Source organism: Lygodium microphyllum, chromosome 28 (assembly GCF_053477565.2).
Source record: "Lygodium microphyllum isolate KBCC chromosome 28, Lygodium_microphyllum_v1.1.10, whole genome shotgun sequence".
Taxonomy (NCBI): Eukaryota; Viridiplantae; Streptophyta; class Polypodiopsida; order Schizaeales; family Lygodiaceae; genus Lygodium; species Lygodium microphyllum.
In genome coordinates this window covers 33,073,002-33,145,090 of record NC_141162.1, presented here as the reverse complement: position 1 = coordinate 33,145,090, position 72,089 = coordinate 33,073,002, and the positions used below count along the sequence as shown (strand labels likewise).

The 72,089-nt window shown below is 42.8% G+C and overlaps 1 protein-coding gene across 1 annotated transcript; it reads left to right on the top strand.

Moving 5' to 3' along the window:
• The first annotated feature begins 17,417 nt into the window (after positions 1–17,417).
• Positions 17,418–66,083, top strand: LOC148011328 (uncharacterized). The gene is made up of 10 exons (XM_087669992.1): positions 17,418–17,719; positions 20,156–21,772; positions 21,895–22,005; positions 22,892–22,951; positions 23,148–23,205; positions 24,544–24,605; positions 64,015–64,107; positions 64,527–64,652; positions 65,053–65,100; positions 65,182–66,083. The coding sequence occupies exons 1-10, from the start codon at positions 17,666–17,668 to the stop codon at positions 65,608–65,610; spliced, it is 2,658 nt and encodes an 885-aa protein (XP_087526118.1). The 5' UTR covers positions 17,418–17,665; the 3' UTR covers positions 65,611–66,083.
• The last annotated feature ends 6,006 nt before the right edge of the window (positions 66,084–72,089 follow it).

Below are 72,089 nucleotides of genomic sequence, written 5' to 3'. Positions count from 1 at the left end.
GTGCCACAGGTGCAGTGCGAGTAGCTTAGGGTGACAGGTCTAACCATAGGCAAGTGGCCTCCCTAAGTATGTCTTGCCCTTGATGGATCCTAAGTGTAAAGTGGGGGAGCAAAAATGGTTAGGGGGTTAGGTGCGGAGCCGGTCGACCAAAGCCACCGGCACACCTAACTTGAGGACCCCTAGGTGCAGTGATTGTGTTTTATGTAGTGTTGAGTGCTTGTGTAAGTGAGTTGTTTTGGTTATTCCATGCGTAATGATCCACTTGCACTTTTCTTTTTCTTCTTTTTGTATTACACTAGTAGAATGACAGCCTGTACCTAATCATCCTTGTCTGATTGAGGCGGGGAAGGGGATCGGATGGACTTGCTCAAAAATTGATGGCTTTGCATGTATCCTTCGAGATTCATGCGAATGTGGAGGGAGGTGGTGGAGAGGAAGGGATGGTTGCACCTAGTAAACTGGCTGTCGTTCATATCTTCTAGGAGATCTAAGCAAAATGAGGGAAGAAGGCTAGCTCTCATCATTAGGTGCGCCATGGTGCAGCTGTCAATGGCATTGGGGTCAAAAAAGAAGGGAGGCAAGCCACGCTCTTGTGGGGTCGCTTGAGTAATAGCTTAAGTAGCCTAAGATAATTACAGGTAGTTATAAAGGCTGGATCGAGGTAGGAAGAGAAGTCCACGAGAAAGCGCGTCATGGAGTCATTTAGGCTTCCTAAGTCAAAAAGGAGGGCATGCTCGAAGGACGTGGCGTTGGAGTTGTAGATGATGGAAAAATCATGCCGCCCATGGAGGGTGGCAACAAAATCCACACCTACCCTACGAGGATACGCCATGAATGTGGGGTCATTCCTCTCATAGGGTAGGGTGTTGCAAAATGCCATCCAGGTGAGCATGCTAATATCGCACACTCGCCTCCTCCAAAGGGGTTGGCAGTTGTAGCCCTATACAATATGTGATATTTTGAATACCTTCTCTTGCCAAAACTCTGCTTCCTCCGTGCCCCATAGAGTGGGGGTCTTCTCTCTTTCTTGTAGCCATTTTTGGCCTAGTCGACCGCCAGTCGCGATCACCTCCTCCATTACCTTAATTGAAAGGACCCTATGCAGGCTGTTAGGCATAAGGAAGCTGAAGGTGAAAGTGTCCTTTTCATTTTCTTGCCGTTCCCAAATCACCAGGTCCGCGTGGAATCCAGCAGGGAGGTCATCGGGGCATGGTGGGAGGGGTGCGGATGGCCGCACGACTAGTTTGGCTCTTAACTGCCTCTTAGTTTCTTCAACTAATTTTCTCCGTCTCTCCCTAAGCACGGTTTGTTTTTCCGAGGGCGGATCAATCTGTTGCTATTCTTGATCATGTGGCAAGGGGGGTTATGGGATTATCTCTTCACTGGTTCTCCTCATGATGAATTCAAGGTCAGCCTCCTTCCCCTGCCAGTCTTCTAGTTGCGCTCCTTCCTCAAAGCCCTGTGTGTTCAACTCCTAGGGTGTTAGGCCGGCCAATAGTAGGTATTTCCATTGTTCTTCTAAGCTCAGCCTAACCTCCGTAGGTTGGGGTGGCATCTATAGCCCCGCATGTAGGGCCCTGCGTGCGATACTCAGTTTCTTCTGCACCCCCTCCCACGACTCCTTTCCCTCTGGCCAAGTCGTGTCCAATAATGTGTCGAGGAAGGCCTATTGCTGGGCACTGAAGGCTGTCTGGGCGACGTCTGCTTTACTTTCTGTAAGGATTTTTTCTTTTTCCACCAAAGCGAGGCGTCGTGCCAATGTCTTCACCTGTTTCTCGTTCTGTGCGGCCCACTCCTCTGTCCTTTTGTTCATTCCTTCCATGCTCTCCCCTTGCTTCTATGCTAGGGTTACGAGCTTCTACTCCTAGGCTTTGAGTTCTCTGCTCATATTCTCGTGCTCTTTCCTTCCCAGGTGTAGTTGATCTGTCATAGACTCGATCTCTTTTTGTTGCTACTCCCTCTCTCGTCTTCTCTCCTCCTCTTTGGCATTTAGTTCCTCCATCATTTGCTCGATATTGGCGATTTTCGCCTCCAATTCCCCATGTTGCATCAAGAGGAGCTTGTATTCCTGCTGCATCTGCACTAGTTCTTGATTTTCCTCCTCGAGCCGCTGTTTTTAGCTTTCTTCCATGTCTTCCTTGGCCTTTAATTCCTGCTTGAGGTCAAAGATTTGTCGTTGTTGCATGGCTATTGTACGAGTTTTCTCAAGTTGGAAGGCGGATACTTACTCCTTTTCTGCCACCAACTCAGTCACAACCATTCTCTTTTCCTCCTTCGCCCTCTCCAATTGGAAGAGCAGCTCGGTGACATACTCATCGTAACTGGCTAGTGGCGTCATTATTGTGTGGATTGGGGTTGTTGGGGCCTCCACTCTCGGATGCTTCTGGTCCTGCCTTAACTCGACATCTGCGGCCGGCCTCTTTTGCCCCATGGCCGTGGTTTCTGTGCTCTTTCCCTGGGCCATTTCTTTACTGATAAAATATTGCATCCATGCCACAAAGCTGGAAACCTCCATGCTGGTGAGGATGCTAGGGGTGAGGATAGTTGGTTCAGTGGAGGGTGCCATGAGGGTGGGGATAGGATGGAGGAGGGCCTTGCCTTTGCCTTCCAGGACAGCGGGCGGCGCGACTTCTGGCACCTGCGTGCTAGAGTTAGGCCCTTCTTCCCTCAGCTGGATCTAGCCTCCTGGATCATCAGCCCTACACTGTTGCTCAATGGACTGGCATGTGGTTTTAGCCAAGTCCTCCTCCTCCTTCCTTCTTAGTTCCTCTTCTTCCTCCGCAGCTCTTCTTTGCCTTTCTTTTTTGGCCTTTGTGTACTCTTCCTCCAGTTTCTCCTTTTCTTCCTACTCTTTTCTTTTTCTCTTCTCAACCTCCTGTTTTGATGCCTTCTTAGCCCTCTTGACTTGTTCTGTTGTTTCTTTCTCTTCATGTTTCCTCTGCATCTCCATCTCCTCGGCCTCCTTGAGGGATTGCCTTTTTGCTTTTTCCAAATTCTCTTTCTCCTTCATACGGCCTTCATCCAGCTTCTTTTTCTTCTGCGCTGTCTTCTTCTTGGGTTCCTTGACCGGCATTTTACTTGATTGCTCTTTTTGCCCGTGTCCTTCCTTATTAGTCTTAGTCTTGTCGTGCTGGACCTCTCTTGGTCCTAATGAGAGGGTGACCTATCGAGCGTTTCTCCTTTCCCTTCTTCTGCATCCTACGTCTCTTTCACTGCCTCCTGGATGAGCGTAGTTAAAATGCTTCCATAGGCGATGAACGAGGCCTTCTTTCTTTCTATGGCCCTAGAAGCTGGAGACTCTCCTCTTGCGGGTGTGCTTCCTAAGGCCAGTGCTTTAGCCGCCTGGTCGATAGTTTTGCTCACATAGCCGTTCTAGACGACTTCATGCAGGGTATGAGCCGCTACGTTCTCCAGCACAAGCACATTGATTCGGTGCATCAAGGTGTTGTAGCGCTGGCTAGAGAAGAGTGCATGTACTAGTTTTGCTTGTAATCTGATTTCCACATTAGGGATGTCCTGGATGCTATTGCCGTCTTTTGTCAGTACGTCATCCTTTCTCATCTTCAGCATGGTGTACACATCCCTGTTTTGCTTCTTTTCCATTTTTGGCTCCAGTCCCAATGCCTTCTCCACCAAGGTGGGGGTTAAGCGAACCTGCACCTGTTTGGCGTTTTGTCCCCTTCCTATTGTGACGGTGCCGCACTCAGTGTCGGGGTCGTAAGATTTGAGAAATTCCACACACTTTGTGTGGTCAAGTTCTTGCACAAATTTATCCAGGTACTTGGTGAAGTTGCATTTTTCAACGACTCTCCTAGCCACCTCCTCCTTGGCCATCAAACCTTCTATGTTGTGAATGGTTCGGAACTTTAACTAGTTGTAAGCGCGGCTCTCTAGAGTGATGCTTTATTGCACTCTTTCCTCTTCCATGAATGGAAGTCGGTGGGCACGGTCTTGTTGCGACATCTTTTGTTCCTGTCATAAACCCTAGTTTCCATTAGTGCTTCCAAATTAACAATTAAAAAATTTGGTGATAGACTAAAAAGGAAAGACTCTATGTGTTTATTGAATGAAATCCTTAAAATGCTATCTAGTTGTGGAGCCTTCCCTTTCAGCTTTAACTTTTTGCCATTTATTTTAAAATTCTCCTAACATTTTTCTACCTTGCTCGTTGTTTACGTGTTTATGCATTTTGCTTGTTTTTCACTGGTTTTAATTGATCTCTTGATTCACCTTACTCCCCTTCCCTTCCCAGCTTGAGAAGAATCCTTACTAGGATTGGAGTTATGGGAGGTTGAGGACCTTCGGCAATGGGTCGTAGGGGTCACCGGCGTCAGTAGGAACCAAGTGTAAAAGTCAGGGTTGTACTCTAACTAAGCTGTGAGATCGAGATCAAAAGAGTGAGTGCTAACGTGTGTTATGTAAGTGAGAACATCTGTTAGAAAGTCACCGGAGGCACCGTGCCTAGCAATGAGTAACTCCTCCTCAGTTAGTAGGCGATCGAGGTAAGGGTGTCCCTTGATATGCTCTTCCAAGGGGCGGCTACGAGGAGTGGTTAATACTCTGTACGAGGTTGGTGCGATATAAGTGGGGTCGTACTCCGCTGTTTTGATTGCGTGGCGCTACTCTGTATTGGTCATGACTCGGCATCCCTCTACTTTCCATTGCAACTTAAGAGTGTACCAGTGCCGCAAGAATGGGGATTCAGTCCCAACAAGTTGGGATAATTCTGCAATTTCTTGGTCAGTGATGACAGAAGAGGTTCCTTGATCGTATGACGTTATGAGGCGCTGTTTGAGGGCTTGCTCTGTAATAGAGACCTCGCTGTTGAGCAATACAGCAGCGGAGTTTGCTACCTTTGCGAAGGCAAGTTCAAATGTCTCCCAAGAACAAGGCATCGAGCGAATTTCGGTTGCAAAAGGCTCGGGCAATAAGCCTAAGTCCAAGTGGTCATAGCTTAGGGCTAGCTCTCTGAAGGTGGCATCAAGCCGTCTAATGCAATCAACCACATCATCCCCTGTATCTTGAGCTAGATCTAAGGCCAGTGTCAAGAATGACTTCCGCTCATAGGAGGGTTTAAGGCGTACTGGTGGTTGGGGTTTGGTAGTACTAGAGCCTTTGATAGTGGATAGTTGTGGTTGCGGGTGTGCCTTAGGTTGCGGTTGGGCTTCCTGGTTTAGGGCCAGGGGAACAACAGCTACTTCTGATGGACTGCTGCCTTCAAAGGGGATCATTGTAGTTAGATGGACTCTAATGGGTGATGGGTCATACGACGGTGTTTGTCATTTGGACCGGTAGGCTTGTTTGAGTCTCTTGGACATATGTGTAGATGGGCTTGATGGATGTGGGCCTGGGGAGCATTGCGGCTTATGGTTTTGAGGTTTGATGGGGCTGGGGGTGATTAGGCTTGGGGGTAGCATACGAGTGGTAGTCTTGGCTGTGTGGGCTTTAGGGATATATAACCAGGTCTTCCCCTCATAGTAGCCTTGCGCATGCAGGAGGGCTTTGGAGACCCACCTTCGCCGGATCATGCCCTGATTTTGTAACTGCGCCTTGGTGTCCTAGGTTTAGAGCTTTGGGTCTTATGAGGTCGTGTGCGACAACTCCTAGGTGGCGGTTGCGGCTGTTTAGGCCTCCATTGGAAACTAGGTTGTTGAGCCTTAGCTTTTGTTACCACGAGTAGTGGTTCTTGAGAAGTGGTGGGTGGTGGCCACGGGCACTACCCTTCTCCTTAGATTTGGATGCTAATGGTTCTATCAGTGGTTGTGCGGATTGTTCCATTGCACAACCCTTCCTGAAAGATGTATCAATGCGGATGTTGCCTATGGCGAGGTGAACGTGCTGCGACTCATAATCGACGTGGCAACGAGTTTGCTTCTTGAAGGTTCGCCCTAGCAACGTCTCCGTGCCTGCATCCTTGGTGTTTGGTAGCACGTAGAAGAACATTGGTATAGTTTCAGTCTCGATAGAAATGGTGGCCCTACACTTGCCGAGGAGTGCATAGGCGCGGCCCTCGTATGGATTTAACCTGGTGTTAGTGGGTTGTAGTGGTGGTTTGCCAAGTTGTGTCCAATGATCATGAATTAAGACATTGAAGTCCGCTCCCTCGTCAATTAAGGCATTGAAGATGCATGTTTGCTTGGTAGTGACCGTGATGTGCAGATATGCGGGTTCCACGATTTTCTCATCCGTGTCATCGATTTCGGTGATGGTGGCTACCCGGACGTTGACTGGTGGTTCCAAGATTGGTGGTTCATACAAAGAATGCGTGGGGGGATAGTACTTCTTGACATGGTTGCCATTGAAGAAGCCTATTCCTTCGCCAGCTAGAGTCTCGAGCTCGACATTGCCCGTTCGGCTGATTGCATGAACCCTGAAAGGTCCAAGACCCCGAAACTTCATTTTTCGCTTGTGCCCCTTGAGTGAGTATAGGAGCACTAGGTCGCCTTGTTCGAAGTCGCGTTGCTTGATGTGCTTGCCAAACCACCTCTTACGTCATGCCTTCTCGCATATAAGTGCATGAGTGGTTAGAAGACAAGTCTCGGAGAGGCGTTTGAGCTCTACTAGGCGTTGTGCCCATGCTTCCTTTTCTTCCCATTGCTCCTGAAGTGCAATTCGTAGGCTAGGCATGAAGAATTCTACGAGGAAAATTGCTTCGGTTCTGTAGGTCAGTCTAAAGGGGGTCTGTCTGACGGCCGTTTTGTAAGCTGTGCGGTAAGCCCACAAGGCCGCCATCAGCTTGTTATCCCAATCACTGCGTGAGGCCGAGACTACCTTGGTTAGGACATTGACAATAATCTTATTTGTGGATTCTGCATGACCATTTGCTTGAGGGTAGTACGGAGAGGATTTTTGATGGATAATTAGGAAGGTGGATAGGAGATGAGTTATCACTTCATTGATGAAGTGTGTCCCCTAGTCAGTGACTAGTTCGATGGGGCATCCGAATCGTGAGATCACCTGCTCCCACAAGAACTTGGCAGTCGTTTGAGCATCTTTCTTTCGGGTTGCTCTCGCCTTTACCCACTTCGTCAGGTAGTCTGTGGTGATGTATTTGGCTTGAGAATATTGTGCAGTGGGGCTGATGGGTCCCATGAAGTCGATTCTCCATTTTTCGAAGGGTTGTCATGCAATGATTCGGGTCAACTCCATCTGATCCTTGCGAATCGGGACCTTCGTCCGCTGACATTCGTCACAATGCTTAACAAATTGTGCGGCATCCATGCTCAAGCAGTTGGACTATGTCATCTGCCCCATATGGCATTAGATTGGCCTTGAATAAATCCCTCACTGGAGAGCTTAAAGAGGTGGGCGTCTAGCAATTCATCGGTAATGCCTTCCCCAGCGGATTCCCCTGTGGGGATGCGTGACATATGATCAGCCATGTAGTGTTGTTTTCCCTTCCGTACAACCACGGAGAAGTCAAACTCCAAAAGCAGAAGGAGCTACCAAGCTATGTCTTTAAATATGGTGCACATGAGACGTTGGAAGGTGCAAGGGCATTAATCAACCCGAAAGGCATGACTATGTATGCAAAGACTCCCCACTTGGTGGCGAAGGCAGTCTTATGCCTATCGGTAGGATGCACTTGCACTTGGTTGTATCCTGAGAAGCCGTCCAAAAAACTGTAGGCCTCCTTGCCTGCCACTCTTTCAAGCATGTGCTCCGTGTATGGCAATGGATAATCATCCCTCTTCGTAGCAGCATTCACCTTTTTATAATTGATGCATACTCTAATTTTTTCGTTTTTCTTCATCACAATGACTATGGGTGATACCCAGTCTGTGTGCTCAATTTCATAAATGAATCCTGCTTTCATTAGCTTATCAATTTCTTCCTTGACAGCATGAGTGTGCTTAGGATTCATTGGGTACGGTCGCTGCTTCACTAACGCTGTGTCTGGTGTCATAGGTATGTTATGAGTCACTACACTTGGATCTATCCCTTTAAGCTCTTCCAAGGACCATGCGAACGCGTCCACATACTCACGCAAGAGAGTGACCAGACTCGCTTCCTCTTTCTCAGCCAAGTCATTGGCAACGAAGACTGGTCGGGGTGTCTCCCCTTCCCAGGCTAAGTTCACCTCTTTGACCTTGGCTGGTCCCTCGATCGGTTCGCTCATTTGCCCTTGTTGTTTGGAACCCATCAAGTTCACTACCCTATCTCCTTTCTTGAATTTTGTAAATAATTTTAGAAGGTCCCATGGTTTTCACTGCTCGTCTGTTCGGGTGTCCCTAGGTTGGTTCGCTCGTTCTTGCTTCAATCGTCTGCGCCTCAGGTGGACCCGCGGTTGTGCATCGGGTCTTGGGTGGCCTAGGTATTTTTGTGTCGCTATCCGAGCTCACCACTGACTCAGAGTTGAACTTGCCGTTTTCGCTAGAAGAGGGGGTCTCCCTTGGTGGTCGCGCAGTTCAGATAGTGATTCTGTTCTAAGCACTGGTGTTGCTCCTGGTTGAGCTGGGCATGCTTGCTCAAGGTCAATGGCTGCTACGTGTTCTAACCAGGCATGGTCACATTTTATGTGCATGAGTCCTCACTCTATCTTGTAGGTACTTCTTTTTTGCGGCTTTAAATCCACCCGTATTTGTTCTATTTTATGTCCCTCTATGTCGTATTCTACCGAATCCACCTCTCCCTCACTTCCATTACTGAAGGGTTGGCAATCTTTGTACTTGTCATCAGAGTCCTCTGTGCCAGCTTGTTCATCGTCCCGTAGGGCTTGGTACATCTCTTGTCGCCAATCCGGGACTAAGGCCCAGTTGTACATAAGGTTCAAGTCATGCACCCTAGTCCATTGCCACTCGGATTCGCCTAAGAGATCTTGGAGTGGTGTGAGGTTTGCTGCTGAGTTGTCAGCCAACTTGTCTGTTAAGTATTCCAGGGCCTCCTGGAGTTCTCTCTTGTTACCTGGCACTTGGAAGGTGACGGGCTTAGGTCTCCCAAGATGGGTTCCTTCCATCATGCACACTGGTATAGAGGGCATGCCGTCAGTCATGCCCATCATCTTGATGGCTTGCTCATGCGCCTCTTGGTCCGAGAACGGCAGGTCGATCGTAGCCAGGACATGCATCCAATCCCGCTCATCTTATGGACATGGGATATACTTGGTCAAGGGCCCATAAGACTTCTTGACCTAACGGTCACCCTTCAGCATCGAGGAGATGGTATCCAAGTTGACTAGTGAGGTTTTCCAAGTGTCCATCTCTACCCTCACAGCTTCTGTCCTGTTGCCTAAGAATATCAAGCTGTTACCCCAATCTTCAATAACCCTAGCATTGCGCATCCAGGGCCGGCCTCTAACAGGATATCATAGTCCACCCCCTTCATGATTATAAAGTCAACAGAGAATTGGACACCTACAATTTTCACTGGCCAGTTTTTAAGTACCCCGAACGGCCTCACCCTCATGCCATTTGCTAATGTGACATTAAACTGAGCGGTCTTAACATGTGGGTTTCCCCAGGTATGCAGTACTGTATGGCTTAGCACACTAACCCCGACTCCGTGTCTACGATCCCCTTCCTTGTTGTGTCTCCTAAGGCTAGGACTGTAACACTGCATGCATCTCGATGCCTTCCCAGAAAGCATTAATGTGCAAGGATTTTGGCACAGAGTGTAGCGTTAGACTCGATATTTGTGTTTCTGTGTCCTGATCGTGCAGATCCAACGCCTATTCTCATGATTCCTCAATCCACTGCTTGAGGTTTTGCCATAGGGTGGGGTGTTGCCTAAGCAGGTCTCCTAGGCTTAACATCACTGGGGTGGTCACTAGCGTGGTGAGGAAGCTGTCGACTGCTCCTCCCTCTCCTATGCCAGATTGTCCTGCCCAATGCCATGACTGATTTGTGGGCCCGCAACATCAAGGCTTGCCCTGAGGGGTACTGTTTGCAGTGCGATTGCCTTTCCTGACTTTAGTCAAGGGGGTGAGACTGCCGTGCTCATGCTGATGAGATCCTTGATCTCATCCTCTAGGATGGGCTCAACATCTCTTAAGTGCTCTTGGGACTCTTTTACCCAATCCTTCACTTTCTCTATGGGCTTGAGTTGGCGCTTCGATGCAGGTACTCCCCTACCTTGGCACTTCCCTTTTCGGTCGTATTGGGGGCTGAAGTTTCAGTCTCTGCGTCCTCAACTTTCTTTCCAACAAGCAAAGTTGTAGCACTCTCAGCTTTCAATGCGATCTTAGCCTCCGGCCTCCTCTTCCTTCGCCTGCGGCTCTTTTTTCCTGTCAAGGCTTCATCGAGGTTGCTGGGCCTTGGTAGTGATATGTCGGCCTGCTTTGTCTAGGCATAGATCATGACCCGCAATGGGATGGGTGTGGCCTCCCCATTAAGGTTCTCGATGCCAAATAGCCCCAAAGGGATAGATGGTACTTCGGTTGAATTTGCAGAAGGTTTTCGCTTTGGGCAATCGACGAAGAGATGGGTGATTCCACACTCAACACACTGAGGTCAGTTTTGTCTCTATTCTGCTACTCCCTCTCGGGGCAATGTGATGAGACATGACCTGGGTGACCACAGGTCCAATAGATGATTGGATCCTGCGTCTGCCCTCCTAGGCCTCTACCTCGTCCTCTCCCTAACGCCATCATTGGTACTCATCGATAATCCATAAGTATGGTGTTGCCCTCTTAGTCGTGAGAGACATAAGGGTACAAGTAAGTCTCCTCCTCATATGGCTCTTCCATGTAGTGGACTGGAGCGTCACTCGATGGATGGGTCACATAGGGACCGGGCGGCCTAGGTATACCTGTAGGGTTTATGTCCATCCTGGGGACAGCTGGCTTAATGTCGTTAGGCGCAGGAAGGGCCAATGGGGCTCCCCTTCTGAAAAGTGGTTGTAGTCTGTTTGCTAGGTGAGGTTGACCATATGGTTGGGAGTATGGAAGTCTCCTGGGAAATCTGCAGTGCATAACGTCGTGACCAAACCTACCGCAATTAGCGCAAGGTCTCGACCGAGGGTCTTGACACTTGGCTGGCAAATGATTTCCGCCACAGTACACACATTGGATGTGTGGCTGCGTTGGTCGTCTCCACAGGTCTTGCAGCTTGACTATCTCCATCTTGACATCAGCCAAGTTGTGGTTCGTCTCGGTGACCTTCCCCTTATCTTGGGATGATGGGGCCGGTCGCTCACCAAAGGTTGGTGCTCTTTCCAAACCTCTCGAGATGGTTTCTTCTGAGTTGGAGCTCGTGGAGCTCCTCTCTTTCAGTTGATCGTCAACTCTGATAGCTTCCTCAAAGACCCTAGCTAGCGTGTCTCGCTGCAAGCTTGAGTTGGCTACCAAAGCCTTATACAATTCCTCATTTCGAATTCCGCTGATGAACACAGTTGAGACTGCTCTTTCAGTCAGTCGTTCAAGAAGAGGCTCCTTACGTGGGTTACGTAATCGCGAATGTCCTCCTTCTCTTTCTGCTTTACATTTATCAGTCGTACTAGCAGATTGTCGAAGTATCCAGGCTCGGCAAATCTCTTAATGGAGAGATTTTTGAGGCTATTGAAGTTTGCTCGCTCTGCGGCGTCTAAGCTTGTATACCAGGTCCTGCCCTTATCACCTAAGCAGAGCCCAAACACTTGAGAACGTTGAGTCAGGTCGCTGAGGCCATTGGCTTCACAAACCTGCTAGAACTGCTCTACAAAGCTGTATGGGTTGTCATGGGGTTGGTACTTGTCAAGCTACTTTGCAACTATTGGGATTTTAGACTGGCTCTTAAAGCCTTGGGTTGCTTCTAATCCTGCCAGCAGTGAGGTCGCCAATGCTGTAGCACTTTGCTTTGCTGCGTTGTTGTCTAACAATCGCTTCATAAGAAGTTCGCTCAACATTAAGTCTCCTTTTAGGGCTCTTGTGATCCGTTCGGTTTCTGCCGGCTAAGTTCAGCACTCGCTGTACCTCACGCAACTCCGTGCTTTGCCTTTGACTCCTGGCCTGCCAGTCTCTATTGTACGCAGCTATGCCTTGCAACGCCTTATGGGCTAGCTTCCTCTCTTCTTCTAAGTCTGCGATGATAGCATCTGCTGTCTGACCACGATGCTCATATCGGGCGTGTGCATCGTAGCTGTGCTGACCAAGTCGAGTTCCTCGTTAAACCTGCGGTTTGAGATTTTCTTCCCTATAATCGAGTTCTCATGCTTTGCCAAGCTATCAATCAGATTGAGTGGGTTTGTCAAATCCCCTTCGTTTGCGCTGCTTGCTTGGTCCTACTTTGCGTGTTGATGGTTTGTCTCCGTCCGTGGGTTCTCTCCTATTCGTGGGTTCCTTGAGTGGCTTATCTGAGTGAGTTCCTTGACTTATTAAAAACAATCCTCAAGTTACCTCCACTCTGTGCCTGTGTTCTTTCTGGTGCATTTGTGTTCAATCAGGCTTTCAATCTCTCTTAAGTGCACTTCAAGTGAGAAAATTCAAGGTGAGTGCGGCAAAACAACCTTTAAGCGTCTCATGCACCCTCGGGCCTGATAGGCTTTGCAACTCAATTCTCTGGCCGTCTAAACGGGATTTAGGGCCTTTCATTTACATTGCTTTGCCGTTTTTTTGGGCTCGGTCCGAGTTTTATGGCTCGGTGGGTTACCTCTAGGTCTCTAGGTTTCTAGGTATCGCAACAGCCCACTCAACTCGTTAAGCGACTATGCCTTATGATTTTGTCTACTTGGTGCGCCAGAATCAGGCTCTAAACGTCAGGAGGGCTTACGACAGGTTGCACTATTGAGCTCCAGTTGGGTCAAGTCAAATCTTTGAAACTGAGTTAGACACACACTCGGCCCAACTGGTCCGAATTGCAGGGACCGAGCGAGTGACTCGGATAGGCCGAATCGCACTTGTCCGAGTGCAAATTTTTTTTCGTAGGCCGAGGTCCAAGTGGAGTAACTCGGACGGGCTGAGCCAGAGGTTGAGCCAAGGGCCGAGTAGGGTCCCGGGCCGAGTGGAGTAACTCGAATGGGCCGAGTCGAGTGTAGGGCCGAGTGGAGTAACTCGGAGGAGCCGAGTCAAGTGTAGGGCCAAGGGACGATTAGGGTTTTTGGGTCCAGGTCCGAATGGGTGGGTCCGAGGGCCGAGTCTGGGACTCGGTCTAACAAGGGCCGTTCGGACGGGCCGAATGTGGCATGACGTATGTTGCACAATGACGATTTTGATCGAATGTCCCTAGTCAGGCAATCATCCCAAGCACAAACTTCCAGATCGTGGCTAAGGCACCAAGGGAAGTGATTGGTATACCTGGGGTGAGTGGTAGGCTCTCCGATGACGTGATCTAATCGAATCTTTGCGGGGGCTCTCTCTCTCTCACTGCAACAGTTGCAAATGAGCTCTCCCTTGGCCTCCCGGCCCTTAAACCCCTTCCCGGGCAGGGCTTTGACACTCTCAATCACTCACTTGCCAACATTAAGCATGCCAAGCTATCTTTTTGCCATTTTTTGCATGTTTAATGCCATGTTCTGCATTGTTTGCAACAGTAAACCCTACCCTTTCCCGGTTCGATTTCCTAATCCTATCCTATACTAAATGCAACGAGAATCGAAAGCAACAAAGTGAAACGATTTCTCCCTATTTTCCAATCATCAAACAATCAAACTAACCCAAAATACTTACTTGTTTCGAAGATCAAAACACCCAACCTTCCTACCTACCTCAAGCTCCGTTTCGGGGGAGAATCCCTTACTTCGATGCTTGATATGAGGCGCGCAAGCGCTCAAGCTTGAATCTGTGGTCTCGGCAAATGAACCAAAATGTGGGAGCTTTCGCTCAACTGCCAAGATCCATGGACTGCTTATTGTTTCAAGCGTTCCAAGCGAGCTCTAATGGCTACCTCTCACACAGCCAACATGCCATCGATCCTACTAGTGTAGTGAGCTTACCTCGATGCCGATATACATTGCCTTCTCTCGCAAGCACTCTGGTAGCTCCACGATCCTAGATGCTAGCTCAAGCATGCTCGAGCCTCCTCCATCTCCAAGCTCCAACCACCATAGCCGTGCGCGCAAGAGAAGGAAAGAGAAGAGAAGAGAATAGAAGATAGGAAAGAGCTTCACCCCCTTGATCCCTCACTCCCACTCACTCACTCCCTCACACTCACAATCACTCCCTCTCTCAAGAGCACACACAAGCAAGGAGAGGAGAAGAAGAGAAGAGCTCTTGTTGGACACACACCAAAGAATGAGCTTCCATTCGCTTTTTGAACTTTATATATACAAACCCTAAAACCCCATGGGCGCCCATCCTTCTTTACATGACTGGCCATTGTGGCAAGGTCCCTTTTTCTAATTCCCTCTTTTTGCTTCATGCCCTAGGCCTATATTCGACTATTCTTTTACAGGTGGCACAGGAGGGAGCCTGGCACTCTTTTACAAGAGTTTTTGGAGTTTTTGAGGCGCCTTTTATTTAAAACTACGCTTTTGGCCCTAGCTTAGCTTTGGAGACCACCTACGTGTCCTTGCTCCTTTTCCATCTTCTTTCTGCTTTTTCATTCATTGTTCCGCCTTCTCGGCTTGGGGTTAACAGGAGCAAAAGAATGATTGCCCTAATTGAATCGAATAGGTTAAAAGTACTTGTGATTACTTTGATGGTGTTGTGCATTTTAGTAGGTAATTTGGTCACCTTAGATGCATTAATTTAGATTGTTTCCACTACATAAGGCTTTGATATTAGAAGGAAACTCAATGGAAAGGAAGGATGAAGCATACTTGTCCAAAAGGATTGGTGACTCCATAGTATGGAAATATAACTTGTAGGCATTATGGAGAGATGCATGAATGAGTTGAGACTAGCCCAACATTTATCTATTATTACATTCCACATGATCACTCAGGCTTCACATGATGCACTATACATTTGGGGAACCATACTCGTCCATATGAAGAGGGGACTTGTAGCATGCATATTCAAATGATTGAGGAGAAATTGCATTCCAAAGCAAAGGGAAATCCATTTCTTATTGCACACCAGTTGGAAACCACTATGGCTAAAGATTTTATCTTGAACATACTTATGGATGCTAAAAAATGAAAAGCTATCAAATATTGGTGATGATGAATTTGCTAACATGATTGAGTATGTAATACTAAATTCAAGTAGGGAAATGATTGTGAAATGTTTGGAACATGCCAAAAGGGCCCAAAGTATTAACCTGAAGAAATTTGAGGTAGTCTTGGATCCGAGGAATATATGTATATACCCTTTTATTCAAAGCATGTTGTTCCGAGGGCAATTGGGGTTAGACCACCATCCACATGTTTTAAAAATGTCCACTCTTGGTCTTGGAATTAGATTGGATTTAGTTAATAGAATGCAGCCTGATGGTAATTTGTAGGACATGTGGTTACATTTTGATCGTGTGCATAGGGTTCAAGTCTAGCCAACAATGTATACACACATATAGGTAGCTATATGTGCAGGAGCTATTGTCCATAGCAACATGCGAGTCCATGGTGAAGGATAGACATGCACACATTGAGTTTTGAAATATGTCCAATGATATGGTTCAAAGTAAAGACATTGAAAAATTAGATTGGCCATCAACATGCCCAAAATAGAGGTGGTGTATTTAGGTATGGATGATCCCCCTAATATGATATTAGGGCTTGGCTTGGCTTCAAACTAATTCCCCATGGCCAACCATTTCACCACTTGGGATGCCCATTAGGTGTAGGCATCACAATGAAGTAGAGGGCTACTTGGATGGAGCAAAAGATCAAGATGAATATGGATAAATGGAGGAGCCGCCTAATCTCCTTTTTAGGTAAGCTATTGGTTATAAAGCTTATGCTAGCTTCACTTGTAACATTCTTGGCAATGGTGCTAAGTCAAACCAATTGGATATTAATACAAAGGAAATTTGCTAGCTTTTAGCGGAGCAATCCTACTTGAAAGAAGGAACGAAGAGCCATATCATGGCCACTGATAATTGCCCAAGTGAGTGATGGGGGGCTAGGTATCCCCATATTAACTATCAAAGCAAAAGCTTTCATTTTAGTTAGTTTAAAAGGATTGAGGAGGACCAACCTTGGATGACTATATCATAGGGGTTTGCTATCATGCATCAAGCTAAAAAGAGTAAAAGTGGTTGACATGCAATGGCTGGATCCGATTTTGTTCGGGTAGAGAATTAAACTATCACATTTTGATGTGGCTCAAAAGATGGTTACATCATGGTAGGAGGTGATTGGAGATGTGTCATGGGGTGGTGCACAAGATAGGGGAGGCAATTCCTCTTTGATGTAGATCATTTGGAATGATGAAGATACCTTTTATCCACCCTACAGGCTAGTAGATGAAAAACCCTATGTGACCAAAATAATCTCAAGTAAAGGGGCTGGTAAGATGGCAGGACCTATGGGACCATAGGAAGATGGATTCCTAGAGGTTGATAGAGCCAAATCTCAATTCAATTTCATGGAGGGAGAGGCATATTATCTGCACTAGATAGGTGTCTCAAACCAAACTGGCCTACTTCTAGAATCATAAACAATGCACCCTAGTAAGTTTTTGATTGCATTGAAGGGGAAACTTTTAGGGCAATGAAACATGGAGAAAGAATTCTCAAAGAAGTCCATGGAGCACTTTACACGAGCCATTGCCTATTGGAAAACATGGCGCCCTAGAGCACGGCTCAAGACTCACGCTAAGAGGATTAAGAGAACTTGGAGAACCACTCCATTAAGAAGGTTGAGCTATTTCTTGTGGAAGATAGTCATGAACAAGCTCCCCACTAGGAAGTAGCTAATAACATAATCAAGACCTCCCCAATGTGTTCTTTTTGTAGAAAGAGAAGGAGACGGTCAGGCACTTGTTTTGGGAATGCCAAGAAGTTGGGAAGAATGTGGAGTACGATCAAAGACTAGATAAAGAGAGTAGGGTTTGTTGATAATATTGATTGTAAACTAATGCTCTTTGGAGATAAGGGAAGAAAAAACATATTGGGATTTGGAAATGTAGTATAGGTTGAGTCTTTTCATGCCTATGAATAGGTGGTCAGTCACATGGAGCGAAGTACTAGCAACCTTGCAGGCCTTTGATAGGAAAAATAGAATTTACAAGGTATCTTACACAGCTTTGAAGAAGGTCAAAGGTTTTTGTATACCTTGAAAGTTGCCCATTGATGGCATTTGTATTTTGTACATATTTTTGTTGACAACATAACTAAATGTACCATATTATTGTAAAAAAGTTTGCTTAATTACCCAGAGTGAATGGGGAGCTTACAGAGAGGCTGCTAACAAAGGTTGAAAGTTTTAGCTCCAATTGATTTAATTTTTTTTTTCAATGAGCACTATTTATACTGTAATATTATAATACTATAGTGATATTTATTCATAATAATAATAATAATGAGTATAATATTTATATTTATGATAATAACGGTGATGGCAATTAATAATAATAATAACGATATTTATAACTTGAACACGTTAAAACGACGGGCTACATTTGTGATAGGTTCTACTGATCTGCAAAGAAAACGCCTTGCAAATTAGTCTCCCCATCTCAAGAAGGATTCGTGATCAAGTCTTTGGGTTGTGGTTTTTGGGCAGCGCAGAAGGCAGATTGCCTCGGGTTCAAAGGCTGATATCGTCTCAGATGCAAGGCCTTCTCCCCTGAAATGCGCACGCCATAGCTGCCTGCAAAACGATCTCCAGCAGCCAATGCAAAGATCTGGTCCAGAAGCCTCCTGACTAGGCTATGGCTGGCTGGCTCTCCTCGAAGCTGAAGGAAGCTGAGCAGTTCCTACAGCAGGTTAATCGCATTTCATCTTTTTGTTAGAGTGTCCGTTAAGCAAATTGTATGCGTCCGATCACCAATCCAGGTTGCAGAACAGATTATTTAAGATGTCTCCACATGTCACTGGAGCCCCAGGTCAAATGTTGTGTGGTTTTTGAGTATCAGGCTACGGATGCTCACACGTCAGAGGACAGTGTACTTGCCAAGTTATGAAAGGCCCTTGTATTGCCAGTAGCCATGCAAAAATGCCCCACAATGAATGCTACAATATTGTGTGTGCGATTTTACTAATCTGGTTTGCAGTGTCCATCAATCAACAGTATGCATCTGACTATCAATCCAGTTTGGCTGATACAACGGTGCACGATCCATGCATTGATTTTGTGTTTTGCATACATATAGGTTGCATGTCTAATACATGAGCATTTGCTTTGTGTGGCACATGCATACATGTCGCATTCAGATCAGGTGACAGAGTATATTTGCCAATTTATGGAGGACCCTTATATTGGGAGTAGGCCTGCAAAGGTGTCATACAATGAATGCTAGGTTAGTACAATCAGGTCAGAGAATGGATATACAGTAAGGAGACATCATAGCCATGGTTTCCCTTGTGAATACCAGCAGTTGGAGTGGGCTAAGCTCAATATTTCTCATATTTGTAGAGAAATGTTGCCGCTTTGATGGCCAATTGCTTTTAGACTTGCTTATGGCCCAACTTTGGGACTGCCTTGGGTGGTGTTGGTTATTGATCATGTGGAGCAGTTCTCACCACCTGGTTTTCGCCAATTTCAATTGCTGCCAAGCCTTTTCATGACTGTAACTTTTTCTTGATTCAAATAAGGGTTTGTAAGCTTCATACCAGCAGAGTTAGTATACACACATTGTCAAGCAGCCATCTTTGCCAGTGTATGAAATAGCCCATATTCGAAACAAGTCCAAGTTCCTTGTCCTGCATAATTTAAGCCATCAGGCCATTCACATGCAAACATTTTCAGCACATTTGTCTTTCCTAATTTTTTGACTTCTCTTTGTGCCTTAATGTTGCCATATCTTGAAAGCTGTTGGTTGCTCCTTAAAAACCAGTCGCAGACCTGCTGTCAGATGTTTCACTTGGCAGGTTATAGATAACGTAGTACCAGACAGACTTTTTGCCATCATTATCATTATTGTTCATCATGTCATCATCCACTTCCACGACGTAGCTTACTACATGTGAGAATCAAACTTTTCACTCTGCAAAATTTTGAGATTTGGGTGATGGTCCAACTGATTTTTTCAGTAGTTCCTCAACAACCCAATCTCAGTAGGTTAAATGCTGGCAGGGATTCCAACCAGAATATTTGATGGGGTGATTGAGCCAAAATGGTTGGTTTTACACCAGTCTAAAACCCCAGACCAGTAAGCAACAGAACTAACTGAAGCCGAAAGGGTTCTCTCTTTTCACAAAGCTTTGGCTGGACGAGTTTGGTGTTGATGGAAAAGCTCTTATTCTCCGGAGTCATGAATGCTTCTGTTGTAGTTGGCCACTGTTTTATTGGGGGAGTATGTGACACAGATGGACCATGGTCCACCCTAGTACATTCAAATCACTCACACATCCAGAAGTGTGATCAGCAGCTGGTGCAGAGCCTCCTGTCCCTGTTACTTGCAGTGCAACTCAGTCAGTTGGCAGGTAATGCTGCTGTTTGATGCTGAAAGGTTGACATGCTAGACTTATGAGACAACATTTTCTGTTGCTCTCCTTGTGCAGACTTCACACATCTCGTTTGGTGTGGTTCTTTTTTTAAAAGGTGGGGGATGGGTTAGGAGAGTGGGGTGAAATTATTTTTGCTTTCAAAAGGTCATAAGATCTAAACAACTACAACACCATAATGCTGATAGAATAGCACATTTGATGAAGCATCATAAAGTGAAAAAAAAACTCAAGAACTGTAAACTTACAGGTCTGGTTAAAATAAGTCCTGTATTGGTTGTAAACTTGATCTCCTCATTTCTCTTCTACACCCAAGTCCACAGAAGGATTTGTCTCCTAGACTCTTGCAGTGAAGTCCACTGAGGAAGGGGGTGTGTGGTGCGCGCGCGCACAGAGAGAGAGAGAGAGAGAGAGAGAGAGAGAGAGAGAGAGAGAGAGATTTTAACATCTCTAAAGAGGCCAAAATGGCATATGAGCCTTGAACGATGAATCAATTGCTAGTGTTGTCTCATCAACAAGAGCTATAAAATAGAATATAATAAAGATGCAGAATAAACAAACTGACCAAACTCTCAGTTGTATGGACTGAAAGTGTAATGTCCTACAATCAAAACATGAAAAACTGGAAAAATGAAGCTGCTGGGGGCATGCATGAGAGAGAGAGAGAGGGGGAGAGAGAGAGAGAGAGAGAGAGAGAGAGAGAGAGGGTCTATCATTCACAGAAGAGAAGAGAGACGGTCTATGCTTGTGTACAGATTGATGATCAAGCGGCAGAATCTCTAGGCAAGCCTGAGAAACAGTGGCCTAAAACAGAGGAGAGGCGCAGGAAGCCTAAGAAAGATTTAGATCTGTTCCAGTCAGACCTGAAGGATAATCATAGACAAGTTCTGCCGGGAAGCAAGCTTGTTAACAGCTCTCAACCCTGGTCTGCAGGTCTTTCTGGGATTTCCAGAGCTGATCAGGCTAAGAAGGGCCTTGACACTGTTGTAACACCTGATAAGGTAGATTATAGAGCATCGAACAGTAAGAAAGCCATTTTTGCTCTTTCCAACCCAGAAGAGCTACAAAATGTTCCTGGAGATGATTGGACAGAGCTACTGGCTTCTCCAAGCACCAATGCATTCTTGTCTCCGGGTCTTTCAAGCAGTGTTGGAAGCTCTGAATCTGGTGCCAGTGGCTTTACCAAGGATGCTTTCTCCAGGTCTGTCTCAAAACCAGGCAAAGTTGGACGGAGTTCTCAGCAGAATTCTGGAAAACTTTCTAGTGCCAATCCAAACTTACTGTCATCACCAGCATCACATACAAAGAGACTTTCTGATTCGGATGTAAGGGATTTTAGTGCTTTATCAACATCCAAGACCGAAACACCAAAGTGTGATATTGAGCTTGATCCAAGATCCCGTAATGGATCTATTCAAGCTTTGGATAAGGGAGGATCAAAAGATGCATCTGTGGTACTTTCCTGTAACACTGATTGTGACAGTCATTCTACGAATGCCAATGAGCCTTTGTCTACAAGCATGGTGGTATCTTCAGCAGGGGAGCCCTCTTCCCTACCTGATGATTCATTGAGTCAAAACAGGATTGCAATGAAGCAGGAATCTGAGTTGTTGCCTAATACTGCCGACGTCAATCGAGTTAAAAATGATTATACAGATGGTACTATCTTGTCACAGACACAGGAGCATGGTCAGATACGAGAGTGGGAAGTTGTACGAGAAACTTCACCTGGTTCAGCCTTTGAAGGGACAGACAATGCTGCTCTTCTAGGTCCCATACTGGATCCAGTTCATGACGATGGGTCAAAGGACACTAAGGTTGTCGATCAGCTTGGTAATGTGAAGGAACCTCAACCTTTTGGAGAACCTTTTTCATGTAATGATGCTGACAGTTTTAAGCAGGATACAGGTTATAACACGAGAAACACTATTTTGCAAAATGGTACAAGTCATGATTCTCAATTTGAACATGTTAAATTTTCATCTAAAAGCAGAGGATCATTGGATGTTATGAATGATGTACAAGACAAGGTGGAAAGCTTGAATGGCGATGGGTTTCTAGGCAAATTGGAAGGTCCTAGGCCAACCCATGCATCATCTGCTTCCTCAGGAAGTGATCTGGAGAGTTATGAGACTGGATCTGAAACACAGAGTGATTCTGAAGTAGGGTCAGAGTCAGAGGATGAAGAGATCGAAAGACGAAAGTCAGCACATGAAAGAAGGATAGCAAAGCGCAAGGAAATTGCTGCCATAAAAGCAGCAGCAGCACAAGTGGCAATTAAAGAGCGTGAGGAATTTGTAAAAAGGCTCAAGAAGGAGAAATTGATGCTAGAACACATCTTTGCTGAGCGTGAAGAACAGCAAGGGAGGGAGGTATGTGCTTCTATGTTTTAAATATGGTGGTGCACTGGTTTCCTTTTTCATTGATGAACTGTTGAAGCTAAGCATCACAACTTTTAAGGTCTTGAAATTTTTATGAGTCTGGTTGCTTACAGGCTGCGGAACTTCGCTTGAGTATGGCAGAATTGCTGCAGGCATTGGAGTCTGAGAAAAAGCTGCATAGTGCAACAAGAATGGAAGCATTAACCAAGGAGTCTGAACTGGAGGTGTGTGAGAAGGAATGAATGTATTTCTATTTTAGTCCTTTCTTGTTGCTTCTTAGTGTACATATTTGAACACAATCTTACAATGGGAGAAAGTTCCTTTCCTTCAAAATACTTCATCTGATGGAAGAGGTTCAGAATTTTGCAAAGCTCAATATTTGTTATTTGATGCGAGTGTAAAACTTGCAATTTAGATGCACAAAACCAGGGTGATAGGGCCTTTGAGTTTGGAGCCTTGGGAACTTTGGACTGCTGTTCCTTTACCATGCTTGACATATAACATAATAGAGCCATATTTGAGAATGAGTGTCCCTGGGGGTCATGTGCTTGGTCACAGGAAGAAAAATCTGGCTAAAAAACCGGCTCATTTACATTCTAGGAATGTTCTTGTTAACTTTGCATTCACCTTTGTATATGGATTTGTCAGAAGTGATAGCATTAACTTTGATTGCTCTCTTGCTGAAAATGACATTCTTATGCGTTCTTTGGACTGTCATTGTAAAGGCCTCTCTAGACTTGAATTTGAGAGCTGTCACTGTTGAATTTATAAGCCTTCTTTAAATACCGACTTCTGGTTTGCTGGTTTATACTATCATTTGCATCAAGTTGAACTTTTTCATCTAAAGAATTAGTTGGCCGCTTCTTCTTCTGTGAATTAGATGCAGGATTGTTATGCACATGCATGACCCAAGGGTTGTGGTGTGTTGCACTCTTGAGTTTTCCAAAACAACATTTCAAGAGCTGCACTGGCCTGGCCTTTGTGCTGAGTTGCCTAAAAGATGCACCTGTACTTCTCACAAGATTAACATTATGGATGCTTCATACAATGTCTGACTACTTGTTCTTACTAAAGTAGCTGCTCTACTCAAGTGTATGACTTTCTTCACAGAATCAAAATGCTGACCTTGCAAGAACTTTAGGAGCAATACAATGGGAGCTTGAAGAACAGGTATTCTGTTTTTCTGGTTTAGTTAATGCTTTGGGGGTGGTCTCCTGGAATGAGAGTACAAACTGAGGTTAAAGTTGACTTGATAACCAATCGAGACAGTAGTAGACAAGTTTTTAGTAAGAGCATTCTGCATCATGTAAGTATGAAATTGGAATCTAACTATGGCATGCTTGATAACTTGAGCTCAATTATGCAGATTGCACAAGTTTTGAAAGCTCGAAGCATGGTGGAAGCAAAAAAAGCTGATCAAGCAGGTGCATCTCTTTGCCACATAGATTGCCTAGTATTCCAAATTCTAGTTTTCACACACATATGCTCAGGGCTGTGTATGTGCGTGTGATACAGACAGATTTACAGATATGTATGATTAGCTTATGTTCTACATTTTCCATAACTGTGTTCATTTTTACATGCATTCAGTTTAAAATGCAAAAGAAAAAGGCATTTAAGATCGCAGTCTCCCAAGCTTGGAATTTGAACAAGGAATTTTTATGTTTAGAGCCAAGTGCCTTTCAGAGAGAGAAGATTACTGAAGAGTCATATGCTTTGTTGTGCTGGACATGGAGAAATGTTAACCCTCCTCATTCACGTTTTGGAATTGAAAATTTTTTACTGGCCTAGTCTAAGGAAAGAGATGAGGTATCTGCTTTAATTCTATCATGGAAATAATGAGAGAGACAATAAGAATGATGCCATTTGTACTATCTTAAACACAATAAGAATGATGCCATATGTACTTATCATAATAAATGCAATTTTTTTGTAGAACACGTGTAACTGTAACTTAACAATTCATGCAGTTTTCACCATGTGGGACGTGCATAACTGTAACTTAACATGCAAAAGTGTGATATGCTCTATATTTGTTACATTCCACAATCTGATATTTATTTGTCAAGATCTGGGTGCTCAAATGGCTTCAAAGTGCCGATATTGGTGATCTCATGTACCCCTTTGTGAGATCAGGAAGAACCTGAAACACAAAAATGAATGAATGAGAGGTTGCTTGGTAACTCAATACTGATCCACAATACACCTAGTTTAAAACTGTGGATTAGAGCTTTGTGTGGGAAAGACAAAGGACTAACTCCCTCCCTATCTCGTGTTCTTTTAGGTAAGCTAAGTTATTTTGATTCTCTATAATAATAAACCTTTTCAATGCATATGCTGTCAGTTCTTGTGAACCACTTCCTTTAAATGGCTAGCACCCCTATAAAGCAACTCATATTGCAAAGACAGTTACATGCCCTTTAATAACAACGTTGCTGAGTATATGTTCAGCATACTTAAACCTCCAAAGGATATGTAATAACCTTCCATTTTCCATTGCCTTATTTTCCCTCTCTCTGTCAAGGACAACTGTTATAATTGAGCTGATTTGGTAAAGCTTTCTGTGATTTTTTGAGTTCACAGTTAGATATAAAGACTATAGTTAAAGTTGGCAAAATAAATTTTTGAAAATTATGCAACTGCTTTTGTGGGTTTTGTTAAGGAAGTTCTCGATCAATTCAATAAATTGGTCTGCTTGTGTAATTGTTTTGATAATGTCCACATGTAATTTATGGGGAAATGAAAAGATTGTTACTGTACAGAGTTGCAGAGGAAGCTTGCGAAACTTCGACAAGAATTGTGTCACAAACAAGAAAATGGAGAGGTAACACTCTAAAGAAGTGAAGCGGTGTAACTCTAGTTCTGAATTTGAGCTGTTTATCCTCAGTTGAATCTTACACCTCTGATAGGTTTCACTTTCTATTAGTTTTGTAATTTGTTAGCCTTCTCATTATCTCTATTGCAAAGGGGGTGTGTGGAGCAGGAGAGAGAGAGAGAGAGAGAGAGAGAGAGAGAGAGAGAGAGAGAGAGAGAGAGGCTTACGAAAAGAAAAAAGGAAAAGAAAAAGAGAGATGCTATCTAAAATTGCCACTTAAATTATTGTATTTTTCTAGATTTTAAGACTGTTGCAGAGGAATTGTTTATTCTAGACGAAACTCAAGACTTTTAGTGGGTCAACTGGGCCCTGGCTCAGAATGTTCTATAGAAGGGGACTCAGTGTGTCCTCCAACTTTATCCCACATTTTTCATCTTCGCCCTTATCAGTGCCCGCTTCCCTCCATCATCCTCTTTCCCTCTTCTGGCTACTGTTCACTTTCTGTCAGCTGTGGCCCCTGCCCAGGCTGCTACTGGCATCCTTCTGCAGCTGCCACCCACTCAGCTGGTGCTGCTGCCTGCACTTTGGAGACTGGGTCACCTACTACTCCAGCCTGCATTTGGCTCCATCCTCCCTGTGTTTACTGATCAGCAGGTCATACACCCTGCATTTTGACTGCTGGTCGCTTTGTGGAGCTGCTGCACCTGTTGCCAACCCATCTGGATGCTGCACTTGCTGTTCTAGACAGCTGCTGCTGATGGTGATATTCTCCTGTCCAAAACCCTCTTCGTGGATTACAGGCTGCTGCATTTTGGTGTTCTCAGCTCTTTCCACAGATCCTCAATATCCTTCATCATTGACATTGGCTTGTATGATTGACGTGCATCTAACTCATTGTAGTTGGAATCATACTCGTATGGTTGATTGAACTGGATGTTGGAAATAAATGATTTCATACCTGTATGGAAAAGGGCGAACATACTGGACCATTGTGATGTTACAAAATCAGGGTGCTAGACATAAAAATATGCTGCTTTTGCAAAAGATTCTCTCATGTAAGTACAATGAAGTTTGATAGCTGAATTTGGAGTTTACAGATTTAGAACGCTTAGGACAATGCAAATTTCCTATTTACTTTTTAAGACTAAACTAGGTTCATGTATAATTCAGCCCTAGGGGCTGAATCATACTCAGATCGTACTTCCATACCTGTATGTGTTTGTTGTGTGGAAATGTATGGAAAAACTATGTAACTCATGATGTCTCAGACACCTTCACCTTGGGAGCCTAAATTGCTATCAAGCTTCTCCTACACTGAAGGGCTTGAGGCAGCAATATTCTCTCGATGTGGAGGACAATGCTTCATCATCCTCTTCTCCTCCTCCAGAGTACATGTATTCCTCGATCTGTCCCTGTACTCCTCAAGGCATTTTGTTAGGAGGTGCAATCAGTTGAGGCATTCAACTAGTGAGGTTTGCCACTTCTTTGTTGGGGGAGGACAAACCACTTTTGGGATGACTGGCAATCCAACATTATCATCTTAGCTAGGCCCAGTGGCAAGTTTGTATAATCCTTTTGGTTTGTATGAGCCAAAATCCCCTTTGTCGCTTCTTCTATCGAGCAGAAATTGGCTGTAAATTACCTAGGAAATCTAGACCATTACTAGTGGCTGAATACAAACAGAGGTGGTTCTAGATGTAGAAGCATATATACAAGTGCGCATACTACTTTGCCTTCTATTTCATTCGACCTTGTTCTTGGTGCTACTCATTCATAAAGCCCTCTCATTTCTCCCTTAGGATCTCTTCCTCATGCCTTTAACAACGTAATATTAGATTCCACTCTTACATCTTTATCTTTAGGTCGAGAATGCTACCCATATACCATGAATCTCCCATTTACCTACAAGCGGAGTATATCTATCTATTCTAGTATAACTATGTTGGATATTCCCATCAAGTCCTTTGAACCTCTATCTTCAGCCGTTTGTGATGCAGGGATATCCATCTTGTGCTTATAATGTGGCTATTCCCCCTTCATGATTTTGTGTGGATGTGCATGCATGTCATACACACATGCAGAAGAGAATGATGCAAGACAGGATGGAGCTTGCACGACTGACCTGCCCTCCTGACTAAGTGATCACTCTGCAACCCTAACCATTGTGCTCGCCTGTTTCAACCCAGACCTGCAGAGCTGTGATGCTCTGTAGTGGGACTCCTGACCGCTGCACCACAGAACTAGTGAGTGAGAGAGTGCGCCTGCAGACTGTGCGACCCTGCACAGGTTGCCTGCAGGAAGTTTGCTCCAGGTCACATGCAGGCTGTGCAGCCCTGCATAGGTCATCTGCAGGCTGTGCAGCCCTACACAGGTCATCTGTAGCTTCTATAACCCTGCGTGCAGTGGTTTTCTTCATGCCTTGTGCATAAGCCTGTTTCTGCCGTCCTACCCCTGCTCAGAGAGAGAGAGAGAGCATCTCTGTGACAGGTGCGACCACAAAGCAGCAGCCACAAGGGAAACACCAGCATGACAGACATATGCAGATCAGCTTCAGCCCTGTATTCAGACCTGCTTCAGTGCTGTAACCTACAGATCAGCATCAGAGTAGTATTGCGACCTGCTTCAGTGCTGCAACCTGCCTGTGGTCTGATATCAGGTGGTTTGACAACAGCATGACCACCTGTTTGTGACCTGTGCAGACCAGTACTGTCACCTGCTAATTGTGTGACCTGCAGCCCAGAGATGTCATCCGTAGACCCAAGTGACCTGCAAACCTGAGGCCTGCACATCTACTGTCCTGCCCTCTTGCATGCCCGGTATTCCAGCAAGTGGAAGGGATACAACAGACAATAGCTGGATACTGAGGCTTTGCACCATGCTAGAGCTCAACATGGTCTTCATAGACCAGGAGGTGGATGCCTTCGGGCCCGATTTGGACGATGAAGAGTGGGTAGAAATGGTTCCTTGTATGGAGATGGCTGCCCTCTATTCTGATGTTCAACACGGTTCTGTGTGCAACCCCCCGTTAAATGCAGTAAACATGTCTCCGATGTAGTGATGGGATGCAGTGAGCATTCCCTTGATGATCTAATGGCAGATTCTCAAGCCCCTCCACAATCTGCACATGGGGCTCGGTCTTATGTGTAGGTGACTTCGGTTGTTGAGGAGTCCAAGGACTTGGAGCGGGAACATCTTTTGGAATTTACCAATATGCTGTTGGGTGAATATGTTCAAGACAACAAAAAATCCTTTCCAGCCAAGGACAAAGAGGATGTTTTGGATGCTACCATGGATACCGAGGCTGTATTGTGTTCTTTTTCAGCCTTCTATGAAAGAAGCGTTGTCCTCTTTTTCACCGGTAGGATTCCAATGCTCTCCTGGATTTGCCAATGGTTAAACTCCATTTTGTAGGGTGATTGTGTAGAGTCGTCCATGAGGCTTCTATGAGATAATGCTCAAATCGACAGGTGCTTGGGATGAACTTCTGGCTGGAGTTCCGTTCTTTGATAAATGCTTGGTGCATGTAGTGGTTTGGAGACCATTGGCGGACTTCCAACTGTTGCTACAGCAAGAATGTTGAGTATGGGTTGAAGTTGAATGCTGTCCCATAGTCTATTGGCCTTTGCTTAAGGATACAATGGGAGCGATCGGCATGGTATTGGTTCCCCCTTGCTTGTGGGCTGCCAATTGCCACCGCATGTGTAGTCGTGGGATATCGTGTGCAAAAGGCCCAACTGGCTGTGTTTGAATTGTCCTGGAATGCCTTTGTTGCATTATGGTTTAAAGTGGGGAACCTTTGTAGGGCATTGTTTTCCTGTGGACAATTGGGGCATTTCATGGCCAAATGTTCGGAAAAAACCACTACTGTGGATGGGGTTTTGGCTTCACTAGTCCATGATGCTCCTATGGATGATAATCCTCAAGCCACATCAAGGGTGTAAACTCACCTTGCCAAGTTGAAAGGTCTCCTGCATTGGCAGTTGGACCTTATTCAGTACATTGATCTGCTTTCTAGGGAGGACTTGGTCCGTTGGCATATGGCAATTGTTGCTGCTTCTTTGTTGTGACTTTTTGCATTATTTTAGTTATAAAACCTTTTGTAAAAGAGAGTTTATGCGTGATCGCCTAGAGCAATCTTGCATCTTGTAATCTTGTATTTTTTTTTCGTAATTAATGCAATTACCTGAGAGAGAGAGAGAGAGAGAGAGAGAGAGAGAGAGAGAGAGAGAGAGAGAGAGAGAGAGAGAGAGAGAGAGAGAGAGAGAGAGAGAGAGAGAGAGAGAGAGAGAGAGAGAGAGAATGGCTTTGATGACTGTGATAAGGAGATTTCTCATCACTTCTCTGAAAGGCAGCATGATTATCATGAAGAACGGAAGTCTCCCAACCCTTTTGTTTGGTCTCATTGCTCAGAGGTCTCCTAGCCCTTATGTTTGGTCTCATCGTTCGGAGCACCATTCATGTTTTCTCCCCTCTCTCCTGTCATAAGTGGATGCAATGATGGAAGGGTGAAAGATTGCTATAATAGACTTTTGAACATGAGACAAATAAAAAAGAAACATTGCAAAAGAAAAGAACACTTCATAAAGAACTTAGAAGCAAAGGGATGCTTGGGAAATGGAATCCATATACCAAGATATGAGATAGTATAGATCCAATGTGAGTCATTAGCTATTAAGGCTTCAACATTGGCTCCCTCTCTCCACCTGAACACGAGGAGATGAACGACAATGATTGAGGAGGAGCACCAACATATGTGGAGCTAAAGATGCATTAGTTTGACTTAAACAACCCCAAAACACACTTAATTAATGAAGAAAACCTCTTATTTTAAAAAGAAATGCGATCCTAGAGAGTTACTGTGTTCCACATGCAAAACCCTAGTTTGGGTGCTTCAAACTTTCTATAAATATGCATGTAGCCTACCACTCTCCTTCAATCTCGTTTTTGCAGGTTTCAAGAGCCGTATCTTTGCTGCCCACATTCTGTTCGCAGAGAATATCGTGGTTAGAGCTTCCACTAGCCACTTGCTATCATTTGGTGCTTAATTCCAGCCCTTCATGCTTGTTTGTAGCTGTTGCCAGGTCCCAAGAGCTGTCGCCTACAGTTGGTTGCTGTTGCCATTAGTTGGCAATTGTTGCCATGATCTTCTCTCTCCTCTGAATGTTGCGTTTTGGGTTTTTAGCTGCCCTCTTGACATTCTTTCACCTCTGTCTACTGTGTTTGCACCTAATAGTTGTCGTGCAGATTTTCTCTCGAGTGGCTGTGTTTTTAGTATTTCTCTCTCATGCATTGCTGTTTACATTAGATCCAGCCTTCATTGGTTGTGTTTGCTGGTGTTCGACACTTAGAGGTTGCCTTTGTTGCGATTCGAGATCCGTTCGGAGTACGACTCACTTTACAGCTCATAGCCTTTGAGCTAGGTACTCTCTGAGAAACCTTGGCCTTTGATTAGAAAGCTCATTTGTGAAAGTAGGAACAATAGGAGGGTCAGATGACTTCAAACACATTCACAAACACCGCTCTAGTCTCCACAACCAAACATGGACAGAAACAATCAGGAGTGGGTCTTTGAGCTTGCTATTGTCCGATTTGACATAGGTGGAGAACCAGCGGACTACCATCAAGAGTGGGTCTTTGAGCTTGCTATTGTCCGATTTGACATAGGTGGAGAACCAGCGGACTACCATGGAGTCCACAGACCATATTAAATTTCTGCCCCACTGAGTATGATCTCATCCTTATGCATAGGGCTTAGTAGGAGGTTGAAGATAAGTCTGAGAGTTCTTCTTTAGATTTGATGCATAGAACTAATAATCTTGCAAGTCCCTTGGAATCTCCACTACCGACCGGCCATCCGCAAGTGGAACTTGGCTTGGATTACACATCACCTCCATAGTACTTCTTTTCTCAAATGCTAGGTATGAATTCCACTATTTCAGATTCTATGCCAATTGATTTTGTATTTTTTGTTGGATCGAGAGATGCTCATGGAAGAGGGACTCTTCAAAACAAGCTTTGGTTTGTGAGTAATGAGGAAGACATGTATTTCATCATGAACTCAAAACTAGGCAAGAAGCTAAAAGAAGAACTTGTAAGTATTTCTACCTTTCCTTTTCCTTCAAATGATTTTATTTCTCATGGTCAATATGGAGTAGGTGCATCTTCGTCTATTGAATTTAATGGATAAAAGGATCCCCTGAAGTTTTCCATAGCAACATCCATTACAAATTTATTTGGGCTGCCACCTATCCCTCCCTCATATTCCATTGCATCTTTCTTTCTGCTTCCATTAAGTGCATGCACCACATTATTCACCACCACATATCACATCGGGGATTTTGCACAATTAGGCACATCCTTTAAGACCTCTACATACCTGTTTTTGGCTGGTGTATTTGTGACGGAGGCTCGACCTTCCACACATATACTTTCGGGCTATCCCTTTGGGAGTGCATTCTAGACATACTGAAGTGTGGATCATTTGGTATTGCAGTTTTCTTCTATGGCACTATCTAATGGAATACTTGATCATTCTATAGTGCCTCGACCGACATTTGGACAAGGCTATCATGTCTCAGTGCCTCCACCTACATTTACGGTATCATGTGGACCTATGCTTGTTTCGGTAATCCGAAGCAATCGGCACTCATTGGACATCAATAGCCTATTTTTGCCTATCCACGTTTATCCCCTTCTACTTCTTATCTGCCACCACCACCATCTTATCCCATCTATCCATCTTCCTAGACATCTCTTGGTTCTAGCTTATCATTTGCCAAGCATGCATTTAATAACAAGACTTGTTTGAACGGGTCAAACTATATCACTTGGTCAAATTTGATGAGACATGTCTTAGATTCTCAGAATCTATGGGATTTAGTGTAGGGATTAGAAGCTAACTTGATCCCGCTCTTGTTCCATATGAGGTTGTCCGCTTATGGAAGGCTCGTAATGCCTCCGCTATTGTTGAGCTTACGCATGGCTTGTTGCTTGAGTTTCACTCTCAACTTTAGCATTTTGACTTAGCATTTGAGCGTTTGGCACACTTGACTGATTGCTATGCAGCTTGAGAGAGGACCCACTGTTGCATCAATTTGGATCACGAGCTTCAAAATTTCACAGATAAGAATGACTTGAAAGTCAAGTTAACTAAGATCAGTATTTGCTCATTGAGTTTTCAACCATTGGGGCTCCTAAGTTCTTTGACGATCAGGTTACCCTGTTCCTTAACAAGCTACCACAAAAATATTTCCATTCTGTGCAGTAGGTGATTTCATTGCCTCAGATGCCCACATTTTATGAGCTTGAGTGTCAGCTATTGTTTTACGTGTAATCGTTCTATCAATTTCATAACATGTCCTCGATAGAGGGGACTTTGGTTGCATGTTCTCAAAGGGGCTAACAAGGTAAGGGCACACAAAACTCAAATCAAAATCAAAATCAAAATAGGGCTAATGAATCCCAAGGAACTAATCAATCTTTACTTAAACCTGGATGGAAAAATGTACCAAAAAAGAATAGGTATTATCAACATTGTGAAAAGGTTAGCCAATATGATGACGAGTGTTGATCTAGGGCAAGAGGCACTTAACCAAAATCCAAGAATTAGATCCTGAACCCCAGTCAAATAACCCCCAACAAGGGAAGCAGGGTGGTGGCAATCCTCACTAAGGGCAGTGGAGAGGCCAGACTCACATTGCCAGTGGTCCGCATCATCATAGTCGGCGAACTACTCAAACTCCAAATGCCAGACATTGGATGTGAGTCTCATTCACATCTGCGAGTTGTCTCTTGATGAGGTGCCTGTAGAGGTTGACTTGTCACAGTTGAGCACATTAGCACTTGTTTGGCTTGTGGACAGTGGAGAGCCATCCATCACATGACTCCTGGAGTAGACATTTTTATTCCCCAAGCCCCTGCAGCCGGGAGTGTCCGCGTAGGAAGCAGCTCCTCGGTCAAGATTTAGGCCCAAGGTTGTGTCGGTTTTCCCATTGACTTGTTTCCCGATCTCGCTTTGCTGGATGATGTTTGTGACATTAATGTGACATTAAAAGTGATATTTAATGTAACGTTAAGGTCACAAATATTGAATGTGACATTAAAGTGACATTTAATGTGACATTAAGGTAAATCTAGGGGAACGCGCACGAGGATGACCGTCCGGGCTCTTGGGCGCCCGAACGGGGTTAAGGGGAGCCTAGAGAGTAAGAGAGTCCAAGAATAGTAGGACTCACCAAAAGTGGACGGCTGGTAGAGGAAACGAGGAGAGAGATGCCAGCACTTATCTAGGCGAGGTTGGGAGGAGAAACGGATCACTCGTGCTCACAAATGAGAACGGTTTTTTTCTGGCTTGATAGTCTTCTTCTGAGTCATCAGACATTGGTATCAGAGCTTACAGGTTTAGCCGTGTGGATTCGTGGAGTTCTTCTACGAAAAGGCAGTGACGGATTTTCAGGTCCCGCTATTCGTCTCAGTCGACGAGTTACAGTCGACAGGTTTCGCCGTGAAGTCGCTGGTTAAGTTAGTCGACGGACCCGTAAAGCCGCTGGTCAAACGTTAGGTGACACGTCACGTAAAACTTGACGTGACGTGTATCTATGTCACGTAACTTATCGAGGGGGCAGCTACTTTTCACGGAACGTCGTAGGCTGAATCGTGGGCCACCGAATCTTGGTCACGCCTGTCCTGTCAGAAGTGGTGCAGCAATGGAAGCGTAAAGAATATGCTGAAATAAATGCTGAAACACAAGACAGAAGAAAGAAAGAAAGAATGAACACAGTATACAGATGAGAACTCAGATGTATGCACGGGAAATGGAATCCATATCGAACACGAGACAGCAGCATACAACGGTGAGTCACTGGCTGCGTGGGCTCCTCAGCACCGGCTCCTCTCTCCCAGAAGGATCTCCACTGATGGATGAAGTACTGAAGACTGTGGAGGAGGAGCCCAATAAATAGCCACAAAAGTGGGGAGCATAAAATGCAGGTCGGCCAGCGTTTAATGCTGGTCGGCCAGCAACAAATGCTAAATAATACATCATAAATGGCCACTAAAATGTGCCATAAAATACTGCATAAAATGCTACATAAAATGCCCAGCCTCTGCACACAGACTCACACCATGAGCTGACTAATATCTGCTAACACCCTCTCTCAGATCATGTGTGATCGGATACAATGAAATAGTACAATGATGGAGAATCATAAACTACACAACAAAGAAACACCAGAAGGACCATGGATGTCCAAGCAGTGAGTGGCCAGCCCACCACCAAGATGCCTCGGAGAGTATCTGATGTCGATGTCGATCGTACCAACAACACCTGAAAATAGAGAAGACTCATAGCAGCTCTCTGTGTAATGTCACCTATGTCACTCAGGACATACAAAGCCAATCTGCCAAACATGTCTCTGAACATGTGACCATGGATTCCCTGCCTTTGGCCAAACCACCAAAGTGTCCCCTCATGTGAGCTCCAGACGAAAGCCTCTCGCTCTCTGTCAAGAAGAACAGCTCATCATGAACCCAGAAATCAACACCAGTCTCTAGGATTTCACTGCCAGATACCGTCGATGCGTCAGGGACGTCCCTCTCTGGAACCTGTGCACCTGTATCAAAATATAGATGAGGCACTGCAGCCCCATCAACACCCGCTCACACTCCCTCTCTGGCACCGAGGAGTCGTGAGGAATGACATCATGCCATCATTAGAAAGCAGCTGTGGAAGGGGCCATCAATTCCTTCTCACGATCTGTCGAAGACGAGCCCTACCGCGTCTTGGCCGTGGCCGAGGCTGGAGGATCGGAGTCAGAATCAGAGGCAGATGATGACTTATCGGAGGAGTCCGCATCCCGCTTCGACTTCTTCTCCTTCTTCTTGGACGCCGCTAACTTTATACAATCCTTCCGTAGATGACCTTTCTTCCCACAATGGTAACACTGTGGCTGCGACTTCTTCTTCTTCGAACCCCTCTCTGAAGCTCCAAGAGCCTCACCTGACCCTCCATACTGTGACGGAAGCCGTCCCTCTAGCTTATCTTCACTTGATGTGCACGGAGGGGCCATCTGGAGGAGGTAGAAAAGAGAAGTAGAAGAAAAGAAGGTCGTTTGGAGAGTGAGCACAGCCAAAACGCAACCAAAAACACCAAAAATAGTGAGGTCACATGCAATATAACCCAAAGGCTGACCAAAATAAGCCAAAAGCTGCTGCACAAAGTGAAAAAATCAGGTTAAAACTGTCAAAAACAGCAAAAACGGCCTGAATAATCAGAAAAACAGCCAAAAATAATGCTGTAAACAGCAAAACGCAGGCTGCAAACTGAAGAAACAAGGGCTAAAGACTGTTGCCAGCAGTTTGATGAAGGAAACACGGGCAGCAAAGAGTGGAACAGCAGTAAACGCAAATCTGTCCAGAAAAACGCAAAACGCAAATGCTGAAACACTGTCGCCAGCAGCAAATCAGCAGTCGCCAGCAAGAAGGACAGCCGCCTGATCAGCAAGAAGGGTGTAAATCCTGAAAACAGCAAGAAAACACAGCACAAATAGGTTGCAGCCTGAAATCTGATACCATGTCAGAAGTGGTGCAGCAATGGAAGCGTAAAGAATATGCTGAAATAAATGCTGAAACACAAGACAGAAGAAAGAAAGAAAGAATGAACACAGTAGACAGATGAGAACTCAGATGTATGCTCGGGAAATGGAATCCATATCGAACACGAGACAGCAGCATACAACGGTGAGTCACTGGCTGCGTGGGCTCCTCAGCACCGGCTCCTCTCTCCCAGAAGGATCTCCACTGATGGATGAAGTACTGAAGACTGTGGAGGAGGAGCCCAATAAATAGCCACAAAAGTGGGGAGCATAAAATGCAGGTCGGCCAGCAACAAATGCTAAATAATACATCATAAATGGCCACTAAAATGTGCCATAAAATACTGCATAAAATGCTACATAAAATGCCCAGCCTCTGCACACAGACTCACACCATGAGCTGACTAATATCTGCTAACATGTCCGTGAACGCCCCTCCGTGAACACACCAACGAAACACACATTCTTCTCCCTTTCACAGGCTGAAGCTGAAGTTATTTTCTGACGCGTGTTTGATCAGTCGACTGCGTGTTCGGAATTCTTCTTTTCAGCCTCGACTGCATTTACATCACAAGTACAAGCTCAGCAGAGAGCAAATTCAGGAAAGGGGCATTGATGGCCTGCGTGATTATTAAAGAAGGGGGCTGAATACTAGTCGTTTCTGCAAAGAAGCTCCATTTCCTACGTAACCGACTTTGTTTGGGCGATAAAATTTGTTCCTTACTCTTCGGGTTTATTTTCAAACCAGCAACAACTGCCTGCCATTAAAATCAGGGAAGTACTTTACTTTGTATGCAAATTTCTTATCTTTGCTTTTCAATTCCAGTGTATTAATGGCAGAAAAAGGGAAAGAGAGAGTAATGGAAGGTTCTAGTTCTGGGGACCACCCTATGGTAGATCCCCAGGAACCAAAAATGCAAGAACAGTGGGAAGAATTTTTTGCTACACGAGAGCAATTTGATGATCTTACTGCTCGTATGCAAGCTCAGGGGGTTCAAATGGAATTTTTAACCCAAACACTCACTGAAATAAAATCTCAATTCACTTTATTGTTAGAAAGAGATAAAAATAAGATACAAAACTCGGATGTCCCATCTTTATCGAAAGATTTAGATGTGACTATGCGAGATCCTAAGGAACCCCACCATAAATTGAGGGATAATCCAGTTCTAAAGGATATGAAACCACCTCAGTTTCACGGGGAGGAAAAAGACAGAAATAAAGATATAATCTTTAATTTCCTCCAAAAATGGAAAGATTTACATAAACTTAAGAATATCCCACCACATCTCCAAGCATTGGAGGCTAGTTTAACTTTGGGGCCCAAAGCATATAAGTGGTGGCGAACTTTAAAGGAGGCAAATAAAATACCTGAAACTTGGGCTCAATTTGAATCCGTCTTTTTGAAAGAATTCCTTCCTGAAAATGAAATGGAAAGAAATTGGGAAGATTGGGATTATGTCAGACAAAAGGGACGACCCTTGCTGACATATCTGGAGGAATATCGTGAGATAATCCTCAAATTGGAAGGAATAGATGAATTTAAAAAAACAAGAGGATTCATTAGGGGACTAGATAAAGCCTGTAAAAAGGAGTTTACCTAAGACGTTGGAAGAGGCAATTAAATTTGCATTAATTCATGAAGATAATATGCGTCCAGGTACTCTCACTAGTCTCACTGATACGGAGCCCAAGTCTAAGGAATTGGAAACCTTAAAATTTGTGGAAAAATTTAAAAGGAAAATGCCATTCTTTAATGGTAAAAAACAACCTTTTGAAAAGAAACCATATGTGAGGCCAAAGTTAAGTCCTGATGACTTTGGTAAGGCCAAAAAAGAAAAGTTGTGTTTTAATTGCCTATCCCCTAACCATGCTGCTTGGAATTGCCCTCAAAAGAAAAAGGAAGAAGATAAAGGAAAGGATAAGGGCAAGGGCAAGGGAAAAGAAAAACAAATCCATGTAGTGCAGACCTTAGAATTAAAGGGGCATGAAAAGTACAAATCTTTAGAGGGCTTGCACATGGATGTACAACATAAGTGTTGTATGTCAACTTCTATGTGGCAGCCTATTTTTGGGCCACATGATTTACTTAGAGTACATGGATTGATAGCTGGAAAGAGGGTTAGAGTCATGATTGATGACTCTGCCACACATAATTTTATAAATTATGCACTTGCCAAAAAATTGAAACTTCCCCAACAAAAGAGTGGGCATCAATATGTTGTTCGTATGATGCAAGGCCAAGACAATAAAATATGGGATACAATGGTATTCAATTTGGAAATTGAGATTCAAGGATATAAAGATAAACTTGATTTCCAAATTATGAACATGGAAAGAGCTGATATTGCTCTAGGGAGGGAGTGGCTATGGGGATTGGAACCATCCTTAAAACGTAGTTATCACCATAATACACTGGAATTTGAAAGGGATGGTAAGACTTTTGTCATTCAAGGTGAACATGAAGTATCTGATAATCCTTTGCTGTGTTCTATTGAAGTTTAGAAGCTGATAAAGAAGGAAGTTTGTGAGGTATATATGTTATGGTCTCTTCCTGTACAGAACACTTTTACTTTCTGTAATATAAAACAACAATTTTCTTATGTTTGTGAGTTGAATGTTAATAATAAATTAAGTAGTTTGTTAGATGATTTTAAAGATGTATTTCCTTCTGATTTACCAAGTGGCCTTCCACCAGATAGGGGTGATATAAATCACCTAATTGACATAAATAAGGATACACACCCTATTTCTAAACCACCATATAGGTTAAGCGAAACACAGCATCGAGAAGTTGAAAGACAAATTAAGGATTACCTGGATAAAGGGTTTATTCAACCCAGTAATTCACCTTGGGCTTCACCAATTTTATTGGTAAAGAAAAAAGATGGTTCTGTGCGACTTTGTGTTGACTATAGAGCACTTAATAAAATAACGGTGAAGAATAAATTTCCTGTGCCCAGAATGGAAGATCTTTTTGATCAATTACAAGGGGCAAAATTCTTCACAAAGATAGATTTAAGATCAGGCTATCACCAAGTAAGAATTAAGGCACAAGATGTTCCCAACATAGCATTTCGTACTAGATATGGGCATTATGATTTTTTGGTGATGCCTTTTGGACTCACTAATGCACCAGCCACCTTTATGAAGCTGATGAATAGTGTTTTACGGCCCTATCTAGGACATTTTGTAGTAGTCTTCTTGGATGATATCTTGATCTTTAGTAAATCAAGAGAAGAACATTTGGAACACTTACAATTAGTATTTCAACTGTTAAAAACACATTTTCTTTATGCGAAGAAAACTAAATGTGAATTCTTTGCACAAGAAGTCAAATATCTGGGGCATATTATCTCGAAAGAGGGAATCAACATGGATCCAGAAAAAGTAAGGGCAATTATTGAATGGCCACCTCCAAGGAATCTGGAAGAGCTGCAGATCTTCCTAGGTTTATCTGGATTTTATCGTAGATTCATTCGAGATTATGCCAAAATAGCTGTTCCAATGATAGACCAACTTAAAGGGAAAGGAAAAAGTTTTAATTGGGGAACATACCAAAATGAAAGTTTTCAAAAACTTAAGGTAGCTATCGCTACAGCTCCAGTATTATTAATAGTGGATCCCAATAAACCATTTGTGGTTGAAGCTGATGCCAGTGATAAGGCAATAGGCACGGTCTTATTACAAGAAGGTCAACCAGTTGCTTTTGAAAGCAAGAAATTAGATCGTGCAAAACATAATTATTCTGTTTATGAGAGGGAGTTGTATGCAATAGTACATGCAATGAAGAAATGGAGGCATTATCTGTACGGTGCCAAACTTTTGATTTTATCGGATCATGAAAGCATTAAATGGCTTAATGATCAACCGGATTTACACGGGCGTAAAGCTAGATGGGCCGAACTCCTTCAAGAGTTCGACTATGAGATAAGATATAGAAAAGGAAAGTATAATATAGTGACTGATGCACTCAACAGAATGCGCATCATAAATGAATTGAGTTTTACTCAGTTCACTTCCAACTTGCTTGAATCTTACCATTGATAATTCAACAAGGAAATGGAGCATTAGGGGTTGCTCAAAAGGGATTCAAGTGGAAAAATTTTACCATTGATAATGGTTATTTACTCTACAAGAGTAGGGTATGTGTCCCGAAAGATACAGAAATAAGGCGCCAGATACTCTTTGAGTGTCATGATACCCCTAGCGCGGGACATCCAGGAGTTAATAAGACTTATAGTCTTATTAAAAGACAGTTCTATTGGCCTGGAATGAATAAGGACGTCCTTGACTATGTGGTCAAATGTAATAAATGCCAGGTTAATAAAGCTGAAAGATTAAAAATGGGAGGACTTCTCCATCCACTAGAAATTCCTTTGGGAAAATGGAAGAGTATCTCCATGGACTTTATTGTTGCTTTACCTAGAACACAGAGGGGGCACGACTCTGCGTAGGTGATTGTGGATAGGTTAACCAAAATGGCTAGGTTTATTCCAACTTCAACTGATGTTAAAACACCAGAATTGGCTAGATTGTTCGTAGAGAACATATACCGATTGTATGGCCTTCCGGCAAATATAGTTTCTGATCAGGATAGAAAATTTGATAGCCATTTTTGGCGTGCGGTATTTAGGAAATTGGATACTAAACTTAGCATGAGTACGGCGGATCATCCGCAAACAGATGGGCAAACTGAAAGGGTTAACCAAATTCTTGAAGATATGCTTAGGGCATATGTAAGTAAAAGGCAAACTAATTGGGAAGAGTATTTACCGATAGCAGAGTTTGCATATAACAGTGCCAAGCACTCTTCCACTGGATATAGTCCATTTATGTTAATGTATGGGTTTCAGCCCAGAGCTCCTCATGTAGTGGGATTGCATAAGGAAAAGGTTCAGGCAGCCAAGGATTTTTTGGAGGACATGAATAGTATGTTAAAATTTGCTCAAGAAAATATTAAGAAAGCTCAAAATCGAGCTAGAGCTTATGCAGATCCTCACCGAAGAGACATCTCCTTTGAAGAAGGAGAATTGGTCTATCTTAAGGTGCCTGAACAAACTAAAACTATGAAAAAGGGACAATGTCCAAAGCTTTCACCAAGGTATTGCGGTCCTTTCATAATACTTAAAAAGGTGGGACAATTGGCTTACAAGGTCCAACTACCTGTTGGTAGTAAAATACATCCAGTTTTTCATGTAAGTAAATTAAGGAAGAAGCTGGGTGATTTGGATAATCTAATCTTAAATGATGATATTGAGGAGCTATTCAATGACCAATCTAATCCACATGAACCAGAAAGAATATTAAATGTTCGTAATAGACGAACGAGGAATACTATTTATCAAGAATGCTTGGTTAAGTGGAAAGATTGTTCAGAAGAAAGCTCAACATGGGAGCGAGTAAGTACTTTAAAGAAAAGGTTTCCCGATTTACAGTTAGACCTTCCAAGTATCGTTTTCAAGGATGAAACCGATTCTTAAGGGGAAGGAAATGTGACATTAAAAGTAATATTAAATGTAACGTTAAGGTCACAAATATTGAATGTGACATTAAAGTGACATTTAATGTGACATTAAGGTAAATCTAGGGAAACACGCACGAGGATGACCGTCCGGGCTCTTGGGCCCCCGAATGGGGTTAAGGGGAGCCTAGAGAGTAAGAGAGTCCAAGAATAGTAGGACTCACCAAAAGTGGACGGCTGGCAGAGGAAACGGGGAGAGAGGTGCCAGCACTTATCTAGGCGAGGTTGGGAGGAGAAACGGATTACTCGTGCTCACAGATGAGAACGGTTTTCTTCTGGCTTGATAGTCTTCTTCTGAGTCATCAGACAATGTCTATCATGTCTCCTAGCTTGAGGTGAACTTGTTGTCTGTTCAGTGGCTTAGCCAATTGGGGTGAGTGGTTTTCTTCACAGCGACCACAGTTGAGATCCTAGACTCTCAGACTGGTTTAGTGATTGTTTGTGGCACGGCATAGCCTAATGGCCTTTACCACATGACACTTTCTTGTTGAGCTAACTGTCGGTGATTTGGAGTTTCATTGCTTCTAGGATTTGGTTACTACGTGGGAGCCTACAGATTTTGAGCGTCTTTGGTATTTTCGCTTAGGATATCTTGGCTATGACTCTTTCTTTGAGCTGTTGCGTCAGGGGATAGTTGAGGCCTTGCTCACCTAAAACTATCTCGAGAGGTCTGTAAAGCATGTCAGCTACATAAACAGCATTGTATACCCTTTCCTCATCAATCTATCACTTATGCTACGGAACCCCTTAGGCCCATTCATGTAGGTCTTTGTGGTCCCACATCCACTGCTACCCTAAATGGCATATTGTACTTCTTTTTGACAGTGGATGATTTCTCTAGATACATGTGGGTGTACTTCCTCAAGCACAAGTCCGATGCTTTCACTTATTTTAGTGCTTAGGTACTACTGGTTCATAACTAGATTGGTCATTGTGTGGGTACTATGAGGAGTGATTCTTGTGGCGAATTTACGGTTTACCTCCCATGAGTTTTTTTGAGTTTCTATAGGAGTAGGGCATTGCATGCAAGCTCACCTCTACCAACTACCCTCCATAGAATGGAGTCGTTGAGCGTAGGAACTGAATTGTTCTTAATATGGCACACTTAGTTAGTTTGACAAGACCATCTTCCAAGATTTGTCAAATAAAGTGGTACGGAACATCTATGTGTTTGGTACGTGCATGGAACATAGCATTCTTAGCCATACATATTGCACTGTGGCTATTAGAACCAAGCATTGGAGTATGTGAAGAAAGACCAAAATCCTTGACTAAACGGCCAAGCCAAATAGCTTCCTTAGAAGCATTTGTGGCTGAAATATATTCAGCCTCTATAGTACTCAGTGCCACCATTTTCTGCAACCGTGAATACCAAGAGATAGCCCCACTAGCCAAAGTAAAGACACACCTAGTGGTAGATTTCCTAGTGTCAAGATCTTCTACCTTGTCCGAATCATAGAATCCTTGGAACTCTAGTGTATCCTTTCGATAGCATATACACTTCTCTTATGTATCTTTTAAGTATTTGAAAATACATTTCATTGCTTCCCAATGTGGCTTGCTAGGTTAGACATGAATATGCTAACAACTCCCATTGCATGAGCAATGTCAGAGCGAGTTGCAACCATAGCATACATCAAAGATCCACAAGCTGATGCATAAGGTATACCCTTCATACGCTCCGTGTTTTGTTTGCTCCCACCACATCCTTGGATTTAGAGTTGGATCACATGGATGTGAATACTGCTTTTTTTGATGGTGATTTGGATGAAGAGTTGTGCATGAAACAGCTAGAAGGCTTTGCCATCCCAAGGAAAGAGCATTTAGTTTGTAAGCTAAAACACAGCTTATATGGGTTGAAACAAGCCCCTAGACAATGGTACAAAAAGTTTGATACCTTCATGGAGTCTTATTGTGCTGGTCTTATACATGGATGACATTCTAATTGCAGGAAAACATAAGAGTACTTTGAATGCTCTTAAAAGTTAGCTAAGTTCAGCCTTTTCTATGAAAGATTTGAGGGTAGTTGAAAACATTTTGGGCATGTGGATTAAAAGAGATAGAGGCCAGTACTTGTTTCTCTCACAAGACAAGTACATTAGTAAAGTACTTGACAGGTTTCATATGGCTGATGCTAAGCTTCTTGGTGTGCCTTTACTGCCACATACAAAGCTTAGCAACGCTGATTGCCCAAAGGACGATGTTGCTGCTAGACAACCAAGAACTTGCCAGGTAATGCTTTACAATGCAAACAATACAAAGTCCCCTTTTTGCTGCCTTTAACAATCAGCATAGAGCCCTTGTGGACCTTCTAAGATCCAGCACCAAAGGTAGTAAAATACCCTCTTGCATCAAGCCGCCCAACTGACAGTAGACTTTTCTTCATGCCAGGTACATATCTGACATCCTGTAGAATCAACTCTTGGCCATTTTCAAGGACCAAGTGAATGGTACCTATATCCTCTATCTTACATGCATAGTTGTTACCCAAGTAAAACCTTGCCTAGGCAACCTATAGTGTATTCGGAAAATGACTCCAAGGAGGGAGTAACATGAAAAGAGACATCGCTCTCCACTATCCAAGATTGGGACAGCCCATCATGGGCTGAAAGTAAGGCATCAATTACCTCCTTTTTGGTGATGTGCATATCACGTGCTGTTGCCATAGTGTCTACATTGCATGAGGCTGCAATAAGTATCTCTCCAGTGTCAGAGAGCTCTTCAATGACCACACTAGATGCAACATTTGCCTTTGCAATTTCTTTTGAGGGAGAGCTGTCATCATCTTTCTTGTCATCCTTCTTTTTCTTTCCCTATTGTTTCTTTCTTTCTTGCTCTTTCTTGTAGTACCAGCACTGAGGGGTTTTATGCCCTTTATGTCTACACTAATAGCAAGTAACATCCTGTTTGCCCTTGCTTTTACTTCTACTTTTACATTTATTTGTTGCATTACCCCGCTTCCTTGACCTACCTCTAAGATGATAAGCTGAACCACTGCTTTCTCCACTGGACTTTCGTCTGATCTCCTCATTGAGGATAGAGCCTCTAACACCATCAAAGGTTAAAGCAGTGGCGTTGCTAAGTGAAACAACCAAAGCCTCCCAATTACTAGCAGGTAAAGTCATTAGCAAGAAAATAGCTTTCAATTTATCATTAAAGGGCTGCAAACTAGAGTCTTGCAACTGACTCAAAATCCTTGTGAAAGCACTCAAATGCTCAGATGCGGGCTTAGACTCATCCAACTCCATGTTCACAAGTTTGCATATGAGATGCACTTGATTTATTGGGGTTGTATTTTCATATGTATCCATTAACTTTTTCCATACAACATAAGCTATATCAAGACGCTTAATGTCTGTAAGTACATCATCAGATACAACCATTTTAATGCATGCAATGGCCTTCTTGTTGAGTCTAGCCCAGTCCTCATCTACCATAGTTGCAGGCTTAGTTTCCAAGAGAGCATCATCACAATCTTTGAGAAACAAAATGCCTTGCACCATCTTCTTCCATAGATCAAAGCTAGTGCCATCAAACCTCTTGATTTCAAGGAGGGATTTACTATCACTACTACTAGAAGCATTAGTGGCCATTTGTTAGCAAAAGTGCTAGGTATTAATGTTGTAATTTATGACAACAAATAATAGGCTGAATACTTCGGTAATTTCAGCTCAAAATTTCAGGAAATAAGAGCAAGATTTAGTGTCTCTGTATTATTGATAGTGCCAAAATACAAGTATAGCAGTAGAGGGAATGGCTTTCAACAATATAATTGAAATTTCAGTATACATGACATGCATACATTATTGCCAACTAAGACTAGTGCACTATGAATATTCAACAATACTTCAACTCAATAGGAGCTGCTTGAACAATGAACAATAAGCTCCTACCGTCGCGCTGTGCTGCTCCCCCACCCTCGCCATTGAACTAGCATGCCCCCGCCTACTGTCTCGTGGCGCGCTGCTCTCCCGTCTAGTTTTCCCTCCCCTGTGGTGCGCTTGCCCCTGTGGAGTGGCCCGCACCACGTGGTTGGCATCGTGTTGTAGTGCGTTGATAGCTCCACCCTCCACCTGTGACAAAGTCCCTTGCTCTACCCCAGCCACCTTGTACATATCTTTTGGCTATGAATATGATGTGCCGCCCTCAAGATGGATCCTTGTGCAAAACCGTGAGTATGATATGATCCGTGTCGCGTTCTGTGTTGTGTTGGGATGTCCTGTGACGTGTTAAGGTGTCGAGATGGCAATGTTGAGGGAAGGGTCTAGTGCTTCTTCGAGGCCTAGATGAGGTCCCGAGGAGGTCCCATGTAGGTATCCGAGGGTCGGATCGTCACACTTGGTATCAACCGCCCCCCCTTTTGCCCAGTCCCATCGGATAGGGAAGGTACTCCCAAGCAGTTCACACACTTATTGGGAGCATGCTATCGGTGCTCACGGCAAGAGTGGAGGCGTATGCACCTGTAATGGCCTGAGCCTCACCGCCTGTATACATGATCACTGGACAATTGTGGCAGGGAGGGTTTTATGGATTAGATTTGATATTGGGGACTTGTGCCGTGGAGTCCTCAATGTCTATACCCCCATTGAGGTTAGGGGCATGCAGTAGGTTTTGGATGGAGATCGCAGTAGGACTCCTAGAGGTGGACTCTTGGATTGTTGGAGGAGACTTCAACAACCTTGAGACCTTAGAGGATCAGCAGGGCAGAGGCAGAAACTACCAGGATATGGTTGGGGAGGAGCAGGAGGCATGGGAGGTCTTCCTTCGCGTAGTAGGAGCTCGTGATGCTTGGAGAGAGACAACTCTCCAGAGGAGAGGGAGGTCGTTAGACTTCTCTTGGGGATACAGGTGGCTGGGTGGAGTTTTGCTGGAGTGGCTGGATTATGTGGGAGAGTAGGGATGTTCTCGCGGAGGTCAGGTAGGGCAGTTGGTTGGCACCACTTTGTCTGATCACTGCCCGGTTCTCCTGACACTTAATGCCCCAGCCTCTTCCCTAGACACACGATCCTATCGGATCCTTGACTTGATCTATAGGAGGGAGGAGATGAAGAGACAGACTGAGCAACTCTGGACTAGGGAGTGGGACAGGAGGGACCGGATCGTAGAGGAGGTTGCAAAGGTTTTAGTTGAGTCGAGCAATATCTTCTAGGAGGCAGCCCTATAGGCCAAGTAGTAGAGTTGGGAGAAGAAGAGCGCATTCCGACGAGACCTGGCAGCCACGTAGAGACTACTCCAGGAGGCACTAGGGGATCCCACTCTCCATGCACAGGAGGTGCGCGCACGAGCAACCCTCACCGGCCTCGAGGACAGGTGCTTGGAGTTTTCCTTCCGCACTTCAATAGCCTTTTGGGTGCGGAAGGGGGACAGGATGTGCAAGGAGTTTTTCTAGGTGCATGAGCCCTCCACCTTAGGAGAGTAGATATGCAGCCTCTAGGATCAATATGGGAGGATTCGCTCTAGCCTAGATGAGATGATTGAGATTGCTACTGACTACTATAGACACCTTTTCTGGCAGGAGATAGTCTAGAGGACAACGATGTAGACAATAGGTTTGGGACCACATCTTGTCCCTCGTCACAGAGGAGATGGGATGCTCCCTCCTAGATCCCTTCATAGAGAAGGAACTAGAGGAGGCTTTTCATGCACAGGACGGGTAGAAATGCTTGGGAGAGGACGGTCTTTCTAAGGCCTTCTTCACTACCTACTGGGAGGTGGTGAAGGATCCCCTATTGTTGGCCTTTCAGGAGATTTTCAGCTTAGGATGGATGCCAAGGAGTCTATCGGCAGGTCTTATTAGTCTCCTTCCTAAAGGGGGAGACTGGTTGGAGGTATCCCAGTGGAGACCAATCACTCTTTTGTCAGTGGTCTATAAGGCACTGGCCAAGATGATTGGTAGGCGACTCCGCCCTGTACTTCCAGACATCATTCATGACATAGACAAGTTTTGTCCAGGATAGGAGCATCCTAGACAATGTCTTCACCTTCTTTGAAGTGAGTGAGTATGCTACATTAATAAGGTAAATTATGGGAAACGAGCGCGAGGGATGACCGTCCGGGGGCCTTGGGCACCTGAACGGGTTTTAGGGGAGCCTAGAGAGTTAGAGAGTAGAAGAATAGTAGGACTCACCTGAAGTGGACGGCTGGCAGAGGAAACAAGAAGGGAGGTGCCAACAACTATCTAGGCAAGGTTGGGAGGAGAAGCGAAGTCTTGTGCCACTATTTTCAGGATCGTCAGACGTTTTCTGAGTGATTCGGCTATTCGTGAGAATTGTTTCACGTATCCACGTATCATTGGTATCAGAGCCGCCTGGTCCTGCTCTAGCTTGTCTCTCATGAAAGCTTTCGATTGTCCTCGCGAAGGCTTTCTTCGGCGCCCACGCGTCACAAGTCACACGGGTCCAGGCGAGAAGATGGTGTCCCACACGTCATACGGGTACCAGTTTTGAGAAGACGGTGCCCACACGTTATACGTCACACTGGCTTGTATCTTGTCATACACGATTGATTTCGTGAGGCGCAACAATCGAACAATAGTATTTCGGGAAGCGCAGCAATTGAACGGCGGTTAAAGCTTGTCGGACGAAGCCAGTTTGACGAATCTGACATAGCAGGCGTATAGCTGGTTCACGTGACCGTTGGGAAGGGGTGTGTTTAGTCCCCTCCTTACTGAGTGTTTCTGCCAATAAGCTTTATTTTCAACGTGATCGGCTTAGTTTGGGAAAGACAAACTATTCCTCACTCTTCGGGGTTATTACTAAAAGCCATAAACAGTTGCCCTATCACTGTAACCAGGGAAATACTTCACTTTGTACGCAAATTTCTTATATTTGCTTTCCAACTTGGGCTCAATTTGAATCGGTTTTTTTGAAAGAATTCCTTCCTGAAAATGAAATGGAAAGAAATTGGGAAGATTGGGATTATGTCAGACAAAAGGGAAGACCCCTGCTGACATATTTGGAGGAATATTGTGAGATAATCCTCAAATTGGAAGGAATAGATGAATTTCAAAAGACGAGGATTCATTAGGGGACTAGATAATGCCTGTAAAAAGGAAGTGAAAAGGAGTTCACCTAAGACGCTTGAAGAGACAATTAAATTTGCATTAATCAATGAAGATAGTACGCATCCAGGTACACTCACTAGTCTCACTGATACGGAGCCCAAGACTAAAGAATTGGAAACTTCAAAATTTGTAGGCAAATTTAAAAGGGAAATGCCATTTCTTAAGGGCAAGAAACAACCTTTTGAAAAGAAACAATATGTAAGGCCAAAGTTAAGTCCAGATGACTTTGATAAGGCCAAAAAAGAAAAGCTGTGTTTCAATTGCGTATCCCTTAACCATGCTGCTTGGAATTGCGCTCAAAGGAAAAAGGGGGAAGATAAAGGAAAGGATAAGAACAAGGGCAAGGGAAAAGAAAAACAAATCCATGTAGTGCAAACCCTAGAATTAAAGGGGCATGAAAAGTATAAATCTTAGAGGTTTTGCACAAGGATGTACAACACAGGTGTTGTATGCCAACTTCTATGTGGCAGCCTACTTTGGGGCCACATGATTTAGTTAGAGTGCATGGATTGATAGCTGGAAAGAGGGTTAGAGTTATGATTGATGACTCCGCTACCCACAATTTCATAAATTATGCACTTATCAAAAAATTGAAACTACCCCAACAAAAGAGTGGACATCAATATGTTGTTCGTATGATGCAAGGTCAGGATAATAAAATATGGGATACAATGGTATCCAATTTGGAAATTGAGATCCAAGGATATAAAAATAAACTTGATTTCCAAATTATGAATATGGAAAGAGCCGATATTGCTTTAGGGAGGGAGTGACAATGGGGATTGGAACCTTCCTTAAAACGTAGTTATCATCATAATACACTGGAATTTGAAAGGGATGGTAAGACTTTTGTGATTCAAGGTGAACATGAAGTATTTGATAATCCTTTGTTGTGTTCCACTGAAGTTTAGAAGCTGATAAAGAAGGAAGCTTGTGAGGTATATATGTTATGGTCTCTTCCTGTACAAAACACTTTTACTTTCTGTAATATAAAGCAACAATTTTCTTATGTTTGTGAGTTGAATGTAAGTAATGAATTAAGTGGTTTGTTAGATGAATTTAAAGATGTGTTTCCTTTTGATTTACCAAGTGGCCTTCCACCAGATAGGGGTGATATAAATCACCCAATTGACACAAATAAGGATACACACCCTATTTCTAAACCACCTTATAAGTTAAGTGAAACTCAGCACCAAGAAGTTGAAAGACAAATTAAGGATTACCTTGATAAAGGGTCTATACAACCCAACAATTCACCTTGGGCTTTGCCAATTTTATTGGTAAAGAAAAAAGATGGTTCTATGCGACTTTGTGTTGATTATAGAGCACTTAATAAGATAACGGTGAAGAATAAATTTTCTATGCCCAGAATGAAAGATCTTTTTGATCAATTACAAGGGGCAAAATTCTTCACAAAAATAGACTTAAGATCACCAAGTAAGAATTAAGACACAAGATGTTCCTAAGACAGCATTTCGTACTAGATATGGACATTATGATTTTTTGGTGATGCCTTTTGGCCTCACTAATGCACTAGCTACCTTTATGAAGCTGATGAATAGTGTGTTACGGCCCTATCTAGGACATTTTGTAGTAATCTTCTTGGATGATATCTTGATCTTTAGTAGCTCAAAAGAAGAACATTTGGAACACTTACAATTGGTATTCCAATTGTTAAGAATACATTCCCTTTATGTGAAGAAAACTAAATGTGAATTCTCCGCACAAGAGATCAAATATTTGGGGCATATTATCTCGAAAGAGGGAATCAAGTTGGATCCAGAAAAAGTAAAGGCAATTATTGAGTTGCCATCTCCAAGGAACCTGGAAGAGCTGCAGATCTTCCTAGGATTATCTGGATTTTATCGTAGATTCATTCGAGCCAGAATAGCTGTTCGAATGACAGACCAACTTAAAGGGAAAGGGAAGAGCTTTAATTGGGGAACATACCAAAATGAAAGTTTTCAAAAACTTAAGGTAGCTATTGCTACAGCTCTAGTACTATTAATTGTGGATCCCAATAAACCATTTGTGGTTGAAGCTGATGCCAGTGATAAGTTGATAGGCGCGGTCTTATTACAAGAAGGTCGATCAGTTGCTTTTGAAAGCAAGAAATTAGACCGTGCAAAACAGAATTATTCTGTTTATGAGAGGGAGCCGTATGCAATAGTACATGCAATGAAGAAATGGAGGCACTATCTGTACGGTGCCAAACTTTTGATCCTGTCGGATCATGAAAGCATTAAGTGACTTAATGACCAACCGGATCTACAAGGGCATAAAGCCAAATGGGCCGAACTCCTCCAAGAGTTCGACTATGAGATAAGGTATAGAAAAGGAAAGTATAATATGGTGACTGATGCACTCAACAGAATGCCCATCATAAATGAATTGAGTTTTACTCAGTTCACTTCCAATTTGCTTGAATCCTTAAAAGAGAAATGCCAGGTTGATTCGGCATATTCCAACATATGGGAAGCAATAGAAAATGGGGATCCAAATGGAAGGGCCTCCACTGAGGAAGGAATATCTGAGGATGTTCAACAAGGAAATGGAGCATTAGGGGTTGCTCAAAAGGGATTCAAGTGGAAGAATTTTACCATTGATAATGGTTATTTACTCTCTAAGGGTAGGGTATGTGTTTCGAAAGATAAAGAAATAAGGCGCCAGATACTCTTTGAGTGTCATGATACCCCTAGCGCGGGACATCCAGGAGTTAATAAGACTTATAGTCTTATTAAAAGGCAGTTCGATTGGCGTGGAATGAATAAGGAAGTCCTTGACTATGTGGTCAAATGTAATAAATGCCAGGTTAATAAAGCTGAAAGACTGAAAATGGGAGGACTTCTCCATCCATTAGAGATTCCTTTGGGAAAATGAGAGAGTATCTCCATGGACTTTATTGTTGCTTTACCTAGAATACAGAGGGGGCACGACTCTGTGTGGGTGATTGTGGATATGTTAACCAAAATGGCTAGGTTTATTCCAACTTCAACTGATGTTAAAACATCAGAATTGGCTAGATTGTTCGAAGAGAACATATACCGATTGTATGGCCTTCCGGCAAATATAGTTTCTGATCGGGATAGAAAATTTGATAGCCATTTTTGGCGTGCGGTATTTAGGAAATTGGATACTAAACTTAGCATGAGTACGGCGGATCATCCGCAAACAGATGGGCAAACTGAAAGGGTTAACCAAATTCTTGAAGATATGCTTAGGGCATATGTAAGTAAAAGGCAAACTAATTGGGAAGAGTATCTACCGACAGCAGAGTTTGCATATAATAGTACCAAGCACTCTTCCACTGGATATAGTCCATTTATGTTAATGTATGGGTTTCAGCCCAGAGCTCCTCATGTAGTGGGACTGCATAAGGAAAAGGTTCAGGCAGCCAAGGATTTTTTGGAGGATATGAATAGTATGTTAAAATTTGTTCAAGAAAATATTAAGAAAGCTCAAAATTGAGCTAGAGCTTATGCAGATCCTCACCGAAGAGACATCTCCTTTGAAAAAGGAGAATTGGCCTATCTTAAGGTGCCTGAACAAACGAAAACCATGAAAACGGGACGATGTCCAAAGCTTTTACCCAGGTATTGTGGTCCTTTCACAATACTTAAAAAGGTGGGAGAACAGGCTTACAAGCTCCAACTACCTGCTGGTAGTAAAATACATCCAGTTTTTTATGTAAGTAAGCTAAGGAAGAAGCTGGGTGATTTGGATAATTAGATGATCAATCTAATCCACATGAAATAAGAGAGGAGGCTCTCCTTGGGTGTGAGGGAGGAAAAGGAAGCACCACTTTGCATGCATCCAAGAGGAGAAGAGAAGGTGCCAGTGTTGCGGAAGCTCTGTTGAAATCAAATGCTGCGGAAGCTATGCTAAAATCAAGTTCCAAGAGGAGAAGAGAAGGTGCAAGTGCTGCGGAAGTGTAAAGAAAAATACCCTAACACAGAAACATAAACAGAAACCGTACGACAAAGTAGACTGATAAAAAGAACACAGTTAGGGTTAGGGTTAGAGTAACTCAGAGACAATGAACACAGTGAATAAATGAAATGATATGACTACTAATAATATGATGCTCATGCAGCAAACACACTATGTAGTGAATGAATACTGAACCTCAAACTCCTGTATCTCTAGGATCAGGGCAGGGGTAATGAGCTGGAGAGTGTGTCGTACTCCGAACAGATCGCGAATTACAACAAGGCAGCCTTCGGATGTCGAACATCAGCAAACGCAGCAGTGAGAAGCTGGATTTGATGCAGACAGCAGTGAGGAGAGAGAAAGACTAAAAACGGAGCCTGCAAGAGAGAGAAAGACTAAAAACGCAGGTAGGACAGCTTGCATGAGAGAGAAAGACTAAAAACGGAGCCTGTAGGAGAGAGAAAGACTGAAAATGCAGGCAGGACAGCTTGTAGGAGAGAGAAAAACTGCAGCGATTGCAGACAGGAGAGAGAAAACTGTCAGGGCGGCAGTTGGAGTCTGCAAACGCAGCAGTTTGCTAGCGTGGCAGGCTGTACAACAGCAGTGTAGATGAACAATAGTCAGTCGCCAGGCAGAAACAACAGCAATCAGCGTGTGGAGGGCTGGAAACAAGCGCCAGACTGTAGGGAACAGTGATGGACAGCAAGGGCTGAGATGTCCTCTGTGACCGGGGTGTGGGCAGCAAGCTGGTAACACATGAAACCTGCAAAAACGAGATTGTAAAAGAGTGGAGGGCTGGCTGCCAATTTATAGAAAATTAGGGTTCTAGATCCTCTCCCACTTAACTTTCTCGATCCGCTCCCCGTTTTAGGGTTTTGGCTAAAATAAGCCTAAAATAAGCATGTTTTGGGGCTATTTTAGTGGCTAAGTGCATTTCTTAGCACGACAGGAAGCTCTGCTGAAAATCAAGCACCAAGAGAAAAACCCTACACAATATGTGTAGGAGAGAAGGAGACTCAAGAAGGATCAAAAGGTGCCAACTTCCAGGTTGTGCAAGTGTTAGCCGGTTGTATACCGTGCAAGGAACCGTGATCTTGTTTCGAAGATCTACAAGTAAAAACTGGTTTATGTGTAACGGAGGAACTTGATCCTTGTCAATAACATAACTCCACCAGGGGGGGGAGTGGTCCATCTTCAAGTCCCTAGTGTGTTGTCAATTTCTCTATCTTTCTCTCTTTCTCTACATCTTTCTTTTCTCTCATCTGTTCTCTCTCTGCACTAGCATAATATTCACCATATATACTATAAGTATATAAGAAAGTCGAGCGTGTATCTCGGATCTTATAATAGTGGTATCAAAGCAGGTCTCTTTGCTTTTCTCAAAGTAAAGGCGATCCTTGCAAGAAGAAGGTAAAGATGACGACTGATGAAGTGTCTACAAGTGAGCAATTATAGGCTCAATTAACAGAGTATCATAGCTTGTTGGAAATTCCCGAAGTACGTCAATTGATTGACAGCTTAAGGGCAAGGGAAGAAGCTACTTACGAAGGACCGAATCCTTCAAAAGATGCTGATACTAGAAGAAACACTATTGCACTAATTGATGGTGAAGGTGCAAAGCATCCAATTGTTGAGAAGCTTCCTAGAAGCAAGAAGGACTCTCGGGTCAAGAAGAGTAAAAAGACCTCATCTCGAGTGAGTTGGATAAGGAGGGAGTTATCTCCCTCAGCAACAACCAGCTACTCCCCTGATTACTCAAGTTCCTCCTCCTCATTAACTTTTAGTTCCTACTCTCTTGATTCTAAGTCTCGTACAATCCGCAAATGGACAAAGAGGGACCATAAGAGGAGCAAGCTTAAGAAGACTAAGACTTTCAAGTATGGGGATAATGATATAAAGTTTGACTCTTACTCCGGTAAGAGAGATCCTGCTAAGGCGTTAGCCCTTTGTTAGGCAACTTGAAGTTGTTTTTTTAATGGTAATTTCTCAGAAAAGTCCAAGCTAAGGCATGTAGGCATGCACTTGAAAGACACTGCTAGCAATTGGTGGTTGACTCTCATTTTGGAGGTAAGGACCTACGACTTGCGAAAAGTTCAAGAAGAAGTTTTATGCTCACTTATTGCCTCCTGATTTTGAGAATGATGTCAAGGAGTGGGATTGGCTAGGCTAGAAAGAGCATGAGAAGGTAACTAGTTATGTGGACAAGTTTTGGTTTACGCTTCTCAAGGTTACTCCTTTCATGGAGATCAGCGATGAAGAGAAGAAAAGGAAGTTTGAAGCTGGCTTACTCCCTCATTTACACAGAACCATGAATGTGTATCCACATGAAACCTTATCTCGCATGATGGAGTCTGCCATCATAGCTCAAAGTTTGCATACACCTAGTACATTGTGAAAGTTGGAGATGAGTTCTTATAGAGTTAGACAAGAGCAACTCTATGATAAACCAAGAGACGGGACTAATTGAAGAAGACCTATCTTTATCCATGACCAATATTCAAAGCCAGAGGGTAACAAGAAGAAGCGCAAGTATCTCTCACCCTCTGAGATACAAAAGTACAAAGAGGAAGGAAGGTGCTTTCTTTGTGGTGAGTTAGGGTATATAAAGCTTGATTGTCCTCACAAAAGGAAGGAAGCAAATGTGGTTAAAGATCCTCCTTCGCCATCCTCAAATTCTATTCCGGATTTACAAGCTAATACTCATTCAAATGAGAAGAAAAGGCAACTCCTAAAGGGTTGGGGGACACTCACGAATCAACGAGTTTTGATACTCTTTGATCTAGGGTTTACAGATAATTTTGTATCAACAGATACTGTTGAAAGACTACAAATTCCACCAGATCAATTGGAAACACTAATTGGATCAGGTTCGGCATTTGAAGGACTTATAACCAATTCTACTCCTATCCAAGGGAAGTTGAATCTTAGAATTAGGGATTACCGTGACCAAGAATCTTTCCTACTTGCACCCATTGGTAACCGTGATGTTATCTTAGGCATGCCTTGGCATTAAAAGATTAGATCTCTTTCCAATTTTGTTAAGAAGACCCTTGCATTTCAATTCAAGGGTTAAAACATAGTATGCATTGCTGATGCTGGAGATTGGCTTGTGCCAATGGTTAGTCATGTTAGCATTTCTAAAGAAATAAAGAAAGCTGTTTCTGCGTATATGATTTTTGTGAGAGAGTCAAAAGAAGCTAATGACTTAAGGGCACTTGATGCCTCTAATGAACACACAATACCAACTAATGTTTCTAAGTCTCAGACTTTAAAAGATTCCCTCTCTTTAATTGATCAAGCCAGATATGATTTTGTTAAACAATATGAAGATTGTTTTAGTGATTCACTCCTAGGAGAGTTACCTCCTAAGTACCCGAAAGATCACACAATTAATTTTATCCTAGGCAGTTCACCACCTAACCAATTGCCTTACCGAGTGAGTGCAAGTCAGCAAGAGGAGATCCTCAAATATGTAAACGAATTGTTGGAAAAAGAGTTAGTTCAACCTAGCTCTTCTCCATACTGCTCTTCAGTCTTACTTGTTTAAAAGAAAGATGGTTCTTTCCGTATGTGCATAGACTACAGATCTTTGAATAAGATCACAATCAAGAATCGTTTTTCTATCCCAAGGATAGATGATATCTTGGATAAGTTGCAAGGGGTTAGTATCTTTAGTTGCATTGATCTCAAGAGTGGCTATCACCAAATACGGATAGCACCTGAAGATGTTCATAAGAGAGCTTTTCGTACAACATTTGGACTATACGAGTTTCTAGTCACGCCATTTGGTTTGTCTAATGCACCTGTTACATTTAATCGAATGATGGAGAAAATTTTCAGACCTCGCTCAAAGTTCACAGGTGTCTTCTTTGATGACATTCTAATATTTTCACGGTCTGAAGAAGAGCATAGAAAACATAGACTACAAGTCAATGCTACAAGTCAATGCTAAGAAGAGTGAATTATTCCTTTCGGAAATTCATTACTTGGGTCATATTGTTTCTCACAATTTGGTGAGAATGGATTTTGAGAAGATTCGAGCCATTATTAAATGGCCTACACCTACTTCTGTACATGAAGTTAGAAGTTTCTTGGGCCTATGTTCATACTCAGGAGGTTCATATGAGATTTTGCGTATGTTGCATCTCCTCTACGTGACCTTACTAAGAAGCGAATGCCTTTTCGCTGGGGATCAAGGCAATTACAAGCCTTTGAAAGAATTAAGTTTCTTGTGACTCAAGAACCAGTTCTTATAGTTCCGGATCTTCAAATACCTTTTGAAGTTCACTGCGATGCTTCTGGGGATTGCATTGGAGCTGTGCTTAACCAAGAGCATCATGCAGTAGCATTTGAGAGCTGATGCCTGAAGGATCATGAGCTACATGCTCCAGTATATGAGAAAGAGTTTATGGCAGTGGTACATGCTCTTCAAGTATGGAAACACTATTTACTTGGTGCAGATTTTGTTATTAAAACAGATCACCAAAGTCTAAGATACTTCCTCACCAAAAGAAGCTCTTAGAGAAACAGATGCGCTGGACAAATTTCTTATCTATGTTTCATTTTCAAATCCTTTATACATGTGGAACTAAGAATGTGGTAGTAGATGCTCTATCACGGTGACCTCGAATGAATGCAATCACAACTGTTTACCATAACGAGTTCATGGATTTACCCAAAATGTATGCAATTGATTCCGACTTCTCAACCACATGGGATCAATAGGTCAGTCGATTACACCTTACTCGATTCGCGATGGTTATTTGTATCATCATCAAGCAATTTGTGTAACATTACCATTGCGACACAATGTAATGGATGAAGCACATGCATCTCCATATGCTGGACATAGGGGTATTCTACCCACTACTCAAGCATTGGAAAGATATTTCTTTTGGCCCACTCTTAGAGTTGATATTGAAAGATATATCAACGAGTGCAAGATATGCCAAAAAGTAAAGTATGACAGGCATAAACCACCTGGTCTACTAAAGCCATTAGCTATTCCCAATGAGCCTTGGGAAAGTATAGCCATGGACTTTATCATGGAGCTTCCTCGCACACAAGCAGGTAACAATGCAATCTGGACTATCGTTGATAGATTCAGTAAGTAGGCTCACTTTATACCTGTGCGAAAGACAATCAAAGCCGATCATATGGCTAATCTATTCATTGCTCATATTTTCAAACATCATGGCATGCCTAAGTCCATTATACATTATAAGTGATCGAGATCCTCGCATGACCAGTCTCTTTTGGCAAGCTCTCTTCGAGAACCTCAGGACAAAGTTAAAGTTTTTATCCTCTTATCATCCTCAAATGGATGGGTAGAGTGAAAGTGCTAATTCTACTGTTCTGGACCTTTTGAAATCCTATGTCTCTGATAATCAAAGAGAATGGGAAAAGTATTTGCCTTTAGTAGAGTTTGCATACAATAATATGATGCACTCTAGTACTGGTAAGGCACCCTTTGAGATTATCTATGGTAAGCCTCATTTACCACCCATCTTTTTTACGAAGTATAAGATCTTTGCAACAGATGAGTTTGTTAGCGACATTGATACAGCTTTCACTCAAGTAAAAGCTGCTATCCAAAGAACACAAGAGAAGTAGAAACGCGAAGCTAATAAGCATCGTAGTAAGTTAGATCTCAATTTGGGACAATATGTTTTTCTTAAGTTTGAGAAGGCTCGCTTAAAGAAGCAGAAATGTTAAAAGGGTAAAGTGGTTAAGCTTTCTAATTGCTATTATGGCCCTTTCAAGATCACAGATAAAATAAATGATGTGACTTTTTGTTTGGATCTACCAAGTCATTGGAACATTCATAATGTTTTCCATATGAGTTTGCTACGTCCTATATTGGAGAACCTTCAATGGAACCAATTAAGGAAGATTTACTTGACATAGAAGAAACAGAAGAGTTCCTTGTGCCTGAAAGAATTTTACACCATCAGGACAATACTCTAAGGTCAGGTAAGGTGTTACGAAAGTTTTTGGTTAAGTTTGAGAATCATCCCCTATTGAACGCTTAGTTTATAATTGAGAGAGAACTACAAGACTTTCCATATCTTCTTAAGGACTATGTATTCTCTCTACATTTGAGGTCAACTGTTTAGAAGCCAGAGGGATGTCACTAAATTGATTGCTTATTATGCATTCTCTATTTAAAAAATTTATGTCAATAAATTAATGACTCACTTTTCTTGAAGTGTTGATGATGATCTAGCATGGCCATGAGACTATTTAGAGATCAATATTCCTAGTGCATCACTTAATGGGGTGATTAGAGCATTGTGACGGGGATATCTGGTACAAGTAGTACAAGTTATGAAGGGGGAAAGAAGTGTCTGCCAAGTGTAAGAGTGTACACAAGAACCAAGGAGTTACACATAAATGAAGATGGATTAAGTTTTAAAAAGAGGAAGTGCGTTAGCATTGTGTATATGTATTTATGTTTGCATCCGGGGATGCTTGGGAACGTTTACTTGTGTGTAATGAGCATTGCACTCATTTGGGGTCATCCTCTCCCTTTACAAGTCAAGGTTTAAGGTCTTTTCTTTCATTAAGAAAGACGAGAGAGGTAATTCTCTCACTAAGAAATACTAGAGATGTAATCCTCTGGAAGTGAGGGGAGAAGTGATTTTCTCTTTTTAAGTAAGGTTTAAAATGACATAAGCTTTTGTGTGGAAGTCAATCTTAAGGTTGAGGCCTAAGGCAATTTAATGAACTCTCTTTAAGGTGGTTGCATGGACCACAAGTTAAGAGTACAGTTTGAGAAGCTATTCTTAAATAAAAAGGACATGGTGAATCCATTTTTAAAATATATTCGCGATAGAAAGACGATCTCTAAAAACGGGCCGTGCGGGTTATCGAAAACAACGAGATCTACAACTTTCGTGTTGGACATTTTTTCATTCGAGCAACACACAGAGAGAGATCTCGAAATTGGTGTTGCAGAGTAGGTCTTGGAACAGCCACATCTTGCATGAAGATCAACTCAAGTCTCTCTCCAAGAAAAGAAGCTCTTTAAAGCCTATAAAAGAGGAGGCTCTCCTTGGGTGTGAGGGAATAAAAGGAAGCACCACTTTGCATGCATTCAAGAGGAAAAGAGAAGGCACAAGTGCTGCGGAAGCTCTGCTGAAATCAAGTGCTGTGGAAGCTTTGCTGAAATCAAGTTTCAAGAGGAGAAGAGAAGGTGCAAGTGCTGCGGAAGCTTTGTTGAAAATCAAGTACCAAGAGGAGAGACCTACACATATTGTGTAGGAGAGGAGACTCAAGAAGGATCAAAAGGTGCCAACTTCCAAGTTGTGCAAGTGTTAGCCGGTTGTATACCGTGCAAGGAACGGTGATCTTGTTTCCAAGATCTACAAGTAAGAACTGGTTTATGTGTAACGGAGGAGCTTGCTCCTTGTTAATAATATAATTCCACAAGGGGGGGGGACTGGCCCATCTTCCAGTCCCTAGTGTGTTGTCAATTTCTCTCTCTCTCTCTCTCTCTCTCTACATCTTTCTTTTCTCTCATCTGTTTTCTCTCTGCGTCAGCCTAATATTCACCATATATACTTCAAGTATATAAGAAAGTTGAGCGTGTATCTCAGATCTTATAACAACAACAGGATGAGGAGATCGTTGTCCTTTCGTAGAGGAGGATTCGTGTGGTTGGTCTTCAGGAAAAGACTTCGCATTTGGACCCTTATGTGTTGTGGGAGGAGTTTCGGGAGTGGCGCCTTTGGATATAGGAGAGCAGGCCACTTGATGAGTTGGAGTGGGACCTTGGAGAGTAGCTATGGCTGGCCATTGCGGTCGCCAAGAAGCCACCGAGGTTCTTGGAGTACACAGCCAGGATTGGTAGACACGTACTGATGTAGGAGGACATGGACTAGGCGCCTTTGCATAGCAGATACTGAGCGGAGCATAGCATCACGGATGTCTTTCGTTGGACTTTCTGGCGCCGCCTATGGGACATCTGGAGGTCGAGGAGGGTATCGTATTTCTTATGGCTTTTGGCACATGGAGGCCTAGCGGTGGGGAGTTGGCTAGCCTAGATGCAGAAGGATGGAGGGTGTAAACGTTGCACACATCAGCTTGTGGAAATTCCAAAGCATTGCCTTTGGTCGTGTGAGGCGGCATAGCTCGTGTGGAGAGGAGCATGCCGCGTTCTCCGCCGTCTAACACCTAGCCTTGGATATATCTCATGGGATGCTTTTTGTTGGCAGGCAGTCAGCCAGGGCCGTCACCTTTTGTATGAGGCTGGGATGCAGGACACGATTTTCATCATTGAGGCTGGGTCTTGCGCAGTGGTTGGTTTGGAGGCCTTACCCATCTGCCAGGTACTGGAGCCCACAACAAACCGCTTTGAGGTATGGGAGATTGTAGGGAGTCTTACTAGATGGCACATCTAGAAGGTGCGTTGCCAAGAGGTTTTTGGCAGGAAGAGCCTTTCAGTACAGACGACTTTGGCAGAGCTCTGGACATCCATCATCCACTCCCTTTGCGGCTGATGGGACTAGGTGCAGGGCGAGTCTCGAGCTTGTCAGGAGCTCTGTTTTCACTTCATGCGCACTTGTTGCGACTCCCGACCTGTTCATGATGCAGGCAAGCAGTCCCAGATGGCGATAATAACCCAAACAGGCCCCCCCCAAAAAAAAATGGCTTCTTGCCCCCAGACCGCCTTAAGAGGCTTGTACACATCTTGAATTCATATCGCTTGCCCAATCAAAGTCACTCTAGTGCTTTCTTCTACAAAGGTAAGAGTACCACACTCTTTGTTTGATTTCTATGGAGGCTATGTGGCTTCGTTGAATGTTGGCAGAGATTAGTTTTCCTCAGATTGGACCCACTCAGCTATGTGTGAACTAGAGTGCCCTTGCTTTGGCTAAGAACCTTGTATTTCATGCCCCATGAAGCACATTGAGGTTTAGTACCATTATGTTTGGGAGCCGATTGTTGAGTCTAGGGTTGTCAGTGTGTCCTCTCCCAGTTGTAAGTTCTTGTCAAAGTTTGACAGAGACACGGGAGCTTTGGCATTTTAGTGTGCATTTCTTCTTCCAGTCGAGTTTCTTGTGCATTCTTTGCATTTCATAGCTTGTGCCACCCTATCGGACATTGTCTTGCCTCGTGTTGGACTGCCCTTGGGATTTTTCTGCCATGTCAGCTGCATTTTTTGGGCATTTTTAAATGCTGCCATTTAATGCAGTCGGCTAGGCGGCAGCTGGTTGGGCAGCATCAGGTTGGCCAATTCGGCAAAAAACATGCTTTATACAGTAGGTTGGTTGGCTGGGGTAGATTGGCTTCTGTAGGTTGCTGATTCGCTCCTCTGTCTCCGGCATACTCCTTTGTCTTCTGTGCTGTTGCTGCTGTCATCATTTCTACCCTAATCTGGTGCCCTCATTGACACCTCGGGCTGCGTGCAGTGATAGATTAGTCCTCCCTTTGTATTCAGCATTCATTTTCAGTCAGTGCAGATTTCGTCCTTCTTCTTGTTCTCTCTTCTTTCTTAATGGTCGTGTTCCTTCTTTCATTGCACACTCTCACAGTTTCATGCTCACATGCACATAGATGTTCAATATCATTATGTATGGAAGCGGATCGTGGATTCCAAGTTAGCAACGGTCTATTGTCCTATGATGGACAATGTGGCTATCTCTTCATGAAGCCTTTGCCCAAGGCTTCTATGTTTCATCACATGAGATTGTTGGGTCTTTAGACTCTCCTAGGATCTTAGAGGGGGTCTTAGCTTGCCTTATTTAATGTTAGTCAGTCTATCATCTCCTGATTGTGAGTTCCGTGTTTGATGAAGATATAGGAGCTCTGACTCCGTTTATGTTCATTTCTTAGGTTTGTCAATCAATTTTCAGCTTCCTAGGAGTTTGTGTTTGCATCAGTTGCCACATTAGCATTTTTTTCACATTTCTTGTGTGCTGGTGATTGCATTAAATGCTGTCAGCCATGCTAGTAATGCTAGCATGTAGTGTCATCTCCTGCATGTGAGTCTCAGTTTGAGTTAGATGGGGACATTAGGAGCTCTAACATGTTTGTCATGTGCTTTGATAGAGGAGCCAGCTCATTCTAGAGCATGCAGTTCTTCTTCTAGTCGAGTTTTGTGTGCATTTTGTGCATTTCTAGCCCGTCCTAGTGCCTGCTTGCCTTTGGACAGTCTGCCCAAGGTGCCACGTCATTATTTGTCGGATTTTTTTTGTGCAGTCAAATGGGATTTATTGCAACCCTCGCATATTTTACAGCAAGTCGGCCAGATTTGGAGGCATTCAACTATTTATAGCTGATCTCTCCTCACTTTGGCACTTACCTTCTGCAGGTTGTTCCTCCAACCTCGGCATTCTTCTCCGTCTCCAGCGTGACAACAGGCTGGATATTCTGTCTCGCTGTCGGTGTTGGTGTCATCATTTCAGCCTATTTGGTGCCCTCACTAATGCCTCGAGTTGCATCAAGGGACTGATCAGTCCACTCCTTTGTATTCAACATACTTTTTAGTCAGTGCTAGTTTCTTTTCTTCATGTGTTGCGCTCTCTCTCTCTCTCTCTCCCTTCCCCCTCCCCCACCTTGGAAGAGAGTTTGGATTAGTGACAAACAAGATTGGACACCTTGGAAGAGTAGGTAGCAGGCTGAAAACAGTCAAGATGATTTAGGCGACAAGGAGTTTTGATGATGTGACTGGCTGTACAACAGTGCTGATTAGTAAATGCAGAAGTAAAGATGACATCAGTAATTAGGCGACAATATTTGAAGTGTAAATGCAGGTTGGAATAGTAACACAGACTGGGAAGGATGGCAGCAGGCTGGAAATCAGTTGCCGGCAGCAGGAGAGAGGTTGGATGCAGGAGTCAATGGATGGCAGTCTCGAACTGAGATATCTGGCAGAAGGGGGTGGGCAGCAAAGAACAAGTGGCAACAATTGCAAAACAGGATTAAGTTGAGTAGTGGGCAGCCTATCTATTTATAGATGAGTAGATCCTTCCAAATTAGGGTTTGGCTTATCGGACACATACATTCTCTAGGAAATGTTGGTAAAAAAGAATTCTTTGAGGCTGTAATAAATAGCTAATTAATAAGTAATGCATTTTTTAGCTCAACGCTATTTTGTTAGATAGAGAGCATGCTTTGATCCTAGTTTGAGCTCACATGAGGGGACACTTTGGCCAAAGTGTTGGGAATCCACGGTCATGCTATGCTTTCCATGGAGCTAGTTTGTGACAAGCATTGAGAGGAGTTGTTGATACTTTCGGTTTTCAAGGACTGGATGATCGACATTGACATCGGTGTCCTTTTGAGGCACCTTGATGGTGGCTCGATCACCCATTGCTTGGGTATGCATGGTGCTATTTGAGTGTCATTGTTGTATGTACTATGACGAGTCATTATAATTGCATCATTTATCGTACCAATCATCCATGAAACAAGAGAGGGTGTTAAGAGTAGATTGATCATTGTACGTCTCATGGGTGACTCTAGGTAGTTTAGTGGGCATTTCTCTTATTTATGCCAAAGAGGGCTGTGGCTGGCTGTCATGATTTGGGACCAGTCCACATTTGGCCAGCTGGTATTTGGGCACCCCATTCCATTTAATATGCATATTGTTCTTGAGTTCTTTTGTTCTTTGCAGTGTTTCTCTTTGTGTTTAGTGTTTGTGCAGTTTATCACAGCAGTTTCTCACACTTCCATCTCTACCCCCACTTTTGGTATATGTGTCTATTCTATAATACAGGCAGTTACAACTTTTTAGTATGTTTCTGTCTTATCACACTATTTGACTTGACAGCATAGAACCTGTTTTATGTGGACCTCGGTATATATGAAGCAATTCTAAACAGAAATTTATCAAAGGAAATGGTAGTTTTATTATTTAGAGTCCAAACACCGAAAACTTAGTTTTGATTCTGAAGAATGACATCTTTGTTGGCTGGGTTTATTTTCTACTATAAAACAAGATTTCCTACCAAGATTAGGGCTGAATGAGCTTGATATTCATGTGAATTCGCAAACTTGGTATTGTAGAATCCCTCTGATTTGGAATGGCTTATGTTACCTGATGCTGAGTAGAGCTTATTGGCGCCCTATTTTGAATTTTCTGCATCTTGAGATAGGTTAAATGATGAATATGTATTGTGTCTTAATTGTTGCATTTGCTTCTGCTACATTGGATCAAATCTAAGGAAATTGCAAAAGATGAAAAATGGTTTTTCAAGGAAAGTAGAATTTGTTTTCTACACTTTTTTGAATTTTCTTTAACTCCTTACTTACCTCTAGACTGACCTTTATAAAATATCACTGATGATTGGTTGGTCTGTCCAGTATGAAGTTGGAGGTAAAGTTGAAATTGAAGAGCATTCTTTTGAAGAAGAGCAGGCAGACCTGTGGCTGAAAATTCAGCAGTGCCAAATCCAGGTTTGTTTTGTTGCCCATACAGACGTCTATCTGCACCATTTGTTGTCGCCAAATTAAACTGTTTGGGGCTGTGGCTGTTAGGGGAGTGAGCTTATCAAGAAAATATTTCATCTCTTGGTTCATTTAATTTTTATACGCAAATTTAAGCTTCACTATCCTATGGAAACTTTGCATGAACAGGAATTTTTGTATTCTATCATTGTAGACTCAAACAGGATTTCCCTCTTATTATGATACTTGAGCAGTGAATTGCCATCAAGGTTGGGAGACTCCTCATATGGTAGTGCTGAAGCAGTTGTTTTCTGGTTTTTAGCATCTGAATGGAAGTGTCCAAATCTCAATGTCTTACCAAGAATGGGTTTTGCACAAGCATTATTGACTTGACAGGCCGATCATATACTCATACATTGTTCATTCAGGTGAAAGATCTGGAATTGAAAATAGACAGTCTGAAAGACAGTAGGTATGCACTCACAGAGACTGAGGTGGAATTAGAAAGCCATCTTTCAAAGATGACAGATCAGCTTATTCAAAAACAGGCACAGGTAATGTCCTACTCTCTTACCTCAATAATATGAGATTATCAGTTGACTCGTCTTCTGAATAATGCAAAATGTTACTATTTGTACTTGTCATCTGTTGTCAAACCTGTTGTGGTGCTGTATGTTAGATGAACTGAACAGGATATATGGACCATGTTCATCTTGCTATGATGTGAAGACAACTTGTCTTTATGACATAATCAAAAGTCTAGGTGCAGTGAAAGTTATAAAGATGGTCTTCTTCCTGTCTTGTTTGTATGAACACTTCTAGTTTTTGGGTTTGTGTTGTAAAGACAATTATAAAACCTAGGTGATTAATACATGTTGGAACAGCTTCACAGTTCATGATTTCTAGACTTCTGTGAAACCTCATTGGGATGCATGATTTTGTGGTTTCTTGCAGGTGGAGTCTCTCTCCACTGAGAAAGCGACTCTTCTCATTCGTCTAGAGGTGAGTTGAGTTGGGAATCTCACCTTGTAAGTTTGTGGTAATTTGTCTTATTTTAAGGTCATATTATTGTACTGATTTTAGGCACTCTCGAATGCGATCCAAGAAGAAAGAGCATTGGCTTCGTCTCGTGCATCAAGGAACAAGACTGGGTATGGAAAGAGCATTGAGTGGGATTTTTATGAGGATGAGCTCGAACGCCAATACCACTCTAAAAGCGGCACCTTTTCTTATGATGTTGAATTAGCAACGAGTATAAGCAGCACAACAAGCCCCTTTTCTCCTGTAATTCGTCAACTCAATGCTGTCTTTTCTGCCGGAATGGTTTTCTTGAGGCAGCATCGCTGGGCGCAGGGCCTTGCCCTTGTATATATCATTTTATTACATTTATGGGTTTTGTTTATCCTCTTTTGCCACTCCAAATCTCCTCAAATTTCAGGGTCGCAAGAATGGCCCTTACCAAAAAATGTGAGTGATTTACCAGGGGAGTCCAATGCCACAAAATTTTTTTAGTTCCCAGTTCCAAAAAAGAATGGTTCTGTAAAATTGCTTGACAACAGGCTTACCTCAAGAAAGGTTATGTATCAGTGCTTGATGTATAGTGGATGACAAAGCACGTTTCGTGTTATCTAAACAGCAGTATAAAAATATCGAGGATGTTTAAAGTCTCAGCTTTGGAAGTGATACTCCACATCTTTCTGTGATACTTCCATCTCATTCGAACAAGTTCCTTTGACCATTGACACATTTCTAAAGACCACCTGGCAGTACATGTAAAAGTACAGTCGAGAGCCTCCTTGTCAGTGTGTGTCCAATCCACATTTTTAAGGTTTCAAATGCAGTAAGTCTGGATAGACTGCATGATCTTGTTGTTCAGAGGATCCAGAAACTGTGGATCAACCTTTGATTCTGTATTCGTCCTCATTGTTGACTGCTTCACTTACTATGGGACTGTTTTGGGTTTAAGTGAACCTGTAACTTGCTATTCTTGTGTCTGATTGATGCCCATCAACAATATCAAGGAATGGTACTGTTTTCATTAAGTTGTCTTTAAGGTTGCTAAACTTCAGCCAGCTTGTAATTTACTTTCATAGATAGAGAAGCAATAGCTTAAGAGAGCACAACTGAGTTTATTGAGAAGTAACAATAGAGAAGATTTACAAGATTAGGTAAACCCTAAAAGTGAAATAGACATATATACAAGTTGGAACAAAAAAACCTCTTAAAGAGGGGAAAAAGTGTTGAACATCACCTTTCACAAAGACAACATCACGGTTGATCAAGATATGCTTATTTCTTAGATGATATCACTTATAGTCTTTGCTTTTATTATTGCACCCAATAAAGATGTATTTGATAGCCATGTCATCCAACTTCTTGCATTATTTCACTGGTATCAAGGCACATTTAATTGCACATAATAAAAATGTATTTGATTGCATTGTACATTTGTATTTTATCTTGCATTTAATTAGATATGTATAAAATATCGTAGATATATGCTCCCCTAGCAATCAAAATGGTGTTGTGGTATTTTTGATGTACAATGTGAGCAAAATATGCTTTGTCTTGTGGAAGAGTTTATGCTTTGCCAATAGAATGTAAGCAACATGCTTTTTAGTCAGTGGACATCCCTAACTTAGTCATTGTCTTGATAATAGGAGTTAGTTAAGTGGAGTCTTGGGAGTTATTGACCATGTGGGTTTGAGTAGTGATTAGTAGTCACTTAATTGGCTTGTTTTATGGGCTATTTGGTAAAGAATGAAGTGTGGGATTAAAAAAACCATTCAGTACAAGTGCAGTTGATGTCCAACATGGCCACAAAGGTGAAGGTGATGGCATGCTAACTAGGAGAGGACATAAGGGAGAGGTGGAGGGAAGAGCCAAAGAAAGTAAGTTGGCTAGAGGCTCATACATTAGAGAGAAGAGAAGTGTGTTGGGACTATTTGGAACAAGGGAGAAATAGTGGAGGAGAGAGCAGCAAGCTATCTTGGCATATCTTCATCTTTTATAGTCTTTTGAGGCCATCTCTCATTTGATTCTTGGTCCTGAACATTAGAAGAATCTTTTTTGATCATCAAAGAGAAGTTTTGATGGGTTTATGCTCTTTATGTGGACTATTTTGGATTGTGAATAATAGTCAAGAAAAAATAAGACAACAAGCTAGAAATGGAGATTTGATGCTCAAACGAGGCTTCTCTTCAGACCTTCCCTTATTCTAGTCATTGAAAAAATAAAGAATAAAGTAACAGCGATAGGCATTCACTACATATAGTGTACAAGTGTGTGGCCATGGTGTAAAGTAAATATAAGGTGGAGTAGACACAAAGCACCTTTTTACTTAACAACCTCTCACTTAAAGGTGAATGTGCCTTTAGTGAGGAGAGAACAAGAAAAAGTGACAAGGTACAAATGTACATGAAGTACAACAGGATGAGAAATAGACGTCATCTCATCTTATACTCATCATCTTTCTAAGGAAGGCAAAACATTCTGTTGAGAAACCTTTAGTGAGTAGATTTGTAGAACTTATCAATCATGAGGTCTTAACAAGCTCAACAAACTAGTCTTCTGTCACCTCCCTGATGAAGTGATAGTGTACCTCAATGTGCTTTATCTTCACATGGAAGACTAGATTCTTGGCCAGTTGAATAACAGTCATAGAATCCAAATGCAATGTAAAAGTAACAATAATACCAATGTTAGCGTAACCATAGGGTCTCCTTGCAAGTCTTAGTGGTGGTTGCAACATACTCTACCTTAGTAGTAGACAAAGTAATGCATTTCTGTACCATGGACATCCAAGAAACAACACCTCTACCAAAAGTAAAAACATACCCAGAGGTGAACTTCCTACTATCTCCATGTTCGACATAGAGTCAATGTAATCCACGACTATAGTATCATAGTCATTATATAGCAAATACTTGTCACGGGCAAGGTGTAGCCATATAGCATGTTACAACTCCCATTGCAAATGCTATATCAAGGCGAGTAGCAATTGTGGAAGACATCAAACTATCCATTGTGGATACATAAGGGATCTTGGCCATCTCGATCTTTTACTCATCTGATTAGAGACAATTTACACGACTAACTTTCACATGGGAAAAAAAGGATAAGCAATAGGCTTAACATACTGCATATTGAAGCACTCAAGGATCTTTTGTATGCACTTCTATGATAAGTGAAGGAACCCCTTAGAGCGATCATGCATAATATGCAACCCAAAAATATGTGAGGCTTATCCCATGTCCCTCATCTCAAAGCTCTTCTTAAGCTAAGTTTCCAAAGCATCTAGCTCATCATGAGCTCTCCCAACAATCAACATATCATCCACATAAAGTACCAAGACAATAAGGTTGCCATCATGAGCTTTCTTCGTGTAGAGACATGAATCCATATCACTACAGAAGTAAGACTATGATCGCATAAATGCATCACACATACGATACCATTCCTTAGATGCATACTTAAGACCATAAAGGCTCTTTCTCAACTTGCACAGTAGCTGTACCTGCCCTTTTTTTGGAAGCCCTTAGACTGCTGCATATAAATCTCGTCATGTAAGTCCCCATGTAAGAGAATCGTCTTAATATCTATCTAATAGAGATCTAGATCTAATTGAGTAACCAAGGCAACACCAAGTAGAAGGTAGTCATCTTGAGTACAAGAGAAAATACCTCATCAAAGTTAACATCATGCTCTTACTTAAAAATCCTTAGCGACCAAATTGGCCTCTTCATAAGTAAAAGGCGCACTAGCATCTGTCACCATAATATAATCCATGGAGGGTGCAAACCGATCAGGCTAACATCTATCTCTAGTAAACCGCCTCAAAATATGTGTAGGTGCCATACATCCTATCCAACATCATGATCATGGGCTACAAGATGTCTAGCTGGTTGTATAGTAATAGGAGGCTCCTTTTGAAATATCACCTTGTGTACCTTAACTACCTGCTCAAGTTGCTTATGCATCTCCTAAATGGAAAACAACATCATGGCTATGGACAACCTTCCAAGTCTACAGATCCCATAGATAGTAGCCCATCTTATATGCATCCCCATAACCAGGAAAGATGCATTTTACTGACTCAGGGTCTAGCTTATTGCATTTTTCCTTAGATACATGGCAGAAAGCCTCATATCCAAAGATACGCAAATGAAATATGAGAGAGGCCTTCCAAATCATACCTCCTTTATAACCTCACAACCAATAGTAATTCATGGGGATTTGTTTATCAAGTGCACGTTAGTAGTAACTATCCTAGCCCAAATATGTTGTAGTGAGCCTACATGGCTAGCATACTATGGACTCTTGCTTGAATCGTCTTATTCATGCGCTCTATAACACCATTCTAGGGTAGAGTGTAAGAGACAGCCAATTGAAACTTGATATCCCACTCATCACAAAATTTCTCAAATGCTTTAGAGACATATTCACCCCTATTATCTAACATGAGGCATTTCAACGATAGGCACAAGTGCCTTCACTTCCAACAATAGAAACTTGATATATTGGCATTATCAAAGGTTAAGCTGGAGGTGCATAAGTTTTAGATGAAGGGGTATATAGTCTTTAGAGATTACTAAAGGAAAAAGGGAAGCCATGATACTATAAAGGAAAGTATAAGCCCAATGGTACATTGGTGCATGGGAGATGGGAGTACTGTAACAATCACAATAGAAAATGTTGTCCAAAAGGTAATGGTAGCCTTGATATATGATCCAAACTCCTTAGTAGATTGAATTACCTCATGGAAAGACCTTAGTGAGCAATTAACATATACTAACACAATACTCATACATGATTGGAATATGATTCTGAATGAAGGGGATTGCTCTCACAAGGAGGGGGGCTATATGATCACCTAGGAGAGACTATGTTGGCATGAGCTAGGAGTATTACATGAGATGATAGATATTGCAATTCCCTTTAATGGAAGTGAGAAACTTTCATACACTTGGCATAACAAGCATATTAGTAGTATATGGAGGGTTCTAGACTTGATAGAGTCTATCTAAGTAATGGAGCTTGGTTGGTTCAACCAAATGTGAGGTGGAGACTATTGATAAAGGTGATGACATCTAATCATATCTTGATTCTATGTACTCTTAGATCTACAGGGAATCAAATTAATGATAGAGAACCACCTCTATTTAGATTCAACACATCTTACTTAGAGGAGGCATATCATTAGATGCTAAGTGATAGTTATTAAAGTGCAAGTAGAGATAGTGAAAATCCAATCACCAATTAGATGAATTGTATCAATACAGTCATAAATATAGCTAAGAGCCATGGTAAGGAGTAGGCCAGAAATAAAAGAGATATATTAGCCAATGGGTAGTGGTTTAGGGAGTGTATTATGCTCGCGCTTGCTATTCATCTTGCTGACGGTTGTTTGCATCCACTACTTAGAGGAGTGGAGCATTTCCTTAATGATCTTCAAAAGCATAAAGCTAAAGCTACGAAGGTACAGCCAAAAGGCTATTGGTATTTAGTTGGTGATGTCCCAAACTCATATTTTATTAAGTCTTTGTAGGGAAATAAGGTGTGGTATACCATCACCATGATTGGAGATGGTTGAGGGAGAGTACAATGATGATGCTATTGCTTAATCTTTCACAATGTACTTATCCTTTATAGTTGGAATTGTGGTCCCCATTCTTGCTAATTATTGGGTAGAAGTTGCAAGCTTTCCTAATGATTGAACATATATTTGTCAAATCTAAAGGGACATTACTATTGGAACATCCATTCTCAAAGAAAGAACTTATGTGTGTAGTTGTGAAGATGAAGATGGGAAATCTCTAGGAATAGATGGTATTCTTGTGGAAGTCTTTCAATCACTATGGCACATGTGTGTTGTGGATCTATATAGGCTTCTCAATCATATTAGACTAGAAGGGGAGTTTCCAAGGGAGCTCATATATAGGTTTGATCAAACTTATCCCTAAAATCTTAGATAGGGCTAAACTTATTGCATGTAGGTGCTTAATAGTGTTAAATGTGCCCTATAAAATAACAGCCAAGGCATTGGCTAATGGAATTAAATATGTATTAGGCAGATTTATCCATCCGCAACAACATGTTTTTATTGATGATAGTAGACTATGCTATACTTAACCTAGTTTTCTCAATTGATCACGCCTTGTCTCTATAAACATATATTGAGTTCATTAACATATACTTTGAGAAAGCTTATGATCACATAAGGTGGGATTTCATTGTGGAGGTCATGGGAGCAATGGGCTTCTAGCAAGGCTTTCTTGGAATGATTCAATCCTTTTTCTCCAATGCATCTATATTAGTGCATGCTACTGATATTTTCTCAACCCCATTTGAAGTTACAAGTTGATGTATCAAGGGTGCCCACTTGCACCTCCATTGTTTGTAATAATTACCAATCCTCTACTTCAAAACTTAGATTTGAACACACAACAAGGAGCCATCAGGTTTTGTAGGGAATAAACAATTTATCACACTTCTTTGCAGATGATAACTCAAATATAGTCGAAGTAGATTAATAGTCGGTCTGATCCCTTCTAGACATCTGTGATTTGAGTGAAAATAGAGAAAAGTACAATATGTGCATAGAGTACAACTAGATGAGGAAAGTCATCATCTCATCCTATGCCCATTATCTTCTTAAGGAAGACATAACGTTCCACTAGGAGACTTTTAATGAGCATATATGTAGGATTCATATTTGTAGAGATCTTTACAAGCTTAATAGCCTTGTCCTCTACCACCTCTCTAATGAAATGATAGCACACCTCAATCCACTGTGGAAGACCTGGTTATGGGCCAATTGAATGACACTCATCAAATCTGAATGCAGTGTAGGAGTCATAATCATACTAGGATCTATAACAAGATGGCCTAACCATAGGACCTCCTTGCAAGCCTTAGTGGTTGCAATGTACTCAACCTTGGTAGTAGACAAGATCGTGCATTTTTGTAGCCTAGACACCCAAGAGGTAGCA

Excerpts from the sequence above, each read along its gene's own strand:
- LOC148011328 (XM_087669992.1), top strand. The coding sequence starts at position 17,666 with ATGGCTGGCTGGCTCTCCTCGAAGCTGAAGGAAGCTGAGCAGTTCCTA. Across the intron at positions 22,006-22,891 it reads CCAAGGAGTCTGAACTGGAG|AATCAAAATGCTGACCTTGC; the intron begins GTGTGTGAGAAG and ends CTTTCTTCACAG. Across the intron at positions 64,653-65,052 it reads TTATTCAAAAACAGGCACAG|GTGGAGTCTCTCTCCACTGA; the intron begins GTAATGTCCTAC and ends GGTTTCTTGCAG.